The sequence below is a fragment of the Camponotus floridanus genome, unplaced genomic scaffold, assembly GCF_003227725.1.
Source record: "Camponotus floridanus strain SB8 unplaced genomic scaffold, Cflo_v7.5 scaffold397, whole genome shotgun sequence".
Classification (NCBI taxonomy): domain Eukaryota; kingdom Metazoa; phylum Arthropoda; class Insecta; order Hymenoptera; family Formicidae; genus Camponotus; species Camponotus floridanus.
Window position 1 is genome coordinate 1 of NW_020229544.1, and position 68873 is coordinate 68873.

At 34.0% G+C, this 68873-nt stretch overlaps 3 protein-coding genes across 3 annotated transcripts; 2 read left to right on the forward strand and 1 right to left on the reverse strand.

The window, feature by feature from the left end:
* Positions 1-8046: 8046 nt before the first annotated feature.
* On the forward strand, positions 8047-9102 carry LOC112638879. Its single transcript, XM_025411365.1, has one exon. The coding sequence runs from the start codon at positions 8047-8049 to the stop codon at positions 9100-9102; it is 1056 nt and encodes a 351-aa protein (XP_025267150.1).
* Positions 9103-40552: 31450 nt separating this feature from the next.
* On the forward strand, positions 40553-46586 carry LOC112638877. The gene is made up of 4 exons (XM_025411363.1): positions 40553-40992; positions 41086-41286; positions 41374-41458; positions 46446-46586. Exons 1-4 carry the CDS (start codon positions 40553-40555, stop codon positions 46584-46586), a joined length of 867 nt encoding a protein of 288 aa, XP_025267148.1.
* Positions 46587-56875: 10289 nt separating this feature from the next.
* LOC112638878 (proline-rich extensin-like protein EPR1) lies at positions 56876-58867 on the reverse strand. Its single transcript, XM_025411364.1, has 3 exons — positions 58757-58867; positions 57508-57527; positions 56876-57439 (listed from the first exon to the last, which is right to left on the reverse strand). The coding sequence occupies exon 3, from the start codon at positions 57437-57439 to the stop codon at positions 56876-56878; it is 564 nt and encodes a 187-aa protein (XP_025267149.1). The 5' UTR covers positions 57508-57527; positions 58757-58867.
* Between the last annotated feature and the right edge of the window lie 10006 nt (positions 58868-68873).

Below are 68873 nucleotides of genomic sequence, written 5' to 3' on the forward strand. Positions count from 1 at the left end.
AAAGAAATGTTTTTAATTAGTGTTTAATTAAATTAAATTTAATTTGCAAATTTAAGCAATTTCAATTTTAATCTAGAGAAAATTATTTAAGTACCATATAATTTTATTAGTTTTATCAATTGTTTAAATTTTGGTTAATTATCTATCGTTTTTTATTTATAATTTTGTCTTTACAAGTTTCATAGATACTTTATTTAAAATATTTCAATTTTTGTTCAGTTGGGGGGGATTTTAATAAAATATAATATGTCTTGTTAATTTTCAATGGCACTTTTATTTATTATTGTAAAAATATTTTAAACATTTATTATTCTTGGTATTTGTTATGTTATCCTTCTTTTTGAACGATAATTAAGTCGATAACTAGTAATTCTTGATTTTATGATATTATTTAGAGGGAGAGTTCCGTTTGATATTTATATCGAATTTTTGTTTTGGTAATTTCGATTTATTAAGTATCGCGATATTATTTAGTGCATAGCTATTATTTATTTGGTTTTATGATTTATAGGTTATACTGGGAGCAGTATATCGATGGTCAAATGGAATAAAAATATTATCGTCGTGAGGGGTTACATCTATATACCCAATATGTTGGAATTATTATCCAGAGATTGTATACGAGAGCATTTTCACCAAATTTGGACGTCATTTTTTTGATGATTAGTCGACTAGTGTGGTGATCTTACTTGGTTATGGTATCATGGTTATATTATTTTTATAATCTATTGTAAAAGATCTCGAAGTTACAACACTTTTGGTTGGTAAATTTGATTGTTAGCAACAATATTTATAACCTTCTAGTGAGTAGGACTGTTATTTTAGAACTATATACGGGCCTATTAGGACGTGTACTTATTTTTGATTAATTAATCGATTATACGTTTGATCTACTTGGTAATGGGATCACAATTATGCCCTTAGTATATCTCTATTGTAAGATATCGAAGTTACAAACATTTTAAATTTTTGGTTTCATGGGGTTGCCTTCAAATTTTACTGTTAGAGTAATCACCGGGAAGCTACTAAGAAGTCGTCCAGATTTTTATCGTTAATCTTTTATTCGTTTAATGAATTATCCTAACAAAGTCTACGCCAAGTATTGGCTTTATTTTTGTATTAATTGTTTTTATTTCTTTTACAGGTTACCGAATGGAGCGTACATATATTTATATACGGGGAAGAAGAGGGTTGATGGATCAACATTTCTACGTCGAAAATTACAGGGGTTATTTTCAACGCATAATTATAAATATATATATAATATATATAAATATATTATATATATATATATGTTTTTAGTTAAGACATCGGTGTTGTAAGGATTTTGATTATATAAGTATTTTTAATGGTACTGCTATAAGACGTACTTATAAATATTATGTTATTATATTTTTAACACGTTTGAAATATTTATTATTATATTTTAATTATTTAAAGGCGATTGTGTTGCTCTTGTGATTATATTAATATGTTTTCTGTCATGTCTATGCATATTAATTGTTTAATCAATTCCGTCGAGTAGTTTATCAAGTTTGTCGCTAAAATTTAATTATTACATTTATTTCGTTAATATTTGAATTTGATTCTTCCAATTATATTTATTATTGATGTTTCATTAAAATTTTGAGATTCGTTAACTAATTAATTTTTCTTTTTCAGGTGCAGGACTACCGCGGCTTTACTTTGAATGATATTTGGATTTGTCGATGTCGAGGTGGATGATTATTAAAAATCGCTCACATCGCGGGATTTTATATAGATCTTGATTGTTAGTATTAATTTCTTTTAGAGGTAGTTAAGGAATACAAGGTTTAAAATTATATTATTAACTAACAAGAATGTGTATACGTATATGTATCAAAATTTTAATATTGGTTTGTATGTCTTAAGATATTAATTTTATAAACGGCATACAATAAGATTTTATAAATGTCGATACTTTTGCTTTATATAAATGAAATATTGAATTATCATTAATCATATAATAATTTTAAATTTTGATTAATGCATTAAGATTTCGATTGTTCATATATCAAAATGATTTTATCTAATTTATTACAATTTGTTTAGGAATACTGTTGCTGGAAATATCTTTTATTAATTCTCATTGGTCAAAGCATTGATTTCTCAAGGGATTATTATTTTGTCTTAGTTTATTAGCGATATCCGTGTAGGACAAAAATCGTCGTGTTTAATATATGTACATGTATGTGTATTAATTATATTTTATTATATATTTTTCCTACACGTTATTAGAGAATATATATATATATATATTCATTGGGGAAAAGGAAGCTTATAAATCATTTCATATTTATGGTTTGATAATCATAAAGAAATTACATAAGTAAGCGTAATGTTTCCCTTTGTATGATTATTGTATATATTTATAATGTTAACTTATTATTCCTTTTGTTATTACAAGGGATTCCATATATGTATATATTAATTATACGAATTTAATTTTCTATAACATGGCGATTGACTATTATTGTTAGTAATTTGCCTTACGCGTATTTATTTATAATTGGGTTATGTAATATATGCATGTGTCCGATTTACATATTATTAAAATTTATATCCTTAGTTATTGGTTGGACATTTGTCATGAAATCATTTAATATTAATGTGCAGTGTTAAATTGAGAATTTTTATATTTTGATTATATTATCTTGGAGGGTCATTATTCCTTCAATTATTATATAGGAAATTGTATATAGGCCTTTTATTAATTACGACTGTTCTTTTTCAGGTTTCTAGTGGTGAGAATCTACAATTAAGAGAGAGTTTACGTGGAAAAAAGAGGGATGTTCAAGCTTATAATTTGTGCTACAAGATTCCAACGATATATATAAGCATAGACGTTCTTATTATTATATTTTTATTTATTCTTTTGGTTCAACAAAATGGTTTATAAATCAATTTTATTTCATTGAGAAAAAAAACTCTTATTAATTTCTGGTTAGCACATACTATATTTATTTAATAAATTCTGTATGTCATAAAGACTAATTAGGGGACTTTTACTTATCCGACAGACCAAATAGAAACAGATACGGATTTTAATTTTATTTAATTTATTCTCTTGAATTTTAAGTCATTATATTTATAAATTTTGTTGATGATCAACAGGTACATTTCGTTGTTCCATTTTGTGTATCTATGTGTATGTCTTGTTTAATAATTAGGTTAGTAGGATCAATATAGCGATTTTATTTCAATATATGTAATAGAATTAATCATGATCAGATATATATATAGATATAGCATATGTATATTTTGAGTAAGGTATAATTTGAGTAATATTTGAGTCTTATAGTTCTCCTAAATAGTAATGGAGATGTTAGACACAAAATTTCAGATACATATGTATATATAAGAGGCGGTATTTATGCTTGTTTAAAAATGTAATCTTATTTCAACAAGTCTGTTGGTCACGGTATTAGAGTTTATTATTAAGAGTGTCATGTATAAGAGTTATAATTTTTCTTTTGAACGTATTGTACGTTTGTTCTCGGTTATTTGTTCGTAATGTAATGAGTACGTATTTTTTACTGAGTGGCTTTATATGAATATATATATATGTCACTATTATAAAGACGATTTTATTTAGTTTTTGCGCAGAGTTTATTTTATTAATTATTTGAATTAAGCATTTTTTGCTTATAAATCAAGTCTTTGCATCTCCTTTTATATGGTTAGGTCCTTAAGGTTATATTGTTAATAATTATTTAAAAGGGGCTTGTGGAGCAATTCCATTAATGTTAATCGTTGAGGGTTTTGATTCATACTTATAAGAGTGTTTCTTGTCTCTACTGGAAAATATGGGATTATTAGATTTGGCTTATATCGATTGGTTTCCCTTTACAGATTCTTAAAATTGGGGATCTATGTACGAGTATACGCGTATAAGGCGGAAAGTATTCTAACTATTTGAAGAGTGCGGATTATATATACTTATCGGAAGGATAATTGATCTTACATTTTACGATACTTTAACTAGAACTTAAATCTATTCTACGTAAGTATATATATTTTCTTTTTCTTTCCTTTCATATATTGTTTTTTTGGTTATTTTCATCTATTGTGTTTTTTTTTGTTAACAAAATGAATCGTTATCGAATCTGTTTCATTACGATTGATTGTTTGAATAATGAGAAATATTTGTAAATATATATATATTCTAGATTTGAAATTCTTTACATTATTATGGCTTTAAGATTTTCAATATTTTTAATTAAAGTTTATTCAATAAGTTTCCAATGATAACGGTTAGGTTCATTTTGTTAGATTTTGTCTATATATATATATATATATATATATTTAAATATATTTGCTAATGCTGGTTTTACGGTTAGTTCCACTAGTATAACGAAATTTTATATAGAGTAATGACGATATGATAATATTGTAACATTTTATTGATATTTTCTATAATTTTCAGGTATTCTGTAGCGACTTTCAATGAGTGTACTACACATATGCTATCAGCGAGGGACAGATATATATATATAGACGTTATTATATAACAATAGTAGGTAAAGATTATGATATAGATATAGTTTTGGAATTTTAATATGCGATATAGTATAATATAAAGATTTTGAAAATTTTTTATTGCGGGACGTAACACGTGCAAGGCCAAGTCCAGCACGTCGCGTTATCTCCATTGGAATTTTTAAACATCCTCTCCCGACCTAAAGGCAGAGGGAAGATCTAAATTCGCGCTCGCATGAGTGCAGATCAAATTAATACATCTACTTTTCTTTTATAATTAAGCATTAACAAAGTATTTTCTATTAATATTATACTATTATCCAGTATCATATACCTCTATATATATATATACCGGGTGTTTCAGACCACCCGTACACCCCATTTTAAAGCAAAGGAAGTGGTTATTTTGAAAAATGTTTCAGACAAAAGTTGTTGAAGATAAAGTAATGCATTACATGGGTAAATTTGATTGACCTTGGGTGGCGTCGTGAAGGTCATGTCAAGGTCGACTTGAATTTTTTAAATGGGAACCCCTATTTTTCATTGCATATTCTTGTAGCTTATCTCGAGAGCTTTCCAAAACACTATAATTAAGTACCTTTTTATTAAGTACTTTTTGAGTTATAAGGCTTGAAATAATTTCTTAATTTTACATAAACCATAAAATATCTAGTAAACCATTCATTTTTCGATTATCTTACCTTCATACTTTTATGTACAAAATAATGAGAGGAATCAATTGGTGTAAAGAAAACACATAGTTGTTTCTAAGAAAAAATATGTAATTTGCAATTAACAATTCCATATTTTTTCTTAGAAACAACTATGTGTTTTCTTTACACCAATTGATTCCTCTCATTATTTTGTACATAAAAGTATGAAGGTAAGATAATCGAAAAATGAATGGTTTACTAGATATTTTATGGTTTATATAAAATTAAGAAATTATTTCAAGCCTTATAACTCAAAAAGTACTTAATAAAAAGGTACTTAATTATAGTGTTTTGGAAAGCTCTCGAGATAAGCTACAAGAATATGCAATGAAAAATGGGGGTTCCCATTTAAAAAAATTCAAGTCGACCTTGACATGACCTTCACGACGCCACCCAACGTCAATCAAATTTACCCATGTAATGCATTACTTTATCTTCAACAACTTTTGTCTGAAACATTTTTCAAAATAACCACTTCCTTTGCTTTAAAATGGGGTGTACGGGTGGTCTGAAACACCCGGTATATATATATATATATATATATATATATATATATATATATATATCTTTTTCTCATCTTTGATTCTTTTCCTACTTTCTTAATAATTAATATTAATTAATAATAATAAGTTAAAATATATACAATGTTCAAAATATATTCACTAATTTTAAAATTTAAAATATGTTTAAAATTTACTCTGTTATCAACAAATATCCAATATACCAATATTACAAAATGATATGCTTGATTCTAAATTGTGTGATTTTATTCTATATACTTCGAAAAATGTTCAAGATAATCAATATCGTAATAGATAAAATCGACCTATTGATTTTCATCTATTATATTACACGAAGTACTTCTCTGAATATAAAACATTCGAAGAAAGGATATTAATTATATGTCAACTTAATAAATAAATTCATTTTTTCATCTAAAATATTTAATTCCAAACATTCCATAAACATATAGTCATATAATATTAAATATAATATTAAATTAACATCACTAAAACTTAAAATGGCATTCGAAGCAGATTTTGAAGAAGTTTTGAACGCAGCTTTACCCGAAAGAAGAGAAACTGAATTTGATGAATTAATAGACTGTTTAACACCAAATGAAGTTGGATAAAATTCAAATTTTTGATTCGACAGTGTACGTATTCTTTATAGTTCTTTATAGTTATTATATACAAACTATTATACAAATTACGTATACAAATATTATACACATTACATTATACAGGGTGTCCCATTTTAATCCCCCACCCGAAATATTTTGAAAAGTAAATGTTTTAGAGAAAAATGTTTCAAACAAAAGTTGTTCAGGACAAAGGGGGCAATAATTGTGCATTATTGGTTCTGACCTTGAAGTCAATGTTCAAGGTTATTTGAAGGTGACATTGATTTTTTTAAATGGAAAGTCCTATTTTCGACACCGGATTTGGAAAGAGCGAGAAATTTTGCGTCCAAAATGGTACTTTATAATTTTTTTATGTGACCTTCAGAAGGTCAAATGTTGAATCGTCTGGAAGCTTTTTAACTTTAGATTCATGGGCAAACAAATACTTGGGTAGGACTTGGTGCCGACGAACTTTTACCATTTTGACCTTGAGGGCAATTTTTAAGGTCAACACGAATACCAATCCGGGATGAAAGGCGTTTAATTCGAAAAGTCTGCATACCGCTGGCGTTAGCGTCATCCAACATGCACCCCGCGGAGGTCGCACAGTCGGATTTGCATGCCTTCGGGGTGCTTGCATTTTGGAGAAGGTATGTCTGGAGAGGGGGAGGGTAGGGCGAGGAGGGGTGGTTCGGGGGGGGAGGGCGCAGCCCCCTGATTCATAATTTGAAATGATCTGAAATGAAAATGAGCATTCGCTTTCTCTTACCCTCGCATGTAGACTGACACCAATCCAATCCCATCAATCCAATCCCATCAATCCAATCTCTCCAATCCATCCAATCCAATCCTATCAATCTCAGTAATCCGATCAATCAAATCCGATCTGTTCAATCCGATCAATCCGATCAACCTGATCAATCCAATTCGATCAATCCGATCAATCCAATCCGATCAATCCGACCAATCCATTCCGATCAATCCGATCAATCCAATCCGATCAATCCGACCAATCCATTCCGATCAATCCGACCAATCCATTCCGATCAATCCGACCAATCCATTCCGATCAATCCGACCAATCCATTCCGATCAATCCGATCAATCCAATCCGATCAATCCGATCAATCCAATCAATCCAATCTGCATCCGTACATCTGTTAGTTCGTGCATTTCTGCATTCGTGCATATGTGCAGCCACACATTTTGACATTCCTACATTCCTACATTTCTGAATTCGTATTTTTCTGTGATTGTGCATATCTGATTTTCTACGTTTTTGCATTCATACATTTCTGCAATTACACGTTACTTCATTTGTACATTCATGCATTGCTGCAATGGTTCATACCTGCATTCATGCCTATGTGCATTCGTACTCTTCTTCATTTGTACATTTTTCATTCGTACATTTGGTCATTCCAACATTTCTCCAGTCCTACATTCCTGCATTCGTATTTGTCTCATTGTTTTTTTAATTTAAATATGTTTCGTTTTCTTCCTTACATATCTTTCAAAAAAGATTAGGAATAGTTCATCCAAGAAATTTAATTTCTTTAAGTATTTATTTGTATTTAACGCTTCGTTTGTTAGTTTTGTGTATAACATTAGCTATTATAATTTTTTTTTTACATATTGGAAACAGTTCCGCCCAGTATTCTTAACTTTGCAAATCAAATTTCTTTAGTTTCTTTTTTCGTAAATACAATCATGTCTGATTATTTGCCAAATGAAATTGTGGACATGATTAAGATTATTGGAGAAGCTAGGAGTAATTATTCTCTAGCCGAGCGTCTATACGCCCAGAAATTTCCAAATAGGCGACACCCTGATAGGAGGACAATGCAAAGACTTTGCACAAGAGCCGAGCAAGGTATTTTAAAACGAGTGCGTAAAAAAACAGGTCCTGCTGAAAGAAAGTCGGTAACAGTTTTGGCTGCTGCAACTGTAAATCCTCAAATTTCTACGAGACAAATTGAAAAAGACCACGGTATACCGAAGTCAACGGCGAACCAAATTTTCAAATCGAACAAATTTCACCCTTATCATATCCATATGACACAGAAATTGGAAGAGGGTGATTTTCCACGTCGTCTAGGATTCTGCAACTGGATGCAAGGTCAGATAGATGCAAATCCTGCATTTGATGAACAGGTTCTATTCAGCGATGAAGCCACATTTACAAACAGAGGTGACGTTAATAGACATAAGTGTCACTATTATTCTGATATCAATCCTCATTGGAAACGAAATAGAGAATTTCAACGACAATGGTCTATTAACGTCTGGGCCGGTATTGTAGGTGACTACATTGTAGGGCCATTTTTCTTCGAAGAGCATTTAAATGGAGCTAATTATTTAAATTTCCTACAAAATGAATTGCCACTCCTTTTAAGGTATGTACCGGGCAATACATGTCGAAGAATGTGGTTTCAGCAGGATGGGGCACCCGCTCATCGATCAAGACTAGTTAAAGAGTACTTAAATGAGCAATTTCCGAACAGGTGGATTGGCTTGGGCAGTCATATTCAGATTTGGCCTCCACGATCACCAGACTTGACACCGTTAGACTTTTTTCTTTGGGGTTACCTAAAGGAGAAGGTCTATGCAACAGAACCGACAACGGTAGAGGATATGAAAGTCAGGATACGAAGAGCATGCCAGGATATTACACCGGACATTCTTCGAAGTGTGAGAGAGTCGTTCAGCAATAGAATTAACCAGTGCATTCAGGTTAATGGAGCGGCATTTGAACATTTCAAATAGAATATGAACTGTAAGGTCTCGACACAAATGCTCTTGCCTTTGTTGACTGGATTGATTATTTAATCTTGCCTTTGTTGGCCGGACACACACACACACACACGCGCGCGCGCACGCACGCACGCACGCACGCACTTACATACACGCACACGCACATACACACAGGTGACGGCAAGGGGAACCACCTGATCAAAGCACCCCGAAGACATGCAAATCCGACTGTGCGACCTCCGCGGGGTGCATGTTGGATGACGCTAACGCCAGCGGTATGCAGACTTTTCGAATTAAACGCCTTTCATCCCGGATTGGTATTCGTGTTGACCTTAAAAATTGCCCTCAAGGTCAAAATGGTAAAAGTTCGTCGGCACCAAGTCCTACCCAAGTATTTGTTTGCCCATGAATCTAAAGTTAAAAAGCTTCCAGACGATTCAACATTTGACCTTCTGAAGGTCACATAAAAAAATTATAAAGTACCATTTTGGACGCAAAATTTCTCACTCTTTCCAAATCCGGTGTCGAAAATAGGACTTTCCATTTAAAAAAATCAATGTCACCTTCAAATAACCTTGAACATTGACTTCAAGGTCAGAACCAATAATGCACAATTATTGCCCCCTTTGTCCTGAACAACTTTTGTTTGAAACATTTTTCTCTAAAACATTTACTTTTCAAAATATTTCGGGTGGGGGATTAAAATGGGACACCCTGTATATATTTCACACGCACACACACACACATTATATATATTTCACACACACACACACACACTCTCTCTCTCTCTCTCTCTCTGTCTCTCTCTCTCTCTCTCTGTCTCTCTTTCTCTTTCTTTTTCCTTTATTTTTTTTTTATTTTAAGATTATATATTCAAAATAAATTTCTTAATTAATTTTTTTAATATTAATTTTCAAAAAATAAATAATAATAATAATAATAATAATAATAATTATTATTATTATTCTAACAATAATAATAATAATAATAACAATAATACTTTCAATTAATAATAATATTGTGTTTTATTTTCAACAATTTCGTTCTTTATTTAATTTAATTCTTTAATTAATTCTCTAATATAATTTCTTTACTTAATTCATTAATTAATTTTTTAATTATAGTGTTCCTGACACTACCTTAATAATCTAATTAATGTAGATTCATTTTTTATTATGGTTATTTTTTCTGTTTTATTTTTTCAAATGTACTATTTTTTTTTGTACCCAAAGAAAGTATATAATTTTATAATTTTATTATTTTATTATTCTTATCTAGTGAAATAATCGGTTATGTTGATGGCATCGAGGCGTCTCGTATTGTTGGTCGAAGTCCACAATATAAATTTTTTAAATTTTATTTAAATAATGGAGCCGGAAGAGGAATACAAGTCGTCGCGTGGAATGAAGATATCGATCGGATTGAGCATTTTATTAGATCCAATTATGTAATTTTTTTTAAATTTTTAAATTTTTTATTTTTTATTTTTTTCTAATTTTTTTTATTATAATTTTTTTTTAATTTTTGAAAATTAAATAAATATAGTTAAACATTAATATAATCTTGAATAGGTTCTTCATTTAGATGGAGTACAAGCTAGAATGCCTAAAATGAGTGTATATAACAACGGTAATGTACCGTATGAATTATTAATTCGAAAAAACACATTGATTAATAATTTAGGAAAATACAATCCCAAAATTGAATCACTTAATCCCCAAAAAGTTTTATTAAGTGAAGCTATAAATACTACTGAGTGTATTAGTAAGTTTTATGTGCACTTATTATTTTAAACGGTAAATATTTAGATGACACAACACATAAAAATTTTATTTTGACATATATTGCAAATGATACATTCCTAAGTAATACCATTTGAATTTTCAGCGATCTCTCTTCGTTCCTGAGATACGCGATTTCGAACTTACATACTTATAACGTATTTTCATTATATCCTAAACATGTTTATATTTTTTGTTTAAAACATTACCGAGGTCATCTTTTCTCATGGTTCCACATGGGTTTGTCACTTTCTATGTGAAACGAGGTCTACCCCACACCACACCTGAGTCAGTGCAAACAAGGTCTACTTATTATTGTATATTTCATATGTTTGTAACTTTCCATGCGAAACAAGGAACTATAGATCTCGTTTCACACTGACTCTGGGATTGTGTAGGGTAGACCTCGTTTCGCATAAAAAATTGCAAACCCATATTCAACTATACAATAATCGTTTCGCGCTGATTCCGGCGTGATATGGCATGAAGGAATTGGTGGTTAAAGTAAATTCTTAAAAAAATATAAATACTCAAGTAAAATACAACACAAAATCGTGACGAATAAATATAAACAAAAAATATAAATGCACAAATAGAATATAACGCAAAAATGATACAAGTAATTTTTTTATTTTAATTTGTATATCTCTTGAACGAAGTAAGACCGCTATAAAATTCTTATGTTTTCGAAATGTTTCTTCTGCAATATATGTCGAAATAAAAATTTTTCGTACTGTAACTTAAAGTAAAAATTATTTTTTCAGCTTTAAAATTATTTAACATATTTTTAACATTATATATATCTCAGTTCTAGAAGGATATATAAAAACCAATTTTGCATCGGTAATGAACAATCGATTAAATAAAATGATAGGTTGTGGTTCAATTACTGATGGCAAATTTAAATTAGAAGTGAGTATTTTAAATGTCGACGATGATGAATATTCAAATTTAAATTTAAATAAAGGTGATAAAATTGAAATCATCGGAACTATGCAAAGTTCAGGTAAAAATATTTATAATAATTGTATAAAATCTATTATTTATGAATATGTTTTCTTTTTTAGAATTAATTTTTTTTTATAAATATCAATTTTTATTGAATTTGAATTTTACCTAATTAAAAATTTATTTAAATTTATAATTTAAAATTTTTTTATAATTTTGTTTTTTTTTTAAATTCAAAAAAATTTTGTTTATGTAAGACAGTTCTCTTTTTAATATTAACTTAATATATCAAAGGAAACAAGTTAATTTTTCCGTTGGTTCTCTTTACCTAATTAATTTTTTTATTCTTATTATTGAAACTTTATACAATTATTACTTTTAATTATTTAATTTTTTTAAACAAAGTTTATAAAGCATATTAAATTAAAAAGCAATTAATTAGATTTGTAGAAGTATCGTCATTTTATATATATCAGTTTCATTTAGATTTATCATGTGTTCACTAATTCTCGATCTATAATGCGCCTTTACCGACTGTTGTATGATTCGATCAATTCTTGTTCCTTTGTATGTACGCTCAGTGCGAGTACGACAGTGATAGAGTATAGACGTTTTATTTGAATAAACACTTTCTAAAGAAGAATAGCAAATTCTTATCCCATAACTGTGCGAATCTCTGACAGGTTATGGGCCCAGGCCACACGAAAGTGAAATTAAGTGAAATTTAAGTAGTAAAGTTAACAATTATATCGAAGATGAATAGCAGCATACAACACATCGAAAAGTTAGTCGATGGAAATTTTGAGGCATGGAAAATGCAAATGAGAAGTGTGCTCGTATATAATGATCTATGGGGATATACAAGCGGAGAGATCGCGAAGCCTGAGACAGAAACAGGCAGATCGACTTGGACAACCAGAGATGAGAAGGCACTCGCACTCATTGTCTTAAGTGTATCAAAGGCAGAATTAGGTCACATAAGAAAAGCAACAACATCTAAACAAGCATGGGACGAATTAGCAAAAATACACAGCTCTAAAGGTCCAGTGAGGAAAGCAGTTCTATATCGACAGTTGTATAATCTGAAAAAGAATCCTTCTGAACCAATGTCACAATATATAAATAATTTTCAAGAAAAAATTAACTTGTTAGAAGATGCAGGAATAGAAATTCCATCAGAATTACAGTCAATAATGTTATTAAATAGTCTGCCTGAGGATTATGAAAATTTCTGTGTGGCGATAGAATCAAGAGATCAAATCCCAACGGTCGAGTTTATTAAAGGAAAGCTAATAGAAGAAGAAGCAAGGCGACAAGGAAGCAACACGAGAGAAGACGACGCGACCTCAGCGTTGATCACAAAGAAGGTGAAAACAAACAGAGAATCATCGACGTATAAACACAAAGGGACGACCAGAAGCGACTTCGATAAGAAGAAATTCAACGGCGATTGTTTCAATTGCGGTAAATACGGTCATCCAGCAAGTCGTTGTCGTATAAAAAGACAGGACGGAGGTAAAGCGAATAAGGCTGAAAAAATAAAAGCTAATGAAAAAGAAGATTCGTTAATCGCAATTTCGGCATTAACTTGTTCAACTGAAAAAAATGAATGGTATTTAGACAGCGGCGCAACAGCGCATATGTGTAATAATAGGAACGCGTTCGAGACTTTATCTAACGGGCCGGTCAATAATATAAGCACAGCTGGAAAAGAAAATTTAACGTCTAACGGAGTAGGAATTGTAAGATTTAATGTTAGATTACGCGGCGAAATAAAACCGGTAAAATTAACGAATGTATTATATGTACCCGAATTAAGAAGTAATTTGTTATCAGTTCTAGCAATGACTGAAAAGAATTATGAAGTAAAATTCTCAAAGAATAATGCGTATATTATTAGACCAGATAAATCATTAGTTTTTAAAGCAATAAAGAGAGAGCGTATGTATGTAGTTAAGCAAATGTCAAATCAGGGAGCCTTTAATGTCAATAATAACTCAAGTTTAAAATTAAAATTATGGCATGAAAGATATGGTCATTTAAATTATAATGATTTAAAGGAGCTATTTGATAAGAAAAGAGTATACGGATTAGATCTGCCATTAAAAAGTCATAGATTACTATGTGAAACATGCGATCGAGCTAAAATCCATGTATTACCCTTTACGGAAGGCACTAGAGCGAAAAAGATTTTGGAATTAGTTCACACGGACATTTGCGGTCCGATAGATGTAAAATCATACGGGAATGCGCGCTATTTTGCAACTTTTATAGATGATTATACACGATATATGGAAGTTGTATTTTTAAAATCGCGTAGCGACATTTTGAAAGAATTTAAAAAATATCAATTACGTGTCGAAAAAGAAACTGGCCATAAGATAATTAAGTTACGTAGTGATAACGCCAAAGAATATACAAGCACAGAATTTAACGATTATTTAGAAAGTCAAGGCATTAAAAGACAATTATCGGTAGAATATACACCGCAACAGAATGGAGTCGCGGAACGTGCGAATAGAACAATTGTCGAAATGGCGCGTGCAATGTTAATAAAATCAAATCTACCCAAGGCTTTATGGGCAGAAGCTGTTAATACGGCAGTATTTTTAAGGAATAAATGCCCTTCGAAAGCAAACAACGGTATTACTCCACACGAGTTATGGTTAGGTCGTAAACCAAATGTTAAATTTTTAAGAATTTTTGGTTCACACGTCACATTCTTAAAAAAAGGCCCAGGCATTTCGAAATTTGATTCAAAAGGTGAAAGAGCCATTTTCGTTGGTAATTCTAGTGAGGCAAAGGCCTATAGATTATGGATCCCCAGTACTACAAAAATAATTAAGAGTAGGGATATTCGTTTTATTGAAGACATAGATGATGAGAAAATAGGATGTATAGATATAGACTTACTATCTGATCCCAATACTAAAAATGGAATGGAAATATTAAAAGATGTAGATGATGAAAGATCGACAACCGAACAAAAAATAAGCGAATCAGAAAATTTGGAAGAAGATTTAGATTCTAATGCATATGAAGAGGTAGATGAAACGTCAAATAAAGAAGTTCCAAATTCAAATGTTAACAAAAGAACTCCAGGTAGACCAAAATTAATAAGAATAGGCAAACCAGGTCCTAAAAAACAATATCATGTAGCTAACGTAGCGATAAATACTTTAGACAATGATCCTGAAACGATAGAAGATGCATTAATAAGGCCCGATAAAGAAAGATGGTTAGATGCTATGAAAAGTGAATATAATTCATTATTAGAGTGCAATACATGGGAGTTAGTGGATAGAGCACCAGACCAGAAAGTAATTTCCTCTAAATGGGTTTTTCATATAAAAAGATTTCAAAATGGAGAAATAGATAAATATAAGGCTAGGTTAGTTGCGCGAGGATGTGAGCAAAAATATGGTACTGACTATTTAGAAGTTTATGCCCCTGTTGCACGAATACAAACAATAAGAACACTTTTAGCCTTAAGTGTAGAAATGGAATATCATGTGCATCAAATGGATGTAACTACAGCATATATACAGGGAGATTTGTTAGAAACAGTTTATATGGAGCAACCCCCAATGTTTGAAAATAATAAAGATAAGATATGTCGTCTAAAACGCCCTATTTACGGTCTAAAACAGTCTGGACGAGCTTGGCAATATAAACTTAGTGAAAAATTAAAGGATATTGGTTTCAATGTGTCTAAAGTAGAGCCATGCGTATATACTGGTAATATTAATAATAATAATGTAATAGTAGTTGTTTACGTAGACGATTTACTTTTAGCTTCAAAATCAATGGAAGCAATATGTAAAGTTAAGCTAGCGTTAAGTAAACTCTTTAAAATGAAAGATTTAGGATCCGTAAATGAGATACTAGGTACGCAAATAGAAAGAGAGGGAGACACAGGTTCAATAAAGCTATCACAAAGAAAATATGTAAATAAGATAATCGAAAATTTTGGAATGAACCAATGTAAACCTGCGTATACTCCTCTAATTTCAGGTGTTAAATTATCAAAGGAAATGGAGGCAAAAAGTCCTGATGAAAAAAAAGAAATGGAAAACAAACCATATAAAGAATTAATAGGAAGCCTCCTTTATTTAGCCAATACGACAAGACCTGATATCTCATTTGCAGTAGGAGTGTTAAGTAGATACAATATAAATCCCGGACTAGAACATTGGAAATGTGCCAAACATGTAATCCGTTATTTAAAACAAACTATTGATTATAAAATAATGTACTATAAAACAGGAAAACCGTTATATGCATATACGGATGCGGATTGGGCCGGTGATCAAGATGATCATAAATCTTGTTCAGGAAACGTACATATATTAGCTGCTGGTCCAGTAAGTTGGCTCTCTAAAAAACAAACATCCGTTGCGTTATCAACGATGGAAGCTGAATATGTAGCTCTTTCTGAAGCGACAAAAGAAACTATTCATTTGCGTAGGTTAATTAAAGAAATGTATGGCGATCAATATGTAAACGTTCCTACGGATATGTTATGCGATAATCAAAGCGCTATAGCATTGAGCAAAGAAAATATGCTCCACCAAAGAAGTAAACATATAGATATAAGGTATCACTTTTCAAGAGACGCTCAAAATAAAGGTTTAATTTGTATGAAATTTGTCTCTACTGACAAAAATACAGCTGACGTGTTAACTAAATCTTTGGTGAAGGATAAACTTCTAAGTTGCGTCCGTTCTTTAAATTTAATGTCCAATTGATTATATAAATATTCCGATAGAGGGAGTGTAGAAGTATCGTCATTTTATATATATCAGTTTCATTTAGATTTATCATGTGTTCACTAATTCTCGATCTATAATGCGCCTTTACCGACTGTTGTATGATTCGATCAATTCTTGTTCCTTTGTATGTACGCTCAGTGCGAGTACGACAGTGATAGAGTATAGACGTTTTATTTGAATAAACACTTTCTAAAGAAGAATAGCAAATTCTTATCCCATAACTGTGCGAATCTCTGACAAGATTAAATATCATTGAATAATTTTTAATGCAAACACTTTGACAAAACTAATCTTTATTAAATTTCAATATTGTTAAAATTTTAATATTATTAAAATAAATTAAATTACGAAATAATTTACTTCTTAAACTTAATTTACTTCTTAAATTCTTTAATTTACTTCTTAAATAAGTAATAAATTAAAATATAATTAATTTAAATCAATAATAAATTAAAATATAATTAATTTAAATAAATAATAAATTATAATTTAATTAATTGAAATTTATTTGATCTTTTTTTTTCTTTTTTTTTTTAGAAATATAAAATATCATTTTTTACATCAATCATTTATACATTTTGTTTACATCTAATATTTTGTCTATAAATATTAATGCTGTGTTTCGAATATATTTATTCCTTAAATTAAACTCAATTTTTTCAAATATTATCTTTTAAATTATTAGCATGCTAAAATTTCTTATAAAAAGTCCAATACGCAATAATTTATTTTCCTTGATATTATAGTTATTTTCAATCAATTTTTAATTATTTCTTTTATGATTTTTATTGAAACATATTGAAACTCTCTTTTTACCTTATCTTTATGTTTCATATGAATTATACAATTTATTAATTAATATATTAATTTTATAGCTGTTCCCCCATATTTAGTTGTAAATAATATCAAAGATATACATCCGAAAAATGGAAAAATGCCGTTAAAATAATTACTATAAGCTGTTGAAATACCTTTAAAAAGAAAAGCAGAAGATAATCAGGTAAATAGCACCATTATGCCAAATAAGAATAAATGAACAAATAAGTATGTTCCCCAAAAACATAAAATTTAAAAATTATATATATAAATAACTTTTTTAAACTAACGTAATTTTTCACTTAAAAGAATTAAAATAATCATAATAAATCATTCAGAAGAAAAATTTCAAAATTATATAATACTTCACAAAATATTTACATTAAAATCGTTAAATTAATTAAATAGTTATCTTACTTCCATTTTTGTTGCCAAACTAAATAACTCCGATATTTTCAATTGTGTTCATAATACTTAATTATATTTTTTCTTGCAAAAATATAATTCCTTAAAGAAATAAATATATTACAATTATTTATAATCCTATATATATTCTAAAGTAAGGAGTTTTAATAATTTTAAAATTATTGATAATTTTTTATATATTTTTCTATAATTATCCATGTTTATTTTTATGATTCTTTTTCTTTAATTAGTCTCCATTTACTATATTGCTTTAAACTTCTTATGTTCTCTTTTCTTTAATTAATAAACATTTTCTATATATTAACAAACAATATTTTTTTCAGATGCAGTATAAAAGAAATTCAAACTAAATTTTATATTGGGTTGGGGAAAAAGTTTCTTCGTATTTTCCGGCAGATGGAATTAGAATCGCATAACCTTGATAATATTAATCGGATCTGTCAATACTTTGTGTGCGTTTGAAAGGTGACATATCATAAAGAAAAAGTAGCAAAAAAGTAGTGATATTTATCTATTCAGTTAAAAGTTATTGCATCTTGAAAATGAGTGAAGAGAAAGAAGAAATTCGATACATTTTAAAATTTTATTTTAAAAAAGGGAAGAATGCAACTCAGGCAGCTAAAAAAATTTGTGATGTTTATGGACATGATGCTGTATCAATACGTGTTGCACAAATCTGGTTCAAGCGTTTTCAATCTGGAAATTTTAACGTCAAAGATACACCTCGCTCTGGTCGACCGATCACTGAAAAAGTCGATGAAATTATGGAAATAATTGAACAAGACCGGCATATTAGCAGTCACGAAATCGGTAAGCAACTGAACATCGACCACAAAACAGTTTTAAACCATTTGCAGAAAGCTGGATACAAAAAAAGCTCGATGTTTCGGTGCCACATGATTTAACAGTCAAAAATTTAATGGATCGATTTTCTATCTGCGAATCATTGTTAAAACGAAACGACATCGAACCATTTTTGAAACGGCTCATAATAGACGATGAAAAATGGATCACGTATGACAATAATGTACGAAAAAGATCGTGGACAAAGCGAAATGAAGTTCCGCAAACTGTGGCAAAGCCAAAATTGACGCCAAGAAAAGTGATGCTGAGTGTGTGGTGGAATTACAAAGGAATCGTTCACTACGAGCTGCTGCCGTCCGGTCAAACAATTGATTCTAACCTTTACTGTCAACAACTGGAAAGATTACGCCAGGCAATTGAGAAAACGCGACCAGAATTGATCAATAGGAAAGGCGTCGTCTTTCATCACGACAACGCGAGACCTCATGTATCTATAGCGACTCGTCAAAAATTAAGAGAACTTGGCTGGGAAGTTTTGATGCACCCACCTTATAGTCCTGACCTTGCACCATCAGACTACCATTTATTTCGATCTCTACAGAACTCTCTTAATGGTACGAAGTTGGCTTCAAGAGAGGCCTGTGAAAATCACTTGTCACAGTTTTTCGCCCAGAAATCACACAAGTTCTACAGTGACGGGATTATGGTTTTACCTCAAAGATGGCAAAAGGTGGTCGAACAAAACGGCACATATTTAATTTCATAAGCTTCATTTCAAATATGAATAAAATTTGTTTCATTTTTGCAATAAAATACGAAGAAACTTTTTCCCCAACCCAATATTAATTAACTTTATTATTTATTTAAAAAAATAATTTTAATTTCTGTTTGAAAAAGGAAAATGAACAACTTGAGTATTAAATTATATTTGACGACAGACAAAACGTGACAAAACCAGTGCAAGGAGAAACGTGTGCTAGAAGAAGGTGTGGAGCGCCGCCTGTAGAGTTGATGTAAAAGATGAAGGTGTTCACGCCATCTGCATTGTATACTTGTGAAGATTAAGCCGGGACTTATGAATTTTCAACACCTCCTCTTCCTGGCGTCATCTTCATCCAAACAAGACATTGTAATATTTTTGGCCATGTCAGAGGTTTTGTAAGCATGTCCGCCACTTGGTTATTTGACGGCACATAGATGACATTAACATTACCAGCTTCCTGTTCTTGTCGAATGCGATGAAATCGAACCTCAATGTGCTTGGTCCTTTTATGCAATTCAGGATTTTTCGACATCGCTATAGCTGCCTGGTTATCCACTCGCAAATCTGTTGGCCCCGTTTGTTTTAATTCAAGAGACTCAACAAACAGTTTTAACCAAAGCAGTTCCTTCAATGCTTCTGACATTGATATATATTCTGCCTCTGACGATGATAGAGCAGTAACCCGCAAATTAGATGACCAGGCTATTGGTCCATTATGAAGCAGAAACATATATCCAGATGTTGATCTTCTTTCTTCCAGTTCACCAGCGTAGTCGGAGTCACAGTACCCAACTAGATCATCTGATGATCTTCCATGAAAATATAACGAAACGTCAATCGTACCCTTGAGATATTTCATCACACGCTTTACTGCTTTCCAATGTATTTCCTGTGGGTTATTCGAATACCGAGCCAGTTTGCTTACAGCGTATGAAATATCTGGTCTGGATATTGTAGCAACATAAACCAGGCAACCAATTGCTTCTCTATACGGAAAACGTTTTTCCTCAATCTTCTCATTGTCGAATTTAGTTAAATCAACAGAAGGGTCCATTGGAGACGTCACTGATTTACAACTCTCCAATCCAAAACGACATAACATGCGAAAAATATATCCTCGTTGATTAGTGCAAAGTGTTTGTGTCTTCTGATCTTGACTTATTTCTATGCCAACATAACACGATGGTTCATGACATGTAGCTTTAAATTCTGACTTCAGTGAAGTAATGAAGTTGTTTAGGACTTCCTTTCGTTTACACGCCACTAACCCGTCATCTACATATAAACACAGAATCATCCAATCATCCGTATTTGGTTCCTTTACGTAGACACATGGATCTGATTCTGACTGTTTAAGTCCTTGAGATGTGACGAATTCATGGAATTTATTATTCCAATTTCTAGACGATTGCTTGAGGCCATAAATACCTCTCTTTAAGTGACAGACACGATTCGATCCATCTTCGTATCCTTCTGGCTGCTGCATATATATATCTTCTTCAATAGGGCTATTGAGAAAAGCTGTTTTGATGTCAAACTGCATTAATTCCATATTATGCTTAGTAGCTATTGATAAAATGATTCTCACTGACTCGTATCGTACTACAGGTGCAAAAGTCTCAAAATAATCTATTCCTTTGGTTTGACTAAAGCCACGAGCAACCAATCTTGCCTTGTAGCGTTTGATTGTACTATCAGATTCTAACTTTAATTTAAAAACCCATCGACATGAAACTACTGGTTGTCCTTCAGGTAAAGTTTTAAGCTCCCATGTTTGATTTTTCAAAAGTGATGATATTTCATCATCCATAGCCTTCTTCCAAAACGTTAAGTCCGTTCTTGAGATTGCATCTTCATAAGAAATAGGATCCAGTGACACTTTCATTGCTGCAATGTGAGCCAATTTGTTTGACTTATCTCGTAACACTCGATCTGTTGGAGGAATTGGTTTTTGATATGACTTGGATCCGAGGGATCGTCCTCTCTTCTTTTGCTGTTCAGGTTCAGATTCTGATAAAAGAAAAATTACATCTTCTGCTACATCTTTAAAATTTTCATCAGTATCATCTTCAACTGATGATTCTTCAGCAGTCGACTCTTCGAAAACCTCCTCTGGTTCTTCACATGACAAAGGAAAAAGTACTTGATTAATTGTGTCTGCTACATCCTCAATCATGACATCTGCAACTCTTTCTACTATTTTCTTTTCCGGATCATAGACTCGATATACCTTGTCAGTAAAACGGTCATATCCAACAAATATTGTCTTTCTTGTTTTTGGATCCATCTTACGCCTCATTGAATCGGGAATGCGTACAAACGCTTTTGCTCCAAAAACTCGCAGATGAACGACATTTGGTTTCTTTCTGTACCATTCCTTATACGGAGTCGTATTAACAATTCCTCGATTCGGTATACGATTGCGAAGATATGCCGCAGTTCCTACAGCTTCTGTCCATAGTAGAAGTCGATCCTTCTTCGAAAGATTCGTATTGAATAATAACGATCGAGCTGTATCACACAGCGTACGATTTTCTCTTTCTGCCATCCCGTTACATTGTTTTACTTACATTTGGCGGCGATAACTCATGTACAATGTTCATTGTTTTGAGGACTTCTTTTACCTTATCATTCACGTACTCGGTTCCATTGTCTGTTCTCAGTGATATCGCTTCTCTACCTGTTTCCCTTTTAGCATCTTCAAAGAATTCCTTTAATAGCTCCGATATTTCTTCTTTTGACCTCATAAAATAAACTCTTCGATAGCCAGATGCTTCATCTTTTAGAGTCATAAAGTATTTGCACTTATTCCATGACATCGCTCCAATATGACAAACATCTGAATGAAACCGCTGTCCAGGTAAACACTTACGTTTTTCTCGAGTGGGATGGGAACTGATTGTTTGTTTTCCAAAATGACATGGATCACACTCTTCTCTTTTTGTTAAAACTACTTCAAGACCATCAGCGAGTTTATTCTTCGTCATTGCCTTTATCATATTATCACTTATATGACCAAGACGCTGATGCCACAAATTAATTGAGCGAGCTACTCTTACTGAAGCCATTGGTGGTATGACACGAATAAAAGGTATGTACTGGTTATCTATTCTCTTACCACCGAGTACTATTTTCTGACCATCCAATAGTCGCATAGTTCCATTTGCATGATAGAAACCATAACCTTTGGTTTTCTCCATAAACACAGTTGAGAAGAGTGATTCACCATTCATATCCTTACAATAGTATACTGATTCCCATATTCGTTTCTCCCACTTCTTGCCATCAATTGACTTTTCTATTCTGATATCTCCAACGTGAGTCGCTTTCAAAGTTTTTCCATTAGCTATATTCAGCGTAAGTGATGGTACAATTTCTTGAAAAGACAAAAACCATTCAATATTACCTGTGAGATGAACGCTAGCACCAGAATCTGCCGATGATGCCTTTTTCTGCACTTAATTGAAAAGCAGATGATGCTGTTAATCCTTTCTCTGTTTTTGCATCCTTCGATTCCCGTTTCTCCGATTTATCCACTTTTGACCAACAATCTCGCTTAAAATGTCCAAGTTTACCACACTTATGACATTTTACTTTGAATTTCTTTCCAGTGGTTTTTATTGTGTTGCCATCCGCTGATTTTGACTGTAATTTGAAAGCTTCTTCTGATATATCATCTGATCGTCCTGTAATATTTCTTTCAGCATTAGCAAGTTTCTCTAAGAAATTATCTAAAGACATTTCATCAGACAAAAGCGACCAGCTTGTAACAAAACTATCAAAAGTTTTCGGTAGACATCCTAGAATTTTTGCCATCAACAATTTTTCATTTAACTTATTTCCAAAATCGTCTGATTCTAGAGCTTCAATTTTTCGTGCAATAACCTTCAATCCTGCTACAAATGTACCAACTGTATCCTCTGAATTCCACGAATAACTGAAAAACTCACGCAGTGCTTCTAACAAAGCATTCAAGGTCTTTGGTTCATAAAAAGCTTTGACCCTTTTTAGAATGTCTGTCGAAGTGTCACAGTCACATACCTGATCAAACGTCGTGTCGTCTAAAGTTGATCGAATAACAGATCTTGCCTTACTGTCTTTCACCTTCCAGTCATCAATTTCCTTTGTGTTCGCAACAGTACCGTCCTGGGTCTTTATTTCTTTCGGCTTCAGCGTCGTTCCTGCAGCCACTTCCCAAATTCGATGACTTTCTAGGATATCACGGATTTCGATCTTCCAACGACCATACGTTGCTTTCGTGAGCTTAGTAACTCTGACACCTTTTAGAAAAGCTTCATCGGCCATTTTTTTTTTTTTTTTTTTTTTTTAATACTTTCCTTTTAAAAGATTTATTCACAATCGTCGTCTAATTCAATCTCAAAAACTTGTGCCACTGATAATAATTTTCGAGCACCTAAGTCTCATAATCTGTTTGAAAAAGGAAAATGAACAACTTGAGTATTAAATTATATTTGACGACAGACAAAACGTGACAAAACCAGTGCAAGGAGAAACGTGTACTAGAAGAAGGTGTGGAGCGCCGCCTGTAGAGTTGATGTAAAAGATGAAGGTGTTCACGCCATCTGCATTGTATACTTGTGAAGATTAAGCCGGGACTTATGAATTTTCAACAATTTCTGTTAAAATTCTTTCAAAATAAAAATTTAAAGCAAAAATATAGAAATATTAATATTATTTGTTAACCTTTAGAGGGCCGGGATTTGAGAGGCATATCCACCTTAGTAAAATGGTAAAAAAGGTATCTTATATCATGGATTGATCATACACTAAGTGTCGATAATGCGTAGCGCCACTATAGTGGCTTTCCGGTCCGGAAGGGATCGACCCGCATATAAAATTTCTTTCACATCAATTTGGAAGTATAAATATGCGTTTCCGATGTATTTTTCGACGTAGAATCCAAATCTGATGTCAAAAATACAATAAACCTGAAAACAACCCCTATAAAATTACAAAAACTACCCCTTTCATCACGTATGATTTCGAAACACCCTCTTCTGATCATAACATGGATAGACGTCACAGAAAGACTTTCTTTCTAAATTTCACAAACAGTTCAGATATAAATTCTGTCTCTGTCATTTAGATTGATTACGTGCAATATATATACGATATTACAATATTTGCTAATCGTTTATCTGCCTCAGTTAATTTTTCGCACCTAGAAAATTTTTGCTATAGTTGCAAGATCTTTTTTTTTTTTTGAGTGAAAAATGTTGTATCAACACAAGTAAAAAAAATAAGTGCATCTCGAGCCTGAATTGAACAAGTTATTCTGGTGCGCCACAATAGTGGTTTTCCGGCCCTCTAAAGGTTAAATGATCATTCAGAAAATATTTGTATTCCAGAAAAATGTATAGCAAATGCAAATTCGAACATAGTTAATGGCAAGTGCGTGGGATCATTTGGAGACAATTTTTTCTTCAAAAATATCGAGAAAAGTTATGATTTTTTGTATATTTCTAGTTTTTGCTACCATGTATCTTTGCAACTAACAATATGCTTTAAATTAAAATTTTATTAAAGTAAACTCTACTTGAAATTAATAAAAGAATGTGATTTTGTTAATAATTTATTTCCATAAGATTTAGATTGTGAAAAAATCTTTATTTTTACTCAATTATAACTCGAAAATTATTGGTATCTTGAAGTTTTTACTGAAAAAAATCGATGATATATGTAACTTAGTTTAGTACAATTAATGTTTTTTTAATGTATGTTAATAATTAAAATAAAATTCTTTATTTATAATTAAAATTCTTTAATACATATTATATGTGTACTTTTTATAATAATTTGAAAATTTAATAGAATGATACATAAATGTTATTAGGATGATTACATAAATGTTATTCTTTACTTTAAAAAATTAAAATTGAAATTATTTATTTAATTTTAATTAATTAATTAATTTTATCATTTTTTATTATTATTATTACATATTTTATTATTATTACATAATCATATGTCATATATTAATTTGTTTTGTTTCATTAATCAAGTATTTCTTTATAAACATAATTTTTTATTTTTTTGTTCGCATTATTATCTTTTAAATAAACTTTCAACGAATCCCAAGAACGAACTCGTGAAAATGCGATATACAGTTGTCCATGACTGAAAATATCTTTTTGAAGATCAATTGTAATTTTATCGAAAGTTTGTTCTTGTGATTTATTTATGGGCATAGCAAATGCCAATTTTACTAGAAATTGTTTTCTTCTAAATGTAAATGGATATATATTTTCGCAATACAAAGTGATACGATTAAGAAAAACAATTTCTCCAATTTTATTACCTGTTAAAATTTCACAACGCAGTAAATTATTATCTAAATCTAAAATTAATAATCTTGTACCATTACATAAACCTTCATTGATGCTAAGATTTCTAATAAGCATGACAATAGTGTATTTTCTTGAATGTAATTTATATGGTGGAAGACATGTTGGATTTAAAGAGTTGATTCTATCAGAATTGCTTCATATATGTCTTGATTATCTCCAGTTGTTTCAAGAGTATCTATACTTGTATAAACTCTTTCTGTCGTTTCATCCAATAAATTTACTACTTTTTCGTTTATTTCTTCAACATCGACATTTCTTGCAGATAATATAACGTAATTAGTCATAATTTGATATTGTTTACGTTTTATAATATCTTCATACATGTCTTTAACCTTTAGAGGGCCGGAAAACCACTATTGTGGCGCACCAGAATAACTTGTTCAATTCAGGCTCGAGATGCACTTATTTTTTTTACTTGTGTTGATACAACATTTTTCACTCAAAAAAAAAAAAAGATCTTGCAACTATAGCAAAAATTTTCTAGGTGCGAAAAATTAACTGAGGCAGATAAACGATTAGCAAATATTGTAATATCGTATATATGTTGCACGTAATCAATCTAAATGACAGAGACAGAATTTATATCTGAACTGTTTGTGAAATTTAGAAAGAAAGTCTTTCTGTGACGTCTATCCATGTTATGATCAGAAGAGGGTGTTTCGAAATCATACGTGATGAAAGGGGTAGTTTTTGTAATTTTATAGGGGTTGTTTTCAGGTTTATTGTATTTTTGACATCAGATTTGGATTCTACGTCGAAAAATACATCGGAAACGCATATTTATACTTCCAAATTGATGTGAAAGAAATTTTATATGCGGGTCGATCCCTTCCGGACCGGAAAGCCACTATAGTGGCGCTACGCATTATCGACACTTAGTGTATGATCAATCCATGATATAAGATACCTTTTTTACCATTTTACTAAGGTGGATATGCCTCTCAAATCCCGGCCCTCTAAAGGTTAAAGAACCATTACCTAAATTTAGTAAAAATTGTGCAAATTCTTTTTCCTGTGGTAAAGTTCTCATATTTTGTGTCAATGAAAATATCTTAAATTGCTTCCAAATTACTAAATTATACTTAATAATACTAAATTTTATCGATAAATTTATAATTTCATGACGCGTTGCTTTTTCTTTAACGGGTAATAATTGTCTGAAATCCCCACAAGAATAACAATTTTACCACCAAAATATAAATCATTTTGCATTATATCACGTAATGTTCGATCCATTATTTCTAATACATAGCGTGGTGCCATAGAGGCTTCTATAATGAAAACATCTACAAGTTTTAAATTTTTAGTTTCTTTAGATTGAACTTTAATGTTCGATGTAGAATCGCTGAAAAGAGGTACAGATAACCCAAAAACTTTGTGTATTGTTTTTCCATTTGGAAGTAATGTTGAGTACCGGTAAATGCCATCGTAGTAATTATTTTGCCTCTACTTTTAAGTAGATAATACAAGGTTGTATAAATGAACGTTTTACCAGACCCACCTGGATTATCAATATAAAAACATTTCTCACTATTATTATTTGTTGTTGTTATTAAAATAGTATCAACAATTTCTTTTTGTATGTAATTGTTCATATCGTCGCATACCTATTGATGTATCTTCTTCAATCTGTTCTTCATTATTTATTTCTTGTTCCTCTATTTCTTGTTCCATTTCAGGAAAATTAGCAATATTTGATCCTTCTTTTTGAAGTAAATTAATAATATGATTATAAACTTTTTTTATTCCTATTATAGATCCAAATCGTCTTATATAATCTTCTGACATATCTTTTTTAAACTCATCCCATAACTTTGTCGGATGAACTGATTGACAATGAATTAAAATTCGTACGAATAAATTTCGAAGTCGTCTTGGCATCATCCTAACTTTTGCTTCATTCATTACACGATACCATTCATCATCATCTTCTATAAGTCCTAATGCTAAACACGCGGCAGTGAAAGTTTGATGTATTTCGTTATTAACTGTTTTTAATTCTTGAAAACTTGTAGTTCCTTTAACATATAAAAGTAAAAGTAAAAGTATATGAAACGTAAATGAAACAATTCTATCTAAGACGGGCTGATGGTATACATACGACCAATACAATTAAAGTATCTTTGACTCCCAGCGATTAATAATTCTGTCATTAATTTTAATTTTTTTAAATACATAATGAGATAGAATATCACTGTATAAATATTGTTTTGCTTCTTCATCTCGAACATTTAATTCAAAATAATTTAATAACATTGTTACTCGTTCTACAGCAGATCTTATTGTATCATTATTAATATTATCATTGATTATTACATTATGTTCATTTGATAAATGAATTAGTAAACGAAATATAGCGTGACTTTTTTCTTGCAAAGGTTTACTTAAAATACGCCAAGATGCTTCCATGGGTCCAACACACCGAGCTTCAATAAAATCTTGAATTTCATCATGATTTATAGTTTTATCTACATTTTCTCCAATAACTACGGATGCAGAATCATGACCTTTATAAATATATTTATATAAATATTTTACAGATCGTATACTCGAAACTATTTCAACATTAATATGATTATTGAATAAAAGTAAGAGCGTTGGATTAAATGGAACAACATATTGATTATCAACAACATATCGTCCAGGTCTTTCGTATAGCAATCCATTATTTCTTCGATGATATCGCGGATAACCATCTTCATCCATAATTGTTTCAGATTGAAATGGTTTTGGAAAATGTTTCGAGCATTTATTATTTATCAAACACCAATCTCCACATGGTCCATGAATCATATGTTTCATTACAATATTATGTAACTTTTATTTTCATTAGAATCAGGAATTTCTGCAGAAATAAATTTATCAACTATTTCAGCATTTGCTATTTTATAATTCTGTTTTAAGATAATCAACAAATGTATATGTGGCAATCCACGTTTTTGAAATTCTATTACATAAACATATGCCAAAACATCACTAAAAATTTTTTGTCTAACAATAATATCGATTAAATAATCTTTTTTTATATTAAATACTCGAGCACATATATCTGATTTATTTGCAGGTTGTTGATTTGGAAGTAAATTTTCTTTAATTTCGCGCCAATTTGGATTACAAATCATAGTAACAAAGACATTTGGTTTTCCATATTTCCGAACAATAGCCATCGCATCTTGATAATGTTGCAACATATTACGCGATGAGCCTACAAATGTTGATGGATTCAAAATTGTACATAGCCAGCGTTGGAAGAAGAAAGTAAATCTGTAATAAATTGTAAGGTTCATCCATGTAATTTTCACACGGCGACTCGTTCTTGCTAATCAGCTAAACATAACATCTGCATACCAAGAATGGCAGATCGATATTCGAATGGACAAAGGAAATGATGAAATTCGCCTTATCTAAGTCCCCACTGACTCGTACCAAGGAGGACCAGCGCCTACCGGCCATGGTCACGGAGGGACCAGTAGATTTTTCTCCGGCCTACAGTTAGGACGAACTCTGATTTTCGCTGATTGTTCACTGCATTATTCTCTGACTTGATTGTATCTACCTATACACTCATATTTTATACAATATACGTAGAGTTAATTGGAAAGTTCTACGAGATTTTATTGAGAACCACTCTCTACCGCCGAGTTTTAAAATCTGTCATCCCTTGGAAATTTCACGCTACTGGATCTTTGAATTCCGAGCGCTACTTCCGACAGATTTAGAAGGAAGGAAGAATCTCAAATTTTCTCCCAGTAAGAAAGGAGTAGTTAAAATTTTGGTGAGTTAAAATTTATTTTTATTTTATCCCTTTCTTTAATTATATTAAAATAGAAATTAATGTTATCAATTTAATTTCTACCGAATTATTAATTATTAATACGTCTTTGTCATTATTATCTTACTTGGTATAATTATTCTGTACAATTCATTATTACCATAGTTATAATTATTATTTTGATTTATAGTTATTACGTTGATTATCCAATTATTTAAGATCAATTATTATTGCTTAATTATTATTAATTATTAATACGTATAATGAAAGAATTAGTAATCTGTGTATTGATCTTGGTTATTTTAATTTTACTCATTCTAGTAGCATTACTTCACGATCAATTGCGTTCTCTTAAATAATTTAATCATCTAGTTATATTATATTATCTTATTTTATCTTTTCATCCTATTTACTCTCATTTAGAATACAATTTAAATTTGACAATAGATCACAATCTCCCTCATCCCCAGTAAACCCGGTGAATGCAGGGTGACTGAAAAACACGGGAGGCATTTGAATACAATAATTATGTTAACCATCTCGGTATTGTAGTTCTCTATTACTTTGTAACCGGGACGTAACAGTATACTTTCCGATTCACGCATGATGCGCATGAAGTGACAGAAAATGTATAGTTCATGTCACGCATATTATACATTTTCTGTCACTTTATGCGCCTCATGTGTGAATCGGAAAGTAATACCTATAGATCAATTATTTGAATCGACCATGCATATCGAATGTAATACTTAACCAAATAATTGCTACCTATGTATCGATTAATTTATTGCAATTGCAATCACTCAGGTAGCAAGTACACGTCATTTTGACGTTTCAAATTGGTCATTCACTGACTATTCTTGACGTCACAAATTGACGTTTTTATGACGTAAAAGTGACGATCTAATGTCACAGATTCCTGACATCATGACATGTACCGCATTTTGACGTCTTTCTCTTAGCATAATAATATATTTAATAATGTTGTCGAATAAAGCACTCTCTAAAAGTGAATCAGTGTATTATCACTGAAAAACAGTAAATAATCACTGATTACAGTAATTATAAGTACAGCGCTGTAAATCAGTGATATTTTATAGAAAGAATCAGTTAATAATTTTGACTGTTTCAGTAATATCTCAGTAATATTTCTTTTGTTATTGCCAGTAATATTAAACTTTTCAATTCATCTCTCTATTTCATAAATATAATATAATAAATATAAAAATATAATATATAATAAATATAAATATAAATATATAAATATATAAATATAAATATATATAAATATATATATATATATATATATATATATATATGTATATATATATATGGCGGTTCGTTCGTTGTGTGTCCGCCTTAATTTCGCGTTCTTGAATTTTTTGGCAGGAGAGGTAGTGCCGCAGGAGAGTGTTAGATGCGCCTCGGAGTGACTACACTTATCAAAGTTTAACTACGTATATTTACAGTATTTACATAGGCCCTGAAAAAGACCGTTTGTATTTGCAGGCATTTACAGGGGGCCCTGAAAAGGGCCGTTTTAAATTACAGGCGCTCCCTATAAGATAGGCTTGGCAGGGTCTTCGTATAGCGGAGCTTGAGTTTCGGACGGTTGTTATTGGCGTCCACCTTACTCCTAGGACGATTGTTGTTTTCGTCCACTGCAGCTGGCTCGGTCTGCGTGACTGCGGTTTGCGTTGACGTCTCCCTGTCCGAGTCCGACTGCGTGCCTTGTTCGGTGGTCGCCGGAGGTAGAGGCGTCACCTGGGTGCTTCGATGCACTCTGCTCGTCACTGCAGTCTGCGTCGCCTTGGTGGATCTGCCAGGTGGTGAAGGCGGTAGAGGCGAGAGGGCTCCTGGTACTGCCCAGTGTCCAGTTGGCGATGTGTACCTCCTGATGCGCACGTCCCAGACTTCCAGAAGTTGTCGAGGTGGCCTGATGAATCTGGGTGGCTCCAGGTCGATCGGCTGCAGCTTCCAAGGCAGGAGCTCGAAGGAAACTCGTCTCTCCGGTTCGGTTCCTCCGCTGATTGGCTGTTGTCGTATGGGCCCTGGTGATCGGGGCGTCGACGTCGGCCGAGGTATGCGGCTCCGCTGGCGAAACCTGCCGGTTACGGGGAGTTCCAAAACTCCAAAAGAGCACTCGAGCTTGTTTGTCTTGTGAGCGGTTTATCCGTTCGTAGCGACTTGCGAGCTGAGACTCGATTTCGGCTTTCCGCGGTCGGCCTTATATACGGGCCCTGCCGGATCTCACTTGCGCGAAGATCGGCGCCTGTATGCTCGCGCTGCCGCGCACTAGTTTGCGCGCCTAGGTTGCCGTGCGCTCAGGCGCTCGGCGCTATACTCCGTTACGCCTGTGTGGCGTATGGCAGAACGCCACATATATATATATATAAATATATAAAAAGTCTGATCGCGAAATAAGTCATGTCATATCAAAAATTTTAAAAGATTTTTTTTATGGGATCGATGTACTAACTAATGAAATTCATAATAAAATAATCGTCACTTCATGACTGAAAAATGACGTCAAAATAATGTTATAGCAAGACGTCAATATAAAGTCATGTAACAATAATCAATCATTTTGACAACATATGACCAAAAATGACTAGTTTGGGACGTCAAAATAACGTGTGCTTGCTATCTGGGCAGTAATATACTATAAAAAATGGGTACACGAAATAAAACTCATCCTATATGCAGTTTCTTGCACTATCACATCTAGTAACATTAATAATAGATTTCTAAGGTTATTTAGAGACGATTTTTCTTCATTGAAAATGTCGAAGGTTTGTAACTAAACCTAAAATTAAAATTTTATTAAAGTGAACTTCACCTGGCTTTGTTAAAGGCCGCAGCACACACTTTTGCATAAGCGCATAACCATAAGCATAAGGAAATTGATTGGTCCCCAAGTATATGCATAAGAAAATGAATCAATCAATTTTCTTATGCTTATGGTTATTCGCTTATGCAAAAGTGTGTGTTGCGGCCTTAATATTTTAACTTTACGAAGTTTGCAAAAAGTATATTAAGTAGAGAAGATCGTCATATTTTAATGAAATGATGGGGCTGATGGCAGAATCTTTGCTTATTTATTTGAATATTTAACATATTCTCAAAAATTACTTTTTTAAAAAATATAAAAAAGTTAATCATGTGTCAGTATTAAATTGTAAAAAATTTTGTTATTGTAAAAAACTGTTTTATGTACAAGACATAGTATTATTTAAAGTACAAAAATGTTACATTAACAAAGTTAATGTGCAAAATAGTTATTTCTTAATTGTCTACAAAAATTAGTGATATCCTAAAAAAATTACCTTTTCAAAAAAAGGTAAAAAAAAGAAGTCGAGTCATCTCAGTAGTAAAACATTATTGTATAAAACTATTTTACAAATAATTATTTTAATAAAAAATTGCTGTATTCAAAAAAATTGTGTAAAATAGTTGTCATAACCATAGACATAGTAAGTATAGACCGAGCATCCATTCTATAAGCGTTAAGCATACGAAAAGAAAGACAAAAGATGTAAGATGAGTTTCTTTCTCTTTTTAATGTCGAAGAAGTGGGGAGCATTTCTCCTCATCTCCTCGCCCCTCCATGACGAACTAGCAAGAGACCGGTCTATACTTACTATGTCTATGGTCATAACTATCTACGAAAATTAATGATATATTTAAATAGAAAATTAAGTCGGGAATAAGAGAGTGCGGTTTTATTTTATGTTTATCAACAGTGTGTGTGTGTGTGTGTGTGTGTACGTGCGCGCGCGCGCGCGCGCATGTGTGGCGTGCGTGTGTGTGTGTGGGTGGGCGTGTGTGTGTGTGTGTGTGTGTGTGTGTGGGCGCGTGTGTGTGTGTGTGTGTGTTAGATGTGATTGACTGCTGATAAATAATGCTCCGCGCGATGATCGGCAGATAAATGATCTGCGCCGGCGTTTCCGATATCTTATATCCCGGCGGTACCCTCGGTGAAAATTCGTGTATCGTACGAACGAGTTTTCCGTTGTTGTACGCGCCCGCGATCACGTTACATTCTATGCGGATAATTCGTATCATTTTCCCGGCTCGAGAATACGATTCGAGAATCCTAGCAGCGATCCAATGTTGTCGGGTTTGCTAAAGTTTAATCTGTATGCGCATTTGATCTCGCTCCTCATCGTTTTGTAATTACCGCGGAGTAGTATCGGATATTCACCATCTTCATAGTTACCGCCGTCAATGTGTTTCTTATCGCGATGTTTCCGTGAAATTGCACGTTTCAAAAATTCATGTATATCTCGCAACTCGTACGATCCCTCGGGAATCGTAATTTCCGCGTCGTCTTTACCAAAATAAAATATATTATTCGAAAAATTCACGTTTGGTATTGTGTGATAAGTCTCAAAATCCGTTAGACTGAGTTCATATTCATCGTCGCTCAAATCTACAGTGGGAAAGAAGTTTGCCGCGAGAACGCTCCTCTTCCCAGTCAACGTGAATGTCATAGACATGTCGACGAAACTGTTTAACGAATACTGAGTTAAATAGCGCGATATCCGTCTTTAAATTCGCACGCATCGACCATTCGAAGAAACTGCAAGCACAATTGTCCGCAGATGCTCTGATCGTAAGTTTGAACAGATGTGTGATTGTACTGTATCTTCGTTACGTTATGTCCGAAATATCGCACCAATTCGATCGGTGGTCGAAGATTGCCGAAACTGTCGAAATATATAACGCGATTCCCCCTCTTTGCGTACGCTACCCAATGAGTACCCGGTCCTTCGACACTATCTAAATTTACGATGCCGTTCTCATTTTGACAAATACCACCGATCGGTAAAGAGTTGCGCATGAAAACGCCTCTAAAATATGGAATGCGCATACGTTTCGCCAGTTGTAGCAATTGTACGTTGGTAGTTGCGCCCTGCGGCATTTTTAACGTTTCTTTGACGTCTTTTTTTTCTCGTTGAGACTTCTCGTCCGTGTTTGTAAGGAGCGAGATATAATCCGCGACCTTCCATGGCTCGATTGTGACGTAGCATCTCTTATATCTGACGTTGCGCGGCTTTTCCGTCGTTCACCGCCTTCGCTACACCCGCCGCTCCGCCGATCAGGGATCCGAGCGCACCCAGCATTGGTAGAATCGGCAATACGCCGCCGCATTTCGCTACCGAAAGTATCCGTTTCTTCGCATTTTTCTTCTTCGTCTTCGTCCTCTTCAGGCCCATACCGAGCTTCGTCTTGGCTTTCATCGCCGCCCAGACAGCTGTGGCTGCGGCTCTTTCACCGAGAGTCGAATCTCTCGCACCGATACGATTTCGCACTTTCTCGGCGAGTATCCTATCCGCTGCATGTCTCACGGTGACATCGTTGCTCCGAGAGTACGCTATATCATGTTCGCGACACGCCGCGTCCAATAAATTTATACCTCGATCGCCTCTGGCTAATCGCTTCTGCAACCGCGTGCCTGGACCGCAAAACTGATAGCCGGGAATATGGAATTCGATCGGAAGCGCGTTTATCGCACGATTTAAGAGACCGCTGCCTCTTACGATCTTCGCTGACATACGTCGCAATCTTTTATCAACGGAGGCGGACCGTCGATGTGCGTTCGCTGCCACGGCTGGTTGTAATGTGTCGCATGCACGAACGATATTGTCGAACCTCCGGATCAACCTTTATATATTCTGGAAGCTTGTCCCACAATCGTTCCACGTAATCACCGAAATTTTGCAGTAAAAGAATCTTCGGGATATACTGCAGTTGTTTGGCGGTAAGCTTGAGAATGTCTCTCTCGTCCGACAGAAGGACAAACATTTTTGATACTAAGCGGTTTCGAGTCGAGATACCTCTATAAATAGGTCTCCTCCTCGCGATCATTCGCAAAATTGGTTCGAAACAGAAAACATGCGATTCGTACGACAACCTTTGACGATACGCGTGACGAATTGCGACGACAGATTACGATCGATGGGGGACAACGCGGAGATGTGCAGACACGGTACGATGCTACCGACTACTATACGTGTGATCGTTTGCGGTCCCTCGAATTGTGATAAAACCCACGTTCTGATAAATCTACTGGAAGGTCCACACGGTGTACGTTTCGAGAACGTGTACGTGTACTCGAAGTCACTGCAACAGCCGAAATATCGGTATCTGGAGAATTTATTGACGCCGATAAACGAAATCGGCTACTTTACGTTCTCGAATAACAGTGACGTCATTCCACCGAGCGAGGCACGTCCAAACTCGATTTTTGTCTTCGATGGCGTGCGACAAGCAAGATACAATAAGAGAGTACTTCTCAATGGGTCGTCACTCGAACTGCACTCGAACACGTCGACTGCTTCTATCTTTGTCAGACGTACGCGAGAATACCAAAACTTCTTATACGCGACAACGCGAACCTGCTGATTTTGTTCAAACAGGACGGTACAAATTTGAAACACGTGTACAACGATAACGTGAATACCGACATGTCGTACGAGGATTTCAGTGAATTATGCCGTACTTGTTGGCAGCAAAAGTACGGATTCCTAAGTGATTAATAAGGACAGCGCGCTTACGAACGGGCGATACAGAAAAGGATTTAACGTGTTCGCGATACCGCGAAACGATTAATCGCTGTCGACATTCCGTCGAGAGGGGTGAATCGCTCGATATTCCGTCAACATTGCTGAAAATAATAATATTCGCGAGCGTGAAAAGATTGCGCGGGAGATTGAGAAAACGAGCGAATCGATCCGCAAGAAACATCGCGCTTTGAAGACCGGTCAGATCGATGAAGATATCGCGGACACGACCCATTTTAGGCCTATTATCGAGTCACTGCAAAAGATCGTCGACAACTCCAGCGCAATCGCGGTGAAAAAGTAGCCGGAGAGTAACGCTGACGCTATAATTAAAACGTTACCCATCAAGCGATACAAGGAGGAGGAGGAGGAGGAGGAGGAGGATGCGACATCGAAAAAGAGGAAACGATCAAAGGCGAAGCGTTTATCGATGCCGCGTATATCCGATCTATCGGATGAACCGACAATAACCTCTACGGCCTCCACGCGGCTCGCGACGCACCAAGTCCGTTCTCGGCGGTACCAGCGACGCATAGCTGGGCGGTATCTACGTGTGGTATCTCGGGCGGCTTCTACGGGCTCCGCGCGGCACGCGACGGACCATGTCTATTCTCGGCGGTACCTACGACGCGTAGCCGGGCGGAACTTACGACGCGTGTTCGGGCGGTACATACGAGAGAGTCTGGCTGCTCCTACAGCCTCCGCGCGGCTCGCGACGCACCAATTCGGAACACGGCCATACTTGACTGTGATTGGTCAATTTCCTGAGGTTTACGCCTTACAACATTATGCTACGGTCGTTGTAGACGACTCTTGAAGTATCGTCTACATTGAGATTTTAAGGAAACTTAAGGCGTAAAACTTAAGAAGTTGACCAATCACAATCGAATATTCTCTTAATACTTGACAGTAATTGGTCAATTTCTTAAATCTTACGCCTTAATTCTCCTTAAAATTTCGTTGTGGACGACGTTTATTGTAGCGTCTATAATTAATTTTTAAGGCGTAAGTCTTAAGAAATTGATCAATCATGGTCTAGTAATAAGAGAATATTCCATTGTGATTGGTCAATTTCTCAAGTTTTACTCCTTAAAATCTTATTGTAGAAGACGCTTAAAGTCCATTCTACAGTTACCGTAGCATAAGGTTGTAAGGCGAAAGACTCAAGTATACCAATCACAGTCATATATTAAGAGTACACTCGACTGTGATTGGTCAATTTCTTGAGTTTTACGCCTTACAACCTTATGCTACGGCTATTGCAGACGAACCTTTAATCCCGACAACAAAGAATTTAAGCTCTACAACAGATAATTTAAGCTCTAAGCCTTAAGAAATTGCCAATCACAGCCGAGCCTTTCTTCATAAGCCGTGCTCCGAAATTATTACCAGTACTGCAAATTCTATAGTGCACGTTACGTATATAATACGTATATATTTTCAGTGTTGGCAGTAAACTGGCAACAATTTCGGAACACGGCCATACTTGAATGTGATTGGTCTATTTCTTGAGTCTTACGCCTTACAACTTTATACTACGGCCATTTTAAACGACTCGTGAAGCGTCGCCTACACTGAGATTTTAAGGAGACTTAAGGCGTAAGACTTAAGAAATTGAACAATCACAATCGAATATTTTCTTAATACTTGACTGTAATTGGTCAATTACTTAAATCTGACGACTTAAGTCTCCTTAAAATTTCATTGTAGACGACGCTTAATGTAGCGTCTATAATAAGATTTTAAGACGTAAGTCTTAAGAAATTGACCAATCACGGTCTATTATTAAGAGAATATTCGATTGTGATTGGTCAATTTCTTAAGTCTTACGGCATAAATCTCATTGTAGAAGACGCTCAACACGTCATCTACAATGGCAGTAGAATTAACGGATTAAAGCAGTAACATAAGGAATTGACCAATCATATTCAAGCATTAAAAGAATACTCGACTGTGATTGGTCAATTTATTGAGTTAAAACTATCATTCATTAATTCTACTGCCATTGTAGACGATCCTTTAAAGTCGTCCACAGTGGCCGTAGATTAAGGTTGTAAGATTCAAGAAATTGACCAATCACAGTCAAATATTAAGAGAATACTCGACTGTGATTGATCAATTTCTTGAGTTTTACGCCTTACAACCTTATGCTACGGCCACGCAGATGAACCTTACGCTACGCGTCGTATGTACCGCCGAGAACGGACATGGTGCGTCGCGTGCAGCGCGGAGGCCGTAGATGCCGCCCGAGACACCACTCGTAGGTACCGCCAGATAGCTCTCTCGTAGGTACCGCCCGGCCACACGTATTTATCGCCCGGCTACGCGTCGTATGTACCGCCGTGAACGGACTTAGTGCGTTGCGTGCCGCGCGGAGGCCGTAGGTGCCGATCGACCGCTCTCTTGTAGGTACCGACCGGCCACGTGTCGTAGTTACTGCCCGGCTACGCGTCGTAGGTACCGCCTAGAATGGACTGTGTTCGTCGCGTGCCGCGCGGAGGTAGTAGAAGCCACCCGCGATACCACTCGTAGGTACCGCTCGGCTACGCGTCGTTGGTACCGCCGAAAACGGACTTGGTGCGTCGCGAGCCGCGTGGAGACCGTATGTGCCGCTTGACCGATCTCTCGTAGATACCGTCCTGCTACGCGTCGTACCACCCGGCTACGCGTCGTAGGTACCGCCGAGAACGGACTTGGTGCATCGCGAGCCGCGCGGAGGCCGTAGGTGCCGCCCGATCGCTCTGTCGTAGGTACTACTCGGCTACGCGTCGTAGGTACCGCCGAGAACGGACATTGTCCGTCGCGGGCATCGCGGAGAGTAGATATACTAGGCCGGTTCTAACTCAGGTCCTCTCAGGGAGATGAGGTACGAGGAGATCTCAGCGGAGCGGGGCCCCCGTCACGCGGGAGTTGCGGGGTGGGTGACTCAGGTTGAATGACAAGCATAAACAAAAGTACAAAAAGAGTGATATTCTTTTGAAAAGGATTTTGGGCCTAATCCTTTTTTTTTGTTCTTTTATTTTATTTTATTGTATTTTATTGTATTTTATTTTTAAGGAAAAATTTTAATAGCGCTAATGATCGGCTGCTTTGTCTGGGGTTTACTCGATTAGACACAATACAATTGGACACAACTGGCTTTGATTGATTATCGGACGTGTCTCCCTCGTTTACATATCAGCGCCGATGTTCGGCTGCTTTGTACTCTCGAGGTACACCCCTAATATAGATAATTCCAGGTTTTTTTCCCGTTCGAGGTATAAACAATAGAGATTAAGCTGACAAGCTTTCAGAGATTATCGGGAACACAAAAGAAATTTTTTTTGCAAATGGGATACTATAAAAAAAAACCTTTTACACATATGGGATATTATAATAAACCTTTTATACTCTTTTTTACCCTTATATATATTTTTATAACTTTATTTCATAAACTTACATTTTTGAGATATTTCAGTCCAACCTTTTCAAGCAATCTGTGTAATATAATAGCACATTTTCTACGATCCTAGGTACATTTGCAAGAAAATTTTCTTTCGTGTCCCCAACAGTCTCTGAAAGCTTGTTGGTCGAATATAAGAAGGATCGAAGCGCAGCAGATCATAGTACGTCATTTGAAAACGCATCGACACATCGGTAGCAAAAGTAGTGTTCTCTCAGAAAGTATAGTGTTTTGTCAGAAAAATTTTTTGCGCGATTTCACGTTCAAGATAGCGAATGGTATTGTTTATCGTGTGCAAAAGTTACGTGCAAGTGCTCCGTAGAAATAGAATCCTGTGACATATTGTAAAAAAAATGGAAAACATCGAGCAGACTGAACGCGATCTGATGGAGCGATCTCGCCAAATTGCCACCTTGGGCGAGTATTTTGCATGGCTGCAGCGTTGCGAGGAATTGATCAAAGAGCTCGAAGAACGCAGTCGTATTAAGCGACTCTCGATCGGAAATAGACAATCTCTGGCAGCTAAAATCGCGCGACTCGAAGGTGCAAAAACTCGATTGCAGAGACGATTTATTCCCAGTGGTGGTGATTACAGCGGATACAATAACGCGGAAAGACTCGTTTGACGAGAGATCGATACCGCGTTCGAGAGTCACGTATCGACTGGTGCGGTGATAAATTATAATCACATCGAACCGCGCCAATTTCTCGAAGATGCCAAAAACATTGTGTTGGAATATGTGCAGGACGCTCTAAAAAAACACAACAGTGTAAAAGTGAACACTGTATTCAACGGTGAATTTGTAGCCGGAGATAAACGCGCGAATAAAAGTGTAAATACGAGAAACTATGAACTCTTTCGCACGTCCGATTTATGCGAGTGGTACGAACAGCGCGTTATCGAGTCCACTTTAGCATCACTGGACGAATTTCAGGAACGTGACAGCGGGTGGGCTTTGTCACGAATACATAATTTAACTGTAAATATAAACAAGTACAATCCTATGCGCGCGGGATGTCACATCAAGTTGCCACGGGAGATTATGATGAAGAGAGCGGTGATTAACGTACAATCTAAAGACAATGCGTGTTTCGCGCGGGCAGTGGTCGCCGCTCTATACCCCACCGAAAGGAACGCGGAACGGGAATCATCGTACCCGCATTACGCGACAGTGTTGAATCTCCGGGACATTGAGTTTCCAATGACTGTGAATCAAATTAAGAAATTTGAACTTACAAATGACATTTCCATAAATGTGTACAACATCGAAGATAAGAACATTGTCCCGATACGTCTTTCGAACCAGAAACGGGACAGGCATGTCAACTTGCTGTACATTGAAGATGATAACAGCGTGGAACATTTCGCATGGATCAAGAATTTATCCCGACTAGTGAGCTCGCAATTGAGCAAAAAAGATCACAAGAAATATATCTGCGATCGGTAAGTTTATTTTATATTATTTGAATAATTATAATTTGTATAATTATAATATGGATTGTTAAAATCTTAATTAAAATTTTTTTTCTTTTACAGATGCCTTCATTATTTTGGTTCGGACGACAAGTTGCAGTCGCATACGGTCGACTGCGGAAAGATGAACGACTGCGTTGTCCGATTGCCGAGCGACAAGGACAAGTGGTTATCGTTCAACAACTCTAATCGGAAGGAGCGGCTTCCATTTGTGGTCTACGTCGACCTGGAATGCGTCCTGACCAAGACAGAGGAAGAAAAATTGTATCAACACCATCGGGTATTTAGTTTAGCTTACTATGTACATTGTTCGTATGATAAATCATTATCAGCGTATCATTCGCATCGTAGCGCCGATTGTATAGCGTGGTTCGCCAAAGACCTTAAAAATGTAGCAATTGGCGTTAAGAATATCTTAAAAACAAATGTCCCCATGGTAAATTTAACGTCCGAAGAGTGGAAAAAATTCCATAGCGCCACTCGTTGTCATATATGCGAAAAGCCCTTCGCGCAAGACGATACACGCGTACGCGATCATTGCCATCTGACCGGGCGGTACAGAGGTCCCGCGCATTCAAACTGTAATTTAAATTATAAAGATTCTTTTTGTATTCTGATAGTTTTTCACAATTTATCCGGTTATGATTCTCATTTTATTATCGAGGAAATAGCCACAGCATTCGAAGGGAAAATCGAGTTACTTCCAATAACCAAGGAAAAATATATTTCGTTTACCAAAAATGTTGATCATAAAGATATGTTTGTATGAATTTCATCACGAGTACATGTCTCCTCTGTATCGCGATAAATGTAAGATTATGTACACCGACACAGACAGTCTCATATATCACATTGAGTGCGTTGATGTGTATGAGAACATGAAGCGCGATATCGCCAGATTTGAAACGAGTGATTATGCGGTAGACAATGCGTACAGTATACCGCTTGAAAATAAAAAAGTACCGGGCCTGATGAAGGACGAAAATAACGGTGCCATAATGACCGAATTCGTCGGGCTCAGAGCAAAGATGTACGTATTACGAGTCGATGGAAAAAAGGATACAAAAAAAGTTAAAGGCGTCAAGAGCAACGTTGTCGCGAGAACGATAACGTTTGACGATTACACGCGGTGTTTGAAAGAAGAAATTGAAATGACGCGCAAGCAGTCGTGTATACGATCTAAACTGCACTAAGTATACACGATCCGCGAGACGAAAATTGCTTTGAATCCGTATGACGATAAGCGGTATATCGTACCCGAAACCACAGATACATTACCGTGGGGACATTATAGGATACCATTGTAAAAATAATGTAAAATACATAAAATGTAAAATGTAAAATGTGTGCGATAAACTATCTATTAAAAGAATTATTAATAAAGATTTTTATATTACATATATTTTTATGTAATGTAATGTATATTTCATACATCTTATTATCTTATTAAAAAAAAATGTACTATCGAAAGGAATATTAATAAGGATTTTTTGTATTTCATATATTTCATACATCTTATTATAACTTATTAAAAATACATATACTATAGAAAGGAATATTGATAAGGATTTTTTATGTATATTTTTATGTATATTTTTATTTTTTCAAATATTATAATGTTATACACATATATTTTTTCCAGAAAATTAAAAAAAATAAATAAACACTGTATGATTAACTAAATCACATTGTCTTTATGTATCCAAGAATTGTGTGAATTATCAAATTCCAGCCATTTCACGTAAACCTCGTCACCCCTCCTGCGCAGTACTTTCTCCACGAGATACACGTTCGGATAATTCGCGCGATGCAATTCGTGTTCGTAGAACGCTCCAGCGATAGATTTTTTGCGATAATCCTCAAGTAGATAGCTTACGGGATTAGTATGCTGCACTTTTTATAATTTTAAACACCTCGGCTGTCCAATTTGGCGTGTAACCCTTCTCGAAAACTGTCTTGTACTTGCTAACGCGTACCGAGTCACCTACTTTGAATTTCGCCGGACCCGCGATATTTACATGGTTGTACACAGTAGCCAAGAGTCTTTCAGCGATCGCGTGGGTACCGTCGACGGGCCGCATACCGATCGTTCGATGCTTGCGCGCGTTGTAATCTAACACGAGTTCCGGCAACATATTGATCCACTTGCAAGATCCGTTTAGCGTAAACATCTTCCACATGTCGTTTTTCAGCGTGCGATTGAATCGCTCAACGATCGATGCCTTTAATGTCGAATATGTAGAATAATGATTGATGTCATGTTTTCGCATGAGCCGTTGTACGTTATAAAATTCCTTGCCCATATCGGTCTGTATATTTTTCGGACACCTCTTGCTATCTCGAATTATCTTGGCGATAGCGTCAGCTGTCTCGCTTCCACCTTTACTCTTGAGTGGTACTGCCAACGCGTACTTGCTCAATGCATCGATGACAGTGAGTATGTAGTTGTAACCTCTGTTGAAACGAGAGTACGGACGCATCTCGACGATGTCGGCTTGCCACTGGTCATCGTATCCCCGCACTATGACGTGTCTTCGGGGGAAATTTTTTCTCGCTGGTGCGTGCAGTTCGTTCACCAACTGTCGTTTCTCTAAACTATGTTGTTTCTTCGCTTCCTCGATTATTCCCATTCGTCGATCCATCGTTGTTTCGATTCGTCGATCAAATAAATGATACGTATCAGCGTTCGTTTTATTATTCGTTGTCACTCTTTAGCCGTTCACTGCCGTTCGATAGCCGTTCGTGGCCATTCAATAGCCGTTCGTAGCCGTTCACTATCGTTCGATAATCCTTCATAGCCGTTCGATAAGCGTTTGTAGCCGTTCGATAAGCCTTTGTAGATATTTAATAATTGTACAATAGCTGTTCCTAAACTGTTCGCTACAGCTCATTATAGGTTGACAGCCGTTTCTGAATTAGTGTTAATCGCACGTCGAAGTTCGTTTATCACAATCTGCAAAACTCGCATATCCTTCTCGAACGCAATCAGCTTCTCGTCTGATTTTTTCTGTTGATTCTTCAACGTTTTAACACATTCTTTCACGTACAGTTTGTTGACTGCATCGGTATCAGCCTCAGGTTGTGCTACACGACGAATCTTGCGCGACCTCGCGTCATAGTCCGTAGCGACGCGACACAGAGCGTTTCGACGCAAGTAACTTGTCACCAATTTACCCCAATGATCGCTTGTGCAGATTTCTTCATTTCTTCGTTCGAATAATCCAAATTTGTTGATAGGCATTTTTTTCGATGTGAATAACATTGATCAACTGATTAGTTTTGTCGAGACACCATTTAATTTATAATAAGGCCAGCTTCGCGAAGTTCCTCTATGATCGACAAGATCTCGTTGTCGTGAGCGTTGTGGCCAGCTCGGCGCGAAGCGTCGAGCAATCGTAGGCGATCCACTAGCTCGTTGGGATCGTCCCAGTGCACGTAATCGATCTTATTGTCGGTTAGCGTCATCGCGCGAGGCGTGAATACTCCCGTTCCCGTTTTTTTTTTTTTTCGATTCGATCGACATCAACGGTGCAATTATTTGTTTATACTTATATCCCTTGTTGCTCTTTAATTGACTTTGCGCATCATATTGACGTTTATGCGCACTCGTCGTCATCAATAGGCTCTTATATTTTTGCATATCGTCCTCAGTGTATATGGACGTCGTCGGGAATTCTCTTGAAGATCAACTCGTATAATCCTGGTGTACCAATATACCTCACTTTGTCTATGATTATAGAGTCATCTTTGTCAATGTCGAATTGTTTGTTACCGAGACGCATTCCATTCTCGTCGAAATAGACGCCGTACACGTGATCGATCGCGTTTTTTCTTTCGTCACCGCTAAGAAGAGCACCTATGTATTTTTGTTCCAGTGATCCCAAGTGCTCTTGTAACACTTCTTGACCTTCCAACATTGGTAATCTGTTTCGAACGGATGTTTCGAGCGGGTTGCCCGTGGTTTCGAAAACTTCCTCTTGAAACAGATTTTTTTGGGATTTTTCGAGAACTCCTTCGATCTCATCAAGTAATTTGGGTATCCTGGATTGTACGGTTCTCGTTGTCCCGGACGGTGTAGAGGTTATCAGCGGTGTAGAAGTTAGCAGTGGTTCATCCAATGTACGCGGCGTCAATAAACATTTAGCCTTCAATCGTTTCCTCTTTTTCGGGGTCGCATCCTCCTCCTCCTCCTCCTTCTTCTCTTTCTCCTTATATCGCTTGATGGGTAATGTTTTAATTATAGCGTCAGCGTTACTCTCCGGCTCATTTTTCGACGCGATAAAGCTAGAGTTGTCGGCGATTTTTTGTAGTGGCTCGATAATAGGTCTAAAATGGGTCTTGACCGCGATATCGATCTTACCGGTCTTTAAAGCGCGATGTTTCTTGCGGATCGATTCGATCGTTTTCTCAATCTCCTTCGCAATCTTTTCACGCTCACGAATATTATCGCTTTCAGCCATGTTGACGGAATGTCGAGCGTTTCGCCCTTCTCGATAAAATGTTGGCAGCGACTAATCGTATCGCGAACACGTTAAATCCTTTTCTGTATCGCCCGTTCGTAAGCGAGCTGTCCTTATCTATCACGGAATCCATATTTCCAACAAATATCCTTTTATTGCCAACAAGACATAATTCACTGAAATCCTCGTACGACATGTCGATATTCACATGATCGTTGTACACGTGTTTCAAGTTGGTATCATCCTGTTTAAACAAGATCAGCAGGTTCGCGTTTTCGCGTATAAGATGTTTTAGTATTCTCGCGTACGTCTGACAAAGATAGAAGCAGTCGACGTTCGAGTGACGACCCATTGAGAAATACTCTCTTATCGTATCTTGCTTGTCGCACGCCACATCATCGAAGACGAAAATCGAGTTTGGATGTGCCTCGCTCGGTGGAATGACATCACTGTTATTCGAGAACGTAAAGTAGCCGATTTCGTCGATCGGCGTCAACAAATTCTCCAGATATCGTTATTTTGGCTGTTGCAGCGACTTCGAATACACGTACAGATTCTCGAAACGTACACCGTGCGGACTTTCCAGTAGACTTATCAAAACGTTGGTTTTACCACAATTCGAGGGTCCGCAAATGATCGCGCGTATAGTAGTCGGTAGCATCGTACCGTGCCTGCGCATCTCTGCGTTGTCCCCCATTAATCGTAATCTGTTATCGCAATTTCTCACGTAAATCGTCAAAGGTTGTCGTACGAATCTCATTTTTTTCAACATTGTTGATTGGATCGAACGTCTGCCTATTTATAGATGCGCGAAATCACGAGTCGCTCAGTAGAGAAAAAATGTTCATTCTGCTGTCAAGTCCTTCCGACATTTGCGATTTGAGCGTCGAACAGCTACAATTTGTGTCGAAGGCAGTTCTGTTGTGAATGTGCGGTGATCACGTTCACTACGTGTGGGACAAGCTTCCAGAATATATAAAGGCGGATCCGGAGATTCAGACGTATCGTTGCTGTTACAAACACTACAATCAGCCGTGGCAGGAAACGCACATCGACGGTCCGGTGCCATTGATAAACAATTGCAGCGAATGTCAACGAAAATAGGTAGAGGCCTATTAAATCACGCGATAAACGCACTTCCGATCGAATTACATATTCCCGGCTATCAGTTTTGCGGGCCAGGTACACGGTTGGAGAAGCGATTAGCTAGAGGTATAAATCCATTGGACGCGGCGTGTCGCGAACACGATATAGCATACTCTCGAAGCAACGATCTCGCCGAGAGACACGCTGCGGATAGGATACTCGCCGAGAAAGCGCGGAATCACATCGTTGCGAGAGATTCGACTCTCGGTGAGAGAGCCGCCGCTACAGCTGTCTGGACAGCGATGAAAGCTAAGACGAAGCTCGGTATGGGTCTGAAGACAACGAAGACAAAGAAAAGAATGGCGAAGAAAACGGATACTTCCGGTAGCGAAATGCGGCAGCGTATTGCCGATTCTACCAAATTGGAAGCGCTCGGATCCATGATCGGTGGAGCGGCTGGTGTAGTGAAGGCTGTGAACGACAGAAAAGCCGCGCAACGTCAGTTGCAGGAGATGCTACGTCACAATCGCGCCATGGAAGATCGTGGATTATATCTCGCTCCTTACAAACACGGATGAGGAGCCTCACCGAGAAAAAAAAAAACGTCAGAGACACTAAAAATGCTGCAGGGTGCAACTACCAACGTACAATTGCTGCAACTGGCAAAACGTATGCGCATTCCATATTTTAGAGGTGTTTTCATGCGCAACTCTTTACCGATCGGTTGTATTTATCAAAACGAGAGCGGCATCGTAAATTTGGATAGCGTCGAAGGACCAGGTACTCATTGGGTAGCGTACGCAAAGAGGGAAATCGCGTTATATATTTCGACAGTTTCGGCAATCTTCGACCACCGAATGAACTGGTGCAATATTTCGGACCAAACGTAACGAAGATACAGTACAATTACACACCTGTTCAAACTTACGATCAGAGCATCTGTGGACAATTGTGCTTGCAGTTTCTTCGAACAGTCGATGCGTGCGAATTTAAAGACTGATATTGCGCTATTTAACTCAGTATTCGTTAAACAGTTTTGCCGACATGTCTATGACATTCACGTTGAGTGGGAAGAGTAGCGTTCTCACGGCAAACTTCTTTCCCGCCGTAGATTTGGGCGACGATGCATACGAACTCGGTCTAACGGATTTTGAGACTTATCACACGATACCGAATGTGAATTCCTCGAATAATAAATTTTACTTTGGCAAAGACGACGCGGAAATTACGATTCCTGAGGGATCGTACGAGTTGCGAGATATACATGAATTTTTGAAACGTGCAATTTCACGGAAACATCGCGATAAGAAACACATTGACGGCGGTAATTATGAAGATGGTGAATATCCGATAGTGCTCCGCACTAATTACAATACGATGAGGAGCGAGATCAAATGCGCATACAGATTAAACTTTAGCAAACCCGGCAACATTGGATCGCTGCTAGGATTCTCGAATCGTATTCTCGAGTCGGGAAAATGATACGAATCGAACATGCCGATTAACATTATCAACGTTAATATTATCCGCATAAAATGTAACGTGACCGCGGGCGCGTACAACATCGGCAAACTCGTTCATACGATACATGAATTTTCACAGAGGGTACTGCCGGGATATAAGATATCGGAAACGCCGGCGCAGATCATTTACCTGTCGATCATCGCGCGGAGCATTACGAATTTAACGTTACGCGTTGTTGACCAAAACGGACGATTGCTCGATTTTCGAGGAGAAGAGATCACCGTAAGATTGCACGTACGACGGCTGCGGCAATAACATACGTATGCGACGTATGAGATGCTCGTGTTGAACGGATCGAAAGACGTGAGAGATAACACGATCTTTACGAAATCAGCGACACCAACAACAACAACAACAACAACAACATCGACGTTCGCTAATATCCAATCATCCGAGAAAAAGAAACTCGACGCATCGAACGTTGCGTTTTTGCAATCTTTGGGATTCGCGATGCGAAACAGCTGAACGATGACTGGCATCCTCAACATCGGTGACTAACCTATCTTTGACGATCGTATCGTCAAGATCGAGACTCACACGTACAACCGTTCGCCAATACAACGTTCGGACACAATGACGAGATAAGAATATCCATACAACAACAGGATCTGTATACGTTGCCGCATGAGAATTTCCTATAATCGAGGGAAAACTAACGAAAAACAAACCACCAGCTGAAGGAGAAAATGAAGTGTTACTGAGAAAAAATTGCGTCGCATTCATGTTCGATGAGATTCAATACGAACTCGACGGTGTTGAGATTGATCGGCAATAGAAAGGTAGGAATAACTACTACGCTCAAAAAACTATGCAACAGCATCAACCGATAGACACGTGATTTTGAAAAAATGCCGGCTGGGAGACGACTACTTACGCGAATGGACATTTCAATTTTTTGCGTACCGCTCTACATGTTGCTGGGATTTTGCGAGGATTACAGACGCGTGGTGATTAACGCTCGTCACGAATTGATCTTGATACGATCGCGCAACGACAACAATTGTCTGCTTGGAAATTCGGCGCAGGAGCCTGTGATCGACATATTCAAGATACAATGGCGAATGCCTCATGTGCTGTTGAGCGAAATCAAAAAGTTGTCGATGCTGCGTGCCTCTGGAAAGCGAACGATATCTCAGCATGGCTTTTCGCTCGTGGGATCTGTACGAGTATCCGCTATTGTNTATATATACATATATTTCTGAAATTTTGTGTCTAACATCTCCATTACTATTTAGGAGAACTATAAGACTCAAATATCACTCAAATTATACTTTACTCAAAATATACATATGCCTATCTATATATATGTATATCGGATCACGATTAATTCTATTAACATATATATACATATATTAAAATAAAATCGCTATATTGATCCTACTAACCTAATTATTAAACAAGACATACACATAGATACACAAAACGGAACAACAAAATGTACCTGATGATCATCAACAAAATTTATAAATATAATGACTTACAATTCAAGAAAATAAATTAAATAAAATTAAAATCCGTATCTGTTTCTATTTGATCTGTCGGATAAATAAAAGCCCCCAACTATTCTTTATGACATACAGAATTTATTAAATAAACATAGTATGTGCTAACCAGAAATTAATAAGAATTTTTTCAATGAAATAAAGCTAATTTATAAACCATTTTGTTGAACCAAAAGAATAAATAAAAATATAATAATAAGAACGTCTATGCTTATATATATATATCGTTGGAACCTTGTAGCACAAATCATAGGCTTGAACATCTCTCTCTCTCTCCCACGTAAACACTCTCTTAAACGTAGATTCTCACCACTAGAAACCTGAAAAAGAAAATCGTAATTAATAAAAGGTCTATATACAATTTCCTATATAATAATTGAAGAAAATAATGACCCTCCAAGATAATATAATCAAAATATAAAAATTCTCAATTTAACGCTGCATACTAATACTAAATTAATTCATGACAAATGACCAACCAATAACTAAGGATACAAATTTTAATAATATGTACATCGGACACATGCATATATTACATAACCTAATTATAAATAAATACGCGTAAGGCAAATTACTAACAATAATAGTCAATCGCCATGTTATAGAAAATTAAATTCGTATAATTAATATATGCATATATAGGATCCCTTGTAATGCCAATGAAAATTAACGCATAAGAATTAACAAAAGAAATAATAAGTTAACATTATAAATATATAAATAATAAAACAAAGGGAAATATTTACGCTTACTTATGTAATTCTTCATGATTATCAAACCATAAATATGAAATGATTTATAAGCTTCCCTTTTCCCAATGAATATACATATATATATTCTCTAATAACGTGTAGGAAAAATATATAATAAAAATATAACTAATACACATACATGTACATATATTAAACACGACGATTTTTGTCCTACACGGATATCGCGAATAACTAAAGACAAAATAATAATCCCTTGAGAAATCAACGCTTTGACCAATGAAAATTTAATAAAAGATATTTTTAGCAACAGTATTCCTAAGCAAATTGGAATAAATTAGATAAAATCATTTTGATATATGAACAATCGAAATCTTAATGCATTAATCGAAATTTAAAATTATTATATGATTAATGATACTTCAATATTTCATTTATATAAAGCAAAAGTATCGACGTTTATAAAATCTTATTGTATGCCGTTTATAAAATTAATATCTTAAGACATACAAACCAATATTAAAATCTCGATACATATACGTATACACATTCCTGTTAGTTAATAATATAATTTTAAACCTTGTATTCCTTAACTACCTCTAAAAGGAAATTAATACTAACAATCAAGATCTATATAAAATCCGCGATGTGAGCGATTTTTAATAATCATCCACCTCGACATCGACAAATCCAAATATCATTTAAAAGTAAAGCCACGGTAGTCCTGCACCTGAAAGAGAAAAATTAATTAGTTAACGAATCTCAAAACTTTAACGAAACATCAATAATAAAATATAATTGGAAGAATCAAATATTAACGATAAAATTGAATAATTAAATTTTAGCGACAGACTTGATAAATTACTCGACGGAATTGATTAAACAATTAATATGCATAGGACATGACAGGCAAAGCATATTATATAATCATAAAAGCAACACAATCGTCTTTAAATAATTAAAAATATAATAATTAAAACGTGTTAAAAATATAATAACATAATATTAATAGGTACGTCTTATAACAGTACCATTAAAAATACTTATATAATCAAAAATCCTTACAACACCGATGTCTTAACTAAAAACATATATATATATATATATGTTATATATATATATATATATATATATATATATATATAATTATGCGTTGAAATAACCCCTATAATTTCGACGTAGAAATGTTGATCCACCAACCCCCTTCTTCCCCGTATATAAATACATGTACGCTCCCATTCGGTAACCTGTAAAAGAAATAAAACAATTAATACAAAATAAAGCCAATACTTGGCGTAGACTTTGTTAGAATAATTCATTAAACGAATAAAGATTAACGATAAAAATCTGACGACCTTCTAGTAACTTCCCCGGCGATTATTCTAGCAGTAAAATTTTAAAGGCAACCCCATGAACAAAAATTTAAAATGTTTGTAACTTCGATATCTTTTACAATAGAGATATACTAAGGGCATAATTGTGATCCCATTACCAAGTAGATCAACGTACTAATCGATTAATTCATCAAAATAAGTACACGTCCTAATATGCTCCCGTATATAGTTCTAAAATAACAGTCCCTACTCACTAGAAGTATAAATATGATGCTAACAATCAAATTTACCAACCAAAAGTGTTGTAACTTCGAGATCTTTTACAATAGAATTATAAAAATAATATAATCATGATACCATAACCAAGTAGGTCACCACACTAGTCGACTAATTCATCAAAAAAATGACGTCCAAATTTGGGGTGAAAATGCTCTCGTGCACATCTCTAGAATAATAATTCCAACATATTGGGTATATAGATGTAACCCCTCACGACGATAATATTTTATTTTCCATTGACCATCGATATACTGCTCCCAGTATAACCTACAAATCATAAAACCAAATAAATAATAGCTATGCACTAAATAATATCACGATACTAATAATCGAAATACAAACAAAATCGTATAAATATCAAACGAACTCTCCCTCTAAATAATATCATTAAAATCAAAATTACTAGTATCCGACTTAATATCGTCAAAAGGATAACATAACAAATACAAGAATAATAAATGTTAAAATATTTTACAATAATATAATTTAAGTGCCATTGAATAATTACAAGATATATATATATTAATCCCCAACCAACAATGAATATTTAATGAATATCCTATGAAACCTGTAAAGACAAAATTATAAATAAAAACGTAAGATAATAACCAAAATTTAACAATTGATAAAACTAATAAATTATATGGTACTAATAATTCTCTATGATTAAAATTGAAATTGCTTAAATACAAATAATAATAATAACACTAATAACAATAATAATAACAATAATGAATTCGCCTAAATTTTAATAAGACTTACCCTTAGAAATAATAATATATCCTTGACCATCAACATTTTAATTCAGCACTGCTTATTTTTCTTGCTAAACCTGTTGACACCTAAAAACAAATAAAAATGAATATATGTTCTTAGACCATAAATTAATAAAAATATTGATGATCAAAAATTTCAGAAACAAAATTTTAATAATAAAATCTAACGTCAAATTCTACAAAATAATCTGAACAGTTATACATACATATATATATATATATATATATATATATATATATATATATATACAGGGTCTACCAAAAGTGTGGAAACCCCTAAATATCTCGGAAAATATACGTTTTACAGAAAAGTGTTTCCAACAAAAGTTGTAGGGTTTAAGAAGATCTATATACTGATTCTATCAGTTTGACCTTGGATGGCGTCGTCAAGGTCAGGTCAAGGTCACATTGACTTTTTTAAATGACACCCCCTACATTTGATTGCATATTCTTATAGCTTAATTCAAGAGCTTTCCAAAACACTATAATAATGTTCATTTTTATTAAGTACTTTGCGAGTTATGAGGGTTGAATGATAGAGTAGCGCCGGTATTAACATTATCCAAGGTGTACTACATGGAGGTTACTCGCTCGGATTTGCATCTGTTGTGTGTGTGATCCAGCTAACTAAGGCAAGATAGGTCGTGGATCCAGTCAGCAAAAAGCAAAGACCCAACCAAATTACAATCGAGCATTTAAAGACCTGGAAAGCAATCGACATAGTAAACAGTAAATAAATTTGTGGATGCTCATTTATCATAATAATTGTTCGAAATGTGTGCGTGTGCGTGCGTGCGGTGCGTGTATACAGAGATCAGGTTAGGTTGCACCAAACGATTGCAAATGTGTTTCAATGTGTTAAAGTAAATGCTGAAAGTGGCTGCCATTTACTTCCTGACAATATGCTAATCTTTGGTAGAATGTAGAAATGACTTTACGATTCGTTTCAAAAGGTATCAAAGCCATTTCATCCCTTATTCGCTGTATCAATTCGTGAATGGTTTTAGGTTTTGTTCTGTAAACCTTACTCTTCAGATATCCCCATAGATAATAATCAAGAGGAGTTAGATCTGGTGACCGAGGTGGCCAATCCTCTCCTCCCTCATTTCCGTTCCTTCTTCCTATCCACCGTAGCGGAAAAGTCTCATTTAAAATACGACGTGGTCCTGCACCAAAATGAGCAGGAGCTCCATCATGCTGAAACCATATTTCTTGGAAATTATTTGGAAAAGTATTCTGTATGGCTGGAATTATTTGATCAACAAGTAATCTCTCATACCTTTGAGCGTTCAAATATTCTTCAAAAAAAAACGGCCCTATTAAATAGCCATCTATTATTCCGCACCATACATTTATTTTTTGTGGATGTTGTGTGTGAGTTTCCCGCACCCAATTCGGATTCTCATCTGACCAGAAACGAAAATTTTGATTATTAACTTCTCCCGTTAAGGTAAAAGTTGCCTCGTCTGTGAAAACAATTTGATAAGGGAAGATGGGCCGGACATCTATTAGTGCCATCATTCTTTCACAGAAATGTATACGACGCTCCTCATCTCCGTTTTGCAATTCTTGAACGTATTGCAATTTATATGGATGGAACTTGTTCTTCTTTAAAATTCTCCAAACCGACATGGGAGCAATATCGTGAGTTTGAGCGACTCTCTGAACACTAGAATTGGGATCTTCAATAAATGTCTGCAGAACATAAAGTTGTTTTTCTTCGTTGGTTGCAGACAATGGTCTTCCTGACTTAGAGCGATTTCTTACGCTACCAGTTTGTCTAAAACGTTCTATTGTTTTTAACACAGTGGACTTATTAATTCGACGGTTCGGATACGTGTCATTAAATAATCGAACGACATCAGAGAACGATCTTTCGTTATCACCCCATCCACGCATCATGAGGATAGTGATTCTTTCACGTTCCGACAAGTCGCCAGCCATTTTTAAAACGTTTAATTTTAATTAATCGTACGTTGTATTTGGACGATAACAATTAATTTCTGCTTGCTCAAAGCTGAAGTTAGAAGGTGCTCGTTCTTTGATAGCTTTATACATTCTTAGTTGAATTTTAAATGCGAGTTAGACTGCATGTAGTGCGTCACATAGCGGTAAATGAAGGAACTAACGAGACGTTTCATACACGTTTTATGGAGCAATTTTTTGGCAATTTGACTTCAGCGAAATATGAGGATATGTTCAGGAATCGATCTTGCCTTAGTTAGCTGGATCACACACACAACAGATGCAAATCCGAGCGAGTAACCTCCATGTAGTACACCTTGGATAATGTTAATACCGGCGCTACTCTATCATTCAACCCTCATAACTCGCAAAGTACTTAATAAAAATGAACATTATTATAGTGTTTTGGAAAGCTCTTGAATTAAGCTATAAGAATATGCAATCAAATGTAGGGGGTGTCATTTAAAAAAGTCAATGTGACCTTGACCTAACCTTGACGACGCCATCCAAGGTCAAACTGATAGAATCAGTATATAGATCTTCTTAAACCCTACAACTTTTGTTGGAAACACTTTTCTGTAAAACGTATATTTTCCGAGATATTTAGGGGTTTCCACACTTTTGGTAGACCCTGTATATATATGCATCCACTCTTATAACCAATAATAAATGAATAATAAAACCTTAACAAATAAAATATTCACTTATAATAAGCTAATAACGAAATTTAACCAAATACTAGCGGCCCACAACACAAATAATAATTTAAATTGATCTTACCTGAAAATCAAATAAGAATACCTTATATGACGAAGTCACGTGACCCCCTCCTGAATGCCTGAAAAAAAAAATTAATGTAAAATAATATTTGGTCATAAGAATAATAATTTCTAACACGAGGCTGCCAAAATTTTATAAAAATTGCAAAGCATTAAGTATGACAAAATGGATAGCATCTATATGCTTAAGGCATATACACATGAGCCAATGAAAAGAAAGAAAAACCAACTAGCATGAATGACCAAAAATAATATAAAATTTAGATTAAAATAATTTAAAAAAAAATCAGAATAAGGCCAATGAACATCATCAAAAATCAACCATGAACATTTACGATCACACTCTTCTATATATGAATGCATGTACCAAGCCTTATAAAATATTAACACTTCATATAAAAGGTTTTCATTTATAATAACCCCCCTTTTTTTCGAGTACTTTAATGACAAAATTTCATAATACCAAACTTTATAAGTATAATTATATCAGAATATTACTTACAAGTAAGTCTTCATATGACGAAAATATATGGACACCCTATATTCGTGTTCCTACACACCGGGTACCCCCCTGGCAAAAGTATCGCCTGAATTAATAAAATAATAATATTAAGGATGGACACCTATAGCTACTATGAATATAAAATGTATATACACAATTGTAAAATGCACGAACATTTACATATGAGCACTCTTATACATATATATATATATATATATATATATATATATATATATATATACGTGCATATGAACATATGCAAATTTAATAATGTAAGACTAAAATCTTCCGAGAAATGAATAAGGCCCAGCTGCATAACGTGTGAAATAACACTCAAGAAATAGAATCTAAATTTAAAAACTTTATTAAATAAAAATAAAAAATTACAACAATGAATATAATGACAGCAACTTCTTACTACGCATAATATACATATATCATTAAGTCAAAGGAAATAAAACGTGAAAACACGAGAGAAATAGAGAAATAATATGTGTACTTACGAATAATATTGCACAAAGAATATTATGCGTATAACTCTACGAGTCGAACAAGCGTGTGTTACGTCTCGATCGTAACTTCTCACGTATTTATTTGTTACGCAATTGTAACTTCTCTCTATTTCTTTTTCAGGGCAACCTGCCAAGCCGGCTATACCCTAGGACGCCGAGAGACTAAGAATCTTTTGCGCTTCTTTCAGGAGAGGGATTGACGATGGGAAATAAATTAGGTGCGTTGAACCTGACCCAATTTATCCTTTTTGATCTGTTTTCTTTTATTAGTTTACTTCCTTAGAGCTTTACAAATTTTTTATTATTGTTATTATTGTTATTATTTGACAGTTGTAGATAGTGTATATCGTTATACGTATAGATGTGTGTATGTAGTTAATGTTCTTCTCTATAGCATTTCTAAGGCGATATCTAGATATAGTTATTATTCGCGGTTGTTGAAGAAATTATCTCGCTGCAAGTATTCGTAGATCTCGATAAAATCTTCGTCTGTTAGTCCTGCGAGGGGTTGGATACTGCTTGGTAAGACTAGGTCCTCTGGTTCCGGGTAGAAATTTGGTTCAGGGGGATCCAGAACTTGACCTGGGTTGGATGGACCAGCCTCAGTTTCTGTGCGTTGTTCTATGGGTCTTCGTTCTTCCGGTATGGAAGGAAGATCTTCCGGTGTCCTGACCGGCGAGTAGCTGGGATTAGATGAATCCTGGATGGGGGAGTAATTGGGCGATGGCGGCCTGGCTCTGGGCTGTTGTTCCTCTTGAAGAACCGCTGGAGGGTTTCGGGGAGGACGATAAGGGTATGCGCGGGAGGGCGCGAAACTACGCACTGGAGAGTACCTTGTTACTCTGCTTGTTAAGTCGTTCTCGTCGGCAAACAACTGACGAGCTGTAGGGAGCCTAAGTACCGACCGGGAGGCACGCCTGCGGCGTATACCCGCGGCACGGAGGGGAATTTCGCGTCCAACGGAAGAAGTTCGGCGGGGGTTAACCATCTACCGAGGGAATATGACTATTTAGTATGTTTGATGCGATTGATTTAACACAAAAGGGGTTTACTTACGATGATGCGTAGAAAGGTACCTGTTAAGATGAATGGTTTTATAAGGTAAATGTAGTCACAGCAAGGTGGTTCATAGAGTTAAGACGAATAATACGGCTTAATGGATTATTGTGAGATAAACGAACGTAGATTATGATGGTATATCTCGCTCGTTCTCATATAATGGTTGAAACGTTCGGCTATATACAGTTCATTGGGGTACAGCAATTAATGATTTATTTAATATATTTTGAATTTTTCAGGGGCATGCGGTTGCACCGAGAGGTCCGGAGATTCAGGGGGTACAGACAAGGATACGGGTAAGAGCGGCTGGCTTACTTCAGATAAGCATAAAATTCATAAAATGTTTCGATAGTTAACTTGTAAGCCAGTGCATAAATTCTATTATTTCGACAGATCCTCTAGGAGCGAGTCTTAGATTCTGAGTCTAGTATCGATGTGCAAGACGTCACGTCACAGCGGCACAGGATCCACGGAGAAATTCTTTCAGAGAAGCTCTCCGTGAAAGCGGCAGAGGAGTAGAATTTGCTACTCAATGTACATCGAGTGACTAACTCGAACGACGCTACACTCTAGGATACGCTTTGAGCGTTCTCAGAGGATCGGTTGAAATTTAAATTATTCAACTCAAAGAAGGATTTAAAGTCTGTATACGGAAAGGTAGGATTCGGGGAAAATTGTCGTACAACGAATGATAATTTATCTAGCATATACTGAATTTCCAGGAGCATGCGGCTGCACCGAGAGGTCTGGAGATTCAAGGATACAGACGAGGATACGGGTGAGAGCGGCTGGCTTACTTCAGATAAGTATAAAATTCATAAAATGTTTCGATAGTTAACTTGTAAGCCAGTGCATAAATTCTATTATTTCGACAGATCCTCTAGGAGCGAGTCTTAGATTCTGAGTCTAGTATCGATGTGCAAGACGTCACGTCACAGCGGCACAGGATCCACGGAGAAATTCTTTCAGAGAAGCTCTCCGTGAAAGCGGCAGAGGAGTAGAATTTGCTACTCAATGCACATCGAGTGACTAACTCGAACGACGCTACACTCTAGGATACGCTTCGAGCGTTCTCAGAGGATCGGTTGAAATTTAAATAATTCAACTCGAAAGAAAAATTTAAAGTCTGTATACGGGCAAGTAAGATTCTGGGAAAATCGTCAATAGGCCTAGAATAAATCGAACTAATATACAAAGTTATTATCAAGGTTGATTAAGAATGATTATTATTTTATTATTTCCTTACCGGATGACGGGATCAATGGATGAATACAGGCACCGCTGCTCCTTCCCTGGGTTGCTCGACCTCGGTGAGAACCTGAAGAAGTGGCAAGGCAGCGCAGAGAATGGCCAAAGAGTCAGAGGTTGCTGGATGGTAGCACTTTATTAAAGTGTTAATGTTGATACAGCTCTCTTAATAGAGATTGAGACTAAGTCCCGAAAGAAAAAATCAAAATCGCGACTAAGTTATTTTCGAATAAGTTAAGGTGTCCGGTAGGCTTCTAGGTTTTTCCTCTTCGAGAGCTGGAGATCTGATGGGCGTAGAGAGAGCTGAGACACAGGCGAGTTAATGGCGCAGAGACACACACCGGCGGCGGCGGCGGCGGCCTTATATACCTTCCTCTGGTTCGATGTTTAATGGTAGGGAGAAGAGGTGGGCCTCTTTGGTGATTGGTGGGTCGGCTGCTGGAGCTATCCCTTCCTGCTATGAGTTTGCGATGTGGTGGGTGAGAGTTTTGTGGTAGGGATTGCAAGTCTTGCGTCTTAGATTTATTAAATAATTTTAGAATAATTTTTAATAATGATTTTTAACAATCAGAATTTTTTATAATATCGTATTTATGTTATTAGAAAATTTGAGTTCGATTTATAGCAATTGTTTAAATTTTAAGTGATATTTTGGTAAATTCTGATGTATTAAACCATTATTATTACAATGATTTTTACAATGGTGCGTATATAGTTAAAATTAATAATTAGTAATTAATTAATATTTAGTAAATTAATAATTAGTAATAATTAGTAAAGAAAAATTTAGCATTTGGATTGCAGATTCTAACGCAACGGATGCGAAGATGGCTTATCTCTTTTTCTAAAAATAGGTATGCTGGATGTCCTTCGAAGAATGCTCATCGCATTCTTTCTCTTTATAAGACACGTTAGTAACAGTAATATTTTTTTAAATGAATTACCTTTTAAAATTCGTTTACGTGGCTTAAACTGGCATATTACACGTAATATTCCCAGGTTTAATAATTATCTTAAGACTAATTATTGAGATTTATCATTTACAAGATATATTTTTATTTATTTAATAAAGGCTTCAACAATTAGAATCTTTGTGGTTTTATATGTATATATTTTAAAATTTTCAAAGTCGACTTTTAATGATTACTCAAGCCTATGAATAATATTTTAATAAATTCTAATGCGTTAAGCCATTATTATTACAATAAATTTTACAATAAGAATATATGGAAATTAATTATCGCTTCGCTTAATAGTTATTATGTCGCTAAAAGAAATTTTATTCTTACAATTCTCGGAACAACGTATGAAAAAGCGGCTCGTTTTACTTCTAAGAATGATCACGACGGATGTGCTCGAAGAATTCATTGCACGCTCTACCGTGATCTTTTATTCAAGAGGTCTTTTGATTCTGACAATATTTTATTCTTTAAAGATTTTCATTTGGCCGACTTTTATATTAGCACATATATATATATATATATATGTATAGATATGTATTCGCATATTGCTTATGAAAATTGATTTCAGCAAGTTTTTACTGAATCGTATTTAATAATCATCGTATAAGATTAATAATTATTGTATAAAATCTTTGGGTTATTAATATTAATTATTTGTTAATATTCGTAATATATATATATATATATATATATATATATATATGTTTTGTGTGCTGATTAATTTTGTCGCGGTAGCAGTCTATTATATCTCCTCCTTTGTTTTATTGTTAAATTTGTTACAAAATGTATATGCATATGGTATGCATATACATATAGGGATATTGTTGGACAAGTTAATATATATATGTTAATTTCTATCGCGAAACTTATTTATTATGTTTATACCTTTATTTTATTGGATTTTGTTATAAAGTATATATGCGTATATGCGAATTTATTCAATTTACACGTCACATATAGTATGCATATATATGGGGATATTGTTGGACATGTTAATATATATATGTGTCAATTTCTATCGCGACGCGTATTTATTGTATTTATACCGTTATTTTATTGAGTTTGGTTATAAAATATATATGCGTATATGTAAATTTAGTCAATTTATATGTTGCATATAGTATGCATATATATAGGGATAATTTTGGACAAGTTAAGATATATATTTGTAAATTTCCATCGCGACGCTTATTTATTGTATTTATACCTTTATTTTATTGAGTTTTGTTGTAAAGTATATATGCGTATATGTAAATTTATTCGATTTATATGTTACATATTGTATGCATATATATAGGGAGATTTCTGGACATGTTAATATATATATGTGTCAATTTCTATCGCGACGCGTATTTATTGTATTTATACCATTATTTTATTGAGTTTGGTTATAAAATATATATGCGTATATGTAAATTTATTCGATTTATAGGTTACATATAGTATGCATATATATGTATATAGAGGTATGATACTGGATAATAGTATAATATTAATAGAGAATACTTTGTTAATGCTTAATTATAAAAGAGAAGTCGATGTATTAATTTGGTTTGCATTCATGCGAGCGCGAATTTAGATCTTCCCTCTGCCTTTAGGTCGGGAGAGGATGTTTAAAAATTCCAATGGAGATAACGCGACGTGCTGGACTTGGCCTTGCACGCTTGTTCGACTCGTAGAGTTATACGCATAATATTCTTTGTGCAATATTATTCGTAAGTACACGTATTATTTCTCTATTTCTCTCGTGCTTTCACGTTTTATTTCCTTTGACTTAATGATATATGTATATTATGCATGGTAAGAAGTTGCTGTCATTATATTCATTGTTGAAATTTTTTATTTTTATTTAATAAAGTTTTTAAATTTAGATTCTAATTTTTGAGTGTTATTTCACACGTTATGCAGCTGGGCCTTATTCATTTCTCGGAAGGTTTTAGTCTTACATTATTAAATTTGCATATGTTCATATGCACGTATATATATATATATATTGTATATATATATATATACGTATAAGAGTGCTCATATGTGAATATTCGTGCATTTTACAATTGTGTATATACATTTTATATTCATAGTAGCTATAGATGTCCATCCTTAATATTATTATTTTATTAATTCAGGTGATACTTTTGCCAGGGGGGTACCCGGTGTGTAGGAACACGAATATAGGGTGTCCATTTATTTTTGTCATATGAAGACTTACTAGTAAGTAATATTCTGACATAATTATACTTAATAAGGTTTGGTATTATGAGATTTTGTCATTAAAGTACTTGAAAAAGGGGGATTATTATAGTTGAAAACTTTTTATATGAAGTGTTAATATTTTATAAGGCTTGGTACATGCATTCATATATAGAAGAGTGTGATCGTAAATGTTCATGGTTGATTTTTGATGATGTTCATTGGCCTTATTCTGATTTTTTAATTATTTTAATCTAAATCTTATATTATTTTGTTCATTTATGCTAGTTGGTTTTTCTTTCTTTTCATTGGCTCATGTGTATATGCCTTAAGCATATAGATGCTATCCATTTTGTTATACTTAATGCTTTGCAAGTTTTTATAAAATATTGACAGCCTCGTGTTAGAAATTATTATTCTTATGACCAAATATTATTTTACATTAATTTTTCAGGCATCCAGGAGGGGGTCACGTGACTTCGTCATATAAGGTATTCTTATTTGATTTTCAGGTAAGATCACTTTAAATTATTATTTGTGTTATGGGCCGCTAGTATTTGGTTAAATTTCGTTATTAGCTTATTATAAGTGAATATTTTATTTGTTAAGGTTTTATTATTCATTTATTATTGGTTATAAGAGTGGATGCATATATATATATATACATATATATATATATATATTCATATGTATAATTGTTAGAATTATTTTGTAGAATTTGAAGCTAGATTTTACTACCAAAATTTTGTTTCTGAAATTTTTTAATCATTAATATTTTTATTAATTTATGGTCTAAGAACATATATTCATTTTTATTTGTTTTTAGGTGTCAACAGGTTTAGCAAGAAAAATAAGCAGTGCTGAATTAAAATGTTGATGGTCAAGGATATATTATTATTTCTAAGGGTAAGTCTTATTAAAATTTATGCAAATTCATTATTGTTATTATTATTGTTATTAGTGTTATTATTATTATTTGCATTTAAGCAATTTCAATTTTAATCATAGAGAATTATTAGTACCATATAATTTATTAGTTTTATCAATTGTTAAATTTTGGTTATTATCTTACGTTTTTATTTATAATTTTGTCTTTACAAGTTTCATAGGATATTTATTAAATATTCATTGTTAGTTGGGGATTAATATATATATGTCTTGTAATTATTCAATGGCACCTTTATTATATTATTGTAAAATATTTTAACATTTATTATTCTTGTATTTGTTATGTTATCCTTTTTGACGATATTAAGTCGGATACTAGTAATTTTGATTTTAATGATATTATTTAGAGGGAGAGTTCGTTTGATATTTATACGATTTTGTTTTGTATTTCGATTATTAGTATCGCGATATTATTTAGTGCATAGCTATTATTTATTTGGTTTTATGATTTATAGGTTATACTGGGAGCAGTATATCGATGGTCAATGGAAAATAAAATATTATCGTCGTGAGGGGTTACATCTATATACCCAATATGTTGGAATTATTATCCCAGAGATGTATACGAGAGCATTTTCACCCAAATTTGGACGTCATTTTTTTGATGAATTAGTCGACTAGTGTGGTGATCTACTTGGTTATGGTATCATGGTTATATTATTTTTATAATTCTATTGTAAAAGATCTCGAAGTTACAACACTTTTGGTTGGTAAATTTGATTGTTAGCAACATATTTATACTTCTAGTGAGTAGGGACTGTTATTTTAGAACTATATACGGGAGCCTATTAGGACGTGTACTTATTTTGATTAATTAATCGATTAGTACGTTGATCTACTTGGTAATGGGATCACAATTATGCCCTTAGTATATCTCTATTGTAAAAGATATCGAAGTTACAAACATTTTAAATTTTTGTTCATGGGGTTGCCTTCAAAATTTTACTGTTAGAGTAATCACCGGGGAAGCTACTAGAAGGTCGTCAGATTTTTATCGTTAATCTTTATTCGTTTAATGAATTATCCTAACAAAGTCTACGCCAAGTATTGGCTTTATTTTGTATTAATTGTTTTATTTCTTTTACAGGTTACCGAATGGGAGCGTACATATATTTATATACGGGGAAGAAGAGGGTTGATGGATCAACATTTCTACGTCGAAAATTACAGGGGTTATTTCAACGCATAATTTTATAAATATATATATATATAAACATATATATATATATATATGTTTTTAGTTAAGACATCGGTGTTGTAAGGATTTTTGATTATATAAGTATTTTTAATGGTACTGCTATAAGACGTACTTATTAATATTATGTTATTATATTTTTAACACGTTTGAAATATTTAATTATTATATTTTTAATTATTTAAAGGCGATTGTGTTGCTCTTTGTGATTATATAATATGTTTTGCCTGTCATGTCCTATGCATATTAATTGTTTAATCAATTCCGTCGAGTAGTTTATCAAGTCTGTCGCTAAAATTTAATTATTACATTTTATCGTTAATATTTGATTCTTCCAATTATATTTTATTATTGATGTTTCATTAAAATTTTGAGATTCGTTAACTAATTAATTTTTCTTTTTCAGGTGCAGGACTACCGCGGCTTTACCTTTGAATGATATTTGGATTATCAATGTCGAGGTGGATGATTATTAAAAATCGCTCACATCGCGGGATTTTATATAGATCTTGATTGTTAGTATTAATTTCCTTTTAGAGGTAGTTAAGGAATACAAGGTTTAAAATTATATTATTAACTAACAAGAATGTGTATACGTATATGTATCAAAATTTTAATATTGGTTTGTATGTCTTAAGATATTAATTTTATAAACGGCATACACTAAGATTTTATAAATGTCGATACTTTTGCTTTATATAAATGAAATATTGAGTTATCATTAATCATATAATAATTTTAAATTTTGATTAATGCATTGAGATTTCGATTGTTCATGTATCAAAATGATTTTATCTAATTTATTACAATTTGTTTAGGAATACTGTTGCTGGAAATATCTTTTATTAATTCTCATTGGTCAAAGCATTGATTTCTCAAGGGATTATTATTTTGTCTTAGTTTATTAGCGATATCCGTGTAGGACAAAAATCGTCGTGTTTAATATATGTACATGTATGTGTATTAATTATATTTTATTATATATTTTTCCTACACGTTATTAGAGAATATATATATATATATATTCATTGGGGAAAAGGAAGCTTATAAATCATTTCATATTTATGGTTTGATAATCATAAAGAAATTACATAAGTAAGCGTAAATGTTTCCCTTTGTATGATTATTGTATATATTTATAATGTTAACTTATTATTTCTTTTGTTATTACAAGGGATTCTATATATGTATATATTAATTATACGAATTTAATTTTCTATAACATGGCGATTGACTATTATTGTTAGTAATTTGCCTTACGCGTATTTATTTATAATTGGGTTATGTAATATATGCATGTGTCCGATTACATATTATTAAAATTTATATCCTTAGTTATTGGTTGGACATTTGTCATGAAATCATTTAATATTAATGTGCAGTGTTAAATTGAGAATTTTTATATTTTGATTATATTATCTTGGAGGGTCATTATTTCCTTCAATTATTATATAGGAAATTGTATATAGGCCTTTTATTAATTACGACTGTTCTTTTTCAGGTTTCTAGTGGTGAGAATCTACAATTAAGAGAGAGTTTACGTGGAAAAAAGAGGGATGTTCAAGCTATATTTGTGCTACAAGATTCCAACGATATATATAAGCATAGACGTTCTTATTATTATATTTTTATTTATTCTTTTGGTTCAACAAAATGGTTTATAAATCAATTTTATTTCATTGAGAAAAAAAACTCTTATTAATTTCTGGTTAGCACATACTATATTTATTTAATAAATTCTGTATGTCATAAAGACTAATTAGGGGACTTTTACTTATCCGACAGACCAAATAGAAACAGATACGGATTTTAATTTTATTTAATTTATTCTCTTGAATTTTAAGTCATTATATTTATAAATTTTGTTGATGATCAACAGGTACATTTCGTTGTTCCATTTTGTGTATCTATGTGTATGTCTTGTTTAATAATTAGGTTAGTAGGATCAATATAGCGATTTTATTTCAATATATGTAATAGAATTAATCATGATCAGATATATATATAGATATAGCATATGTATATTTTGAGTAAGGTATAATTTGAGTAATATTTGAGTCTTATAGTTCTCCTAAATAGTAATGGAGATGTTAGACACAAAATTTCAGATACATATGTATATATAAGAGGCGGTATTTATGCTTGTTTAAAAATGTAATCTTATTTCAACAAGTCTGTTGGTCACGGTATTAGAGTTTATTATTAAGAGTGTCATGTATAAGAGTTATAATTTTTCTTTTGAACGTATTGTACGTTTGTTCTCGGTTATTTGTTCGTAATGTAATGAGTACGTATTTTTACTGAGTGGCTTTATATGAATATATATATATGTCACTATTATAAAGACGATTTTATTTAGTTTTTGCGCAGAGTTTATTTTATTAATTATTTGAATTAAGCATTTTTTGCTTATAAATCAAGTCTTTGCATCTCCTTTTATATGGTTAGGTCCTTAAGGTTATATTGTTAATAATTATTTAAAAGGGGCTTGTGGAGCAATTCCATTAATGTTAATCGTTGAGGGTTTTGATTCATACTTATAAGAGTGTTTCTTGTCTCTACTGGAAAATATGGGATTATTAGATTTGGCTTATATCGATTGGTTTCCCTTTACAGATTCTTAAAATTGGGGATCTATGTACGAGTATACGCGTATAAGGCGGAAAGTATTCTAACTATTTGAAGAGTGCGGATTATATATACTTATCGGAAGGATAATTGATCTTACATTTTACGATACTTTAACTAGAACTTAAATCTATTCTACGTAAGTATATATATTTTCTTTTTCTTTCCTTTCATATATTGTTTTTTTGGTTATTTTCATCTATTGTGTTTTTTTTTGTTAACAAAATGAATCGTTATCGAATCTGTTTCATTACGATTGATTGTTTGAATAATGAGAAATATTTGTAAATATATATATATTCTAGATTTGAAATTCTTTACATTATTATGGCTTTAAGATTTTCAATATTTTTAATTAAAGTTTATTCAATAAGTTTCCAATGATAACGGTTAGGTTCATTTTGTTAGATTTTGTCTATATATATATATATATATATATATTTAAATATATTTGCTAATGCTGGTTTTACGGTTAGTTCCACTAGTATAACGAAATTTTATATAGAGTAATGACGATATGATAATATTGTAACATTTTATTGATATTTTCTATAATTTTCAGGTATTCTGTAGCGACTTTCAATGAGTGTACTACACATATGCTATCAGCGAGGGACAGATATATATATATAGACGTTATTATATAACAATAGTAGGTAAAGATTATGATATAGATATAGTTTTGGAATTTTAATATGCGATATAGTATAATATAAAGATTTTGAAAATTTTTTATTGCGGGACGTAACACGTGCAAGGCCAAGTCCAGCACGTCGCGTTATCTCCATTGGAATTTTTAAACATCCTCTCCCGACCTAAAGGCAGAGGGAAGATCTAAATTCGCGCTCGCATGAGTGCAGATCAAATTAATACATCTACTTTTCTTTTATAATTAAGCATTAACAAAGTATTTTCTATTAATATTATACTATTATCCAGTATCATATACCTCTATATATATATATACCGGGTGTTTCAGACCACCCGTACACCCCATTTTAAAGCAAAGGAAGTGGTTATTTTGAAAAATGTTTCAGACAAAAGTTGTTGAAGATAAAGTAATGCATTACATGGGTAAATTTGATTGACCTTGGGTGGCGTCGTGAAGGTCATGTCAAGGTCGACTTGAATTTTTTAAATGGGAACCCCTATTTTTCATTGCATATTCTTGTAGCTTATCTCGAGAGCTTTCCAAAACACTATAATTAAGTACCTTTTTATTAAGTACTTTTTGAGTTATAAGGCTTGAAATAATTTCTTAATTTTACATAAACCATAAAATATCTAGTAAACCATTCATTTTTCGATTATCTTACCTTCATACTTTTATGTACAAAATAATGAGAGGAATCAATTGGTGTAAAGAAAACACATAGTTGTTTCTAAGAAAAAATATGTAATTTGCAATTAACAATTCCATATTTTTTCTTAGAAACAACTATGTGTTTTCTTTACACCAATTGATTCCTCTCATTATTTTGTACATAAAAGTATGAAGGTAAGATAATCGAAAAATGAATGGTTTACTAGATATTTTATGGTTTATATAAAATTAAGAAATTATTTCAAGCCTTATAACTCAAAAAGTACTTAATAAAAAGGTACTTAATTATAGTGTTTTGGAAAGCTCTCGAGATAAGCTACAAGAATATGCAATGAAAAATGGGGGTTCCCATTTAAAAAATTCAAGTCGACCTTGACATGACCTTCACGACGCCACCCAACGTCAATCAAATTTACCCATGTAATGCATTACTTTATCTTCAACAACTTTTGTCTGAAACATTTTTCAAAATAACCACTTCCTTTGCTTTAAAATGGGGTGTACGGGTGGTCTGAAACACCCGGTATATATATATATATATATATATATATATATATATATATATCTTTTTCTCATCTTTGATTCTTTTCCTACTTTCTTAATAATTAATATTAATTAATAATAATAAGTTAAAATATATACAATGTTCAAAATATATTCACTAATTTTAAAATTTAAAATATGTTTAAAATTTACTCTGTTATCAACAAATATCCAATATACCAATATTACAAAATGATATGCTTGATTCTAAATTGTGTGATTTTATTCTATATACTTCGAAAAATGTTCAAGATAATCAATATCGTAATAGATAAAATCGACCTATTGATTTTCATCTATTATATTACACGAAGTACTTCTCTGA

Excerpts from the sequence above, each read along its gene's own strand:
- LOC112638879 (XM_025411365.1), top strand. The coding sequence starts at position 8,047 with ATGTCTGATTATTTGCCAAATGAAATTGTGGACATGATTAAGATTATT.
- LOC112638877 (XM_025411363.1), top strand. The coding sequence starts at position 40,553 with ATGCGCGCGGGATGTCACATCAAGTTGCCACGGGAGATTATGATGAAG. Across the intron at positions 40,993-41,085 it reads AAGAAATATATCTGCGATCG|ATGCCTTCATTATTTTGGTT; the intron begins GTAAGTTTATTT and ends TTTCTTTTACAG. Across the intron at positions 41,287-41,373 it reads AAGACAGAGGAAGAAAAATT|CGCCGATTGTATAGCGTGGT; the intron begins GTATCAACACCA and ends TTCGCATCGTAG.
- LOC112638878 (XM_025411364.1), bottom strand. The coding sequence starts at position 57,439 with ATGGTTAACCCCCGCCGAACTTCTTCCGTTGGACGCGAAATTCCCCTC.